Genomic DNA, 72,089 nt, shown 5'->3' with positions numbered 1-72,089 from the left:
TCGTGATGCCCTCCATCGATAACGGTGGAATTCAATACGGTGTTGGCCACACTTAGCCTTAATGACAGCTTCCACTCTCGCAGTCATACGTTCAGTCAATTGCTGGAGGGTTTCTTGGGGAATGGCTGTCCATTTTTCACGGAGTGCTGCACTGAGGAGAGGTATCGGTGTCCGTCGGTGAGGCCTGGCACGAAGTCGGTGTACCAAAACATCGCGAAGGTGATCTGTAGGGTTCAGGTCAGGACTCTGTGCAGGCCAGTGCATTACCGGGATATTATTGTCGTGTAACCACTCTACCACAGGCCGTGCATTATTAACAGTTGCTCGATCGTGTCGGAAGATACAATCGTCATCCCCGAACTGCTCTTCAACAGTGGAAAGCAAGAAGGTGCTTAAAACATCAATGTAGGCCTGTGCTGTAAGGTCATCATTCCCCTAGAAATCAGAACTAGTTAAACCTAACTAACCTAAGGACATCACACGCATCCATGCCCGAGGCAGGATTCTAACCTGCGACCGTAGCGGTCGCGCGGTTCCAGACTGTAATGCCTAGGACCGCTCGGCCACCCTGGCCGGCCATGTAAAACAACAACGGTGCAAGCCACATCCATGAAAAACACGACCACTCCTAACACCACCGCCTCCGAGTTTTACTGTTGGCACTACACACGCTGGCAGATGACGTTCACCGGGCATTCGCTTAACCCATACCATGCTAACGGATCTCCACATTGTGTTCCGTGATTCTTCACTCCACACAACGTTTTTTCCACTGTTCAATAGCTGCATGCACCAAGCGAGGTGTCGTTTGACATTTCCGGCGTGATGTGTGGCTTATGAGCAGCCGCTCGACCATGAAATCCAAGTTTTCTCACCTCCCACCTAACTGTCATAGTACCTGCAGTGGATCCTGATGCAGTTTGGAATTCCTATGTGATGGTCTGGATAGGTGTGTGCCTGTTACACATTACGACCCTCTTCAACTGACAGCGGTCTCCGTCAGTCAACAGGCGAGGTCGGCCTGTAGGCTTTCGTGCTGTACGTGTCCCTTCACGTTTCACTATCATATCGGATACAGTGGGCCTAGGGATGTTAAGGAATGTGGAAATCTCGCGTACACACGTATGACGCAAGTGACGCCCAATCACCCGCTCATATTCGAAGTTCATGATTTCCGCAGAGTTCCCCATTCTTTTCTGTCACGATGTCTAATGACTACTGAGGTCGCTGATATGGAGTTCCTGGCCGGTAGGTGGCAGCACAATGCACCTAATATGAAAAACCTATGTTTCTGGGGTGTCCGGATACTTTTGATCAGATAGTGTATGTTGCGGTCTACTTTACACTGGTGCCCATTCAAGATGCAGACGGTGTAGCAACTGCAACTTCATTATCTGCAGCAAATTTCTTAATTTTCTTTTTGGTTCCTGGCTCGGATCGAAGTTGATGAGATGTGGCTCTTTGGAGTCATGAGCCACATTTTACACTACATCATGTAGTGAGTACACAGAACTGCCGAATTTGCGGTACTGTGAAACCGCCTGTTTTGCACGAAGAGCCACTGCGCTCATCGCACGTGACTTTGTGGTGTGGATCCACAATCACCTTAATTCTCGGACCGTTCTTCCCTGAAGAGAATACAGTTAGAGGTCCTGTCAGGTGTACCACGACGTCTGCACGTTAACGGGCCTCCTTGTGCAGAATCTGATATGGAACGCTCGCCCACTGATAACCTGCTTAGTGGAATCTTCCACGAACGCGTTATCTACAGATGTCTTCCAGATGTATGGTCTGCTAGACCACCTGATCTGAATCCATGTGACTTTTGACTCTGGGAATATCTAAAAAAACTACAAGGGACATCTTTACCTGATCTAGAGGCGAATACACAGTAATACATTGCTCAGATTCCACCTTCACCGCTGCGAGCATCTATTGATCACTTGTCCGATGTCACGGGTGCCAACCGACCACACTCAGCTGTGACTCCTGTAGTGTAGGAACTTGTGGAGGCGCTCATTCGAGGTGATCGACAGATCAGGCACTGACACACTCGTCCACCAGTTGAGGTGCTCAAAGGTGTATGCCCGCTGGGTTACTAGCCGCTAACAGAAAACCATGAAGAGCAACGACCGGTCATTTGTGCGGAATCGTTTGCACCTTACGAGGCTGATCGTGCCAATATTTTGTTGAACATCGTCGCGGAGGATAAAACTTGGGTTCGCCACTTCGAACACCAAACAAGATGGTAATCCATGGAGTGGGGCAACACCATCTTGACTCCAAAGAAAATTTTCAAAGTCACACTCTCACCCAGTAAAGTCATGGCGATGGTCTTTTGGGATTCTGAAGGAGTTATTCTGTTTAATGTCCTCGCTCATGGTGCAACGACCAATTCTGAAAGGTATTGTGCAACCCTCAGGAAATTGAAGAAAAGACTACAGCGTGTTCGTCGCCACAAAAATGCAAACGAACTTCTTCTTCTTGTTCTCCATGACATTGCAAGGCCTCACAGTGATCTGCACACCAACCAGGATCTCACAATACTCCACTGGACCGATCTTCCTGATCCATCCTACAGCACAGATCTCGCACTTTCAGGGTTCCATCTTTCAGCCCAATGGAGGACGCACCCCGCGGGTAGCATAGGTTATTGAAGCAGCAAGACGTTGGCTCTTACGTGGACCAGTAGACCTGTACCATGGTGTCACACAGGTCCTCCCAGGAAGGTAAGGCTGTTGCACTGAGCGGAGATTATGTTGAGAAACAAGGTTTTGTAGCCAGAAGAGTGGGAAATTATAGGATGTATTCGAATCCTGAATAAAAGAAACCTGCTTTCACAAAAAAAGGTGTGTCAAATGGTTCAAATGGCTCTGAGCACTATGGTCCTTAACATCTGAGGTCATCAGTCCCCTATAACTTAGAACTACTTAAGCCTAACTAACCTAAGGACACCACACACATCCATGCCCGAAGCAGGATTGGAACCTGGGACCGTAGCGGTCACGCGGCTCCAGACTGTAGCGCCTAGAACAGCTCGGCCACCACGGCCGGCAAAAGGTGTGTCTTTACTTACTGAACGCCCCTCCTAAATAAACATTGTAGGAACGTACGTGTTCTGAATATTTCATTCAGCGTTTACTGTATCATGTTGTTCCTAAAGTAGTTTAATTACTTGTATGAGGAAATTTAATGGTCGATACTAATGAGGATTTCCGTCCTGTGGTGTGTTCTTTGATGTAACACATTCGGAATGTATCGAGCTTTTCAATGATTCTATCGTTTCCAGGTAAATGCTGGACTCTGCAGCTTCTCTACCGATGCTCTAGTTTTGTCCTTTATTAAAATAATGCGTAAACGAACATATGATTCGCTCTAACCAGATTATTTCTGTGCCGTTTCTTTTTCCTTCCTTTTTGATTTCGTTACGTAATGCACAAAATAAATTAGGTGCAACCACCGTCTACGTTAGAGATTTCTTCACTTCATACAACACAATGGCTGACGTAAGTATGGGTGGCACACTTTCTATTGGACGTTCGTCCCTCTCTGAAACAACAGTGCTCTGTCATTCTGTATAACGTCATTGTTCAAAGAATTTTCCTAAGATTCTCTAATTTGTCGAAACAATAATTTTCAAACGTTCCTTCTCTCGTAAAATTTTCAAATATTTATACATTACTATCTGTAACCAATCTTTCTGTTATTTAATAACATCGCTTAGAAATTATTCTTCAATGTGAATCACTTTTCTCTAGTAATGACACTAAAAATACATTATGTTTAGGTACAGAGGTAGGACGAAAGTGTGGAAACGCCAGAAACACAGGAAGTTACCACGATTAATATGGAGCAGAAGAACCACTGGTATGGATAAATACAAGTCCTGCACGGTTTTAGAGGAGATCTTACAACATTATTTTTGCAAAACAGTGGCAAGTTCAGGTAACAATGGCCGAGATGAACATCATGCACGCTCCTCTCCAAATCAGACGCTAAAGGCGCAAGTCCTGGTGACTAGTGGCCTGGCGAGATGTGACAATTCGTCCTCATTCTCACAAAACCAATCCTGGACGACGTGCGCTGTGTGAAGAGAGGCCCTGTCGTCTTTGAACACAGCATCACACGAACAGAACCTGATCAGCCAAAATGGTCACATAATCCTTGGCAGTAATGCAGCCTTGAAGAGTAACCATCGGGCCCAAGGAATATAACGATATGGCTGCCCAAATCATCACTGAACTCTCGTCGTGTTTCACTGTTTGGACGTAAAATAGGCCAGAATTAGGAAACAGTGTGAAACAAGACTCATCGGACGAATTTAAATTCTTCCATTGCTCCATAGTCCAGGGTTTATTGCTTTGTCGCAACGTTTTCCTGTTACGGTCATTTGTATCACTAATGATTGGCCTTGGAATTGGAGCTATGGTGCGTGTTGTTTTGGTGCTGACAGATTTCGCGAGTGGGACATTCAGATTTGCAGTGGCTTCTGCAGCTGTCGTCCTCTTACTTTTCGTCGCAGCCCTGTTCAATGACCGTCTGTCACGACCACTCAACACACATATTCATCCACATTTTACCTTAGCGGGTGGATTTTTCTCGCTTTCCGTTTATGCGGGTTAAATGTTTGATACGGTTCCTCTTGAAATACCTGACACTTCGGCTACCTCGGTTATGCAAGCACCCACCATACGAGAACCGACAACTTGCCCGTGTTCGCATACACTTTAGTCCGACATAATGCACCCAAGTCTGCAGAGTACACTATTCTAACAGCGACCAACACCTGCTAGGCACTGAGGACAGTGCACAGGTGCCGTTCGTGGTCAAACACAGCAGTGCAACCTGCAGACTTGGCTAACATCTGTGTTTACGTCCAAACATAGATTTCCCCTGGTGTTTCCATATTTTTGTTCAACCCCTGTATTGCACTTTGAAACTTCCTACGAATATGTCGTCCTGCGCCTACATGTAGTTTGACTGTTGTTCCAAAATTGCTATTTACAGTGCTTCCCGAGAATCTTAACAGATAGGCACATGTGTATACTTTTTATGTTACACTGCTGGACCATAAAGTACTTTGTCCATTTATATGATTACTATTTTCCTGCAGATTGTGGACGGCTAGGTGCGACTTTGTGTTCCAACTGTCCTTATCACATACTCGGTAAATTATCAGAACATCATAATTATCCGCTTATATAGTTATTTAGTCCCAAGGACTTCTTCTGCCTCTGGCCTAATTTTCTTTACTTGTTAGATCAACAGGATTTGACCTGCTCAAGCAGCTTAACGAACAGCGCACTTGGTCTACCCGACAGGCGTACTGAGCAACATAGGGATCGAATTTGCGCAGCGGATTAATGAGTGTTGGTCTGGTATACCGGCCAGGGTAAGTGTGTCTATTAGGTGATTTACCACGCTCGGTTAGACTAATTCTATAGTTGTCCCTTTTCCCCGCTTCAGATAACACGATTCATAGAAAGTTAAAATACGATAACACACGCAACAAAGTTTCGCGGTTCACAGTCAGCTGGCGCACGCCACTTTTCTCCCTTATCTTACCTGTGGTAATAGAAAGAGTATTGGGCCGCAAAGTTAAAATGTAAGTGGGCTGTTTAGGTTTTTATGTTGGTAACGCCACGTAGCGCTCTGTATGAAAATCACTGACTGTGCTGTGTGCAGTCTGTAGCTGGTGGACTCATTGTTGGAATATTCGCTATTGTAGTGTTGGGCAGCTGGATGTTAACAGCGCGTAGCGTTGCGCAGTTGGAGGTGAGCCGCCAGCAGTGGTGGATGTGGGGAGAGATGGCGGAGTTTTGAGAGGCTGCTATAAGGGGACAATCTGGACGTGTGTCCGCCAGAAAAAGGAAATTTGTAAAGATGGATGTCATGAATTCATAGATATATATGATGACTTTTAACAGTATTAAGGTAAATACATTGTTTGTTCTCTATCAAAATCTTTCATTTGCTAACTATGCCTATCAGTAGTTAGTGCCTCCAGCAGTTAGAATCTTTTATTTAGCTGGCAGTATTGGCGCTCGCTGTATTGCAGTAGTTCGAGTAACGAAGATTTTTGTAAGGTAAGTGATTCATGAAAGGTATAGGTTAATATTAGTCAGGGCCATTCTTTTGTAGGGATTATTGAAAGTCAGATTGCGTTGCTCTAAAAAAATATTGTGTGTCAGTTTAGTGATGATCAGAATAAGTAAAGAGAGAAATTGAGTAAGTTCAGTTTTGCTCAGCTGTTTGAAAATCAAATAAACTAGAAGTTTACCAGCACAGTCATTCATAATTTTCTAAGGGGACGTTATAGATTGATCAAACAATGAAAACAGCGTGACAGTGTGGTTTCATGTTTGTGGTGCATGACGGTGAGAGAAGGGAGAGGGTGGAACCCTATGCCGGCACATAGCCCACGCCTCTTGAATAGCCCCAAGGGGACCGCCCGGAGTAACGCGCCTATACCATGGACGGATCTCCATCAGCAGTTTCACATGACCTCACTCGATGGGACACTGCACACAGGCTTGGAATTCAATCTAGGGCATCGAAGGGAAGGCTGTTGGTGAAGAGCCTTAAGCCACCGCGTCTCATCCCCTTGCCGTCCAAATATTGACGGTGAAAATTTCTTCTACCACCAGCATTCGAGTCGGCTACGTCCGAATCGAGAATTGTTAGCGACCTCGACTATAGAAGCATGTGGCGACTACCACTACCATTCTAATTAAATCCCAAGCATCATGCAGGTTCCTCTCCAGACATTTATTTTGTAGAGAACGGGTCAGCCACTGTTATGTATTTCCTACGGAATATGTCGTTCAAGACTAAACATATCCTCTGCAAGACACGTGGATACAGTCTGTAGGCTCCCAAAATTTTTCCTTGAGTGTTCGCCTCAATTTTCTCGGACTTACCAGTGACACATTTGCTACTGAAAGACACGGATGGAAGCGTTCCCTCTTGTCTGGTCCATCAGTCTGTTAGCAGGAGTCAGTAAGTGCAATGGATAGGACAATGGACTCAAACGCGGGAGGACGCCGGTTCAGATCCCCTTATAGCCACTCAGTCTCACAGTAGGTTCTCCAGATTTCCTTAAACTGTTGTAACAAATGCTGGGATAGTTCATTTGAAAGGAATCGCACTTTCAAATCCGAGCTTGTACTCCGTGATGTCTAACAAACTTAAAGCTCACGGGACATTAAACAGCAATCATAATTTCGTGTCGCTCAATGGCCATGTGCAAAGTCTTCCAATTAGACGTCACTTGAACGACTTTCGTGTTCCTAATGCATCCCAATTTTCCAACCAGAGAGAAGGGACCTACAGTTTAGTGTGGAACCCGAGGTATGTGTCTTTTCTTGTGGCACCCCACATAGCTGAGAAGTGAAGGCTACGTTAAAGACAGACTGAAAATTTCCGTGCTCCGACAGGGATTCGATCCCGCCATCTCTCAATTTCCACGCACGTGCATTACCACTAGATCATCAAGCCCAACACTTTAAATACTAATGTTTATTAGTGTTCTTTTTAGCAATGGTTGTCAGAAACACTTGTCTAATTGGCTGTCGTCACAGAAATAAACGTCTTTTTCATTGTTCTTTGCATAACAGTTCTTTGTGACAGCAGCGAAAGTTACCTACCGATTGGAAAATAGAGCAGGTCATTACCGTTTTCAAGAGGTGTCGTCGGATAGATATACGTAATTACAGGCCTGAATCGTTGAAATCAATGTGTTACAGCATTATACAACATGTTTTATGCCAAGAAAATTAGAGGTTTGTAGAGAACGAAAATCTCCTCTACAAAAATCAACATGGATTCCGCAAACAGAGATCTAGCGAATCTCACCTCTTTCCGTTCCTCCTGAAATACACTGCGCTGTAGGGAACGGTGCCCGGGTTGATGCTGTGGTGTCACCGCCAGACACCACACTTGCTAGGTGGTAACCTTTAAATCGGCCGCCGGTCCGTTAGTATACGTCGGACCCGCGTGTCGCCGCTATCAGTGATTGCAGACCGAGCGCCGCTACACGGCAGGTCTAGTCTAGAGAGACTCCCTAGCACTCGTCCCAGTTGTACAGCCGATTTTGCTAGCGATGGTTCACTGACTACATACGCTCTCATTTGCCGAGACTACATTTTAGCATAGCCTTCAGCTACATCATTTGCTACGACCTAGCAAGGCGCCATATTCAGTAATTAGAATGAGTTCTGAACAGACAATATTGTGAATCATGAACCGTCAAGAGCGACGTTCATCATTAATGGATTAAAGTTAAGTATCAAACTAATTCCGTCCGCTTTCTGAATTCTAATTACTTGTCATGTTCCAGACCTCACGTCAGTATAGTTCTTCCCTCCTTACGCCAGCCTGCGTGAGCTAAAACGCGTGAATTTCGGCCTCCAGTAGTAACAGGGTGTTGGCTCTTCTGCCAACCCAACAGATGCAGTGTCCCTTGACTTCAGTACGCCATCTGATACAGTTCTGTACTGCTGTTTACTGAAAAAGAATATAAGCTTACAGAATATCGAACCTGATTTGTGACTGGATTCAGGACTTCCTAGCAGGTATATATATATATATATATATATACGAAGCGTGTTTTTTAAGTAAGGTCCGTCTGGTAGTAGACAATAGTAGGTCGCGCGCATACCGCAACGAGCGCGTGCGTCGTGTACCAGCATGCCTCGGGAACAAATGCGCTCAGTTTCAGCTCTGTAGCTAACCTGTGCGGTTCTGTTATGTGCTTTCAAAATGTTTAAGACTATCAACTCGCCCGCCACGTGTGAGCTTCGCTCATTGAGACAGTTCTTTCCAGCAAGGAATCTGTCTGCTGCAGAAATTCATCGACAGGTTTGCGAAGTGTATGGTGATACTGTTATGAGTGTAAGCAAAGTGCGTAACTGGGTACGAGAATTCAAAGATGGCCGTGATAAAATCCACGATGAGGACCGCTCCGGTCACCCTTCTTTGATTACAGAAGATTTGGTGGCTTCAGTTGAAGCGAGGATTTGTGATAACAGGCGCTTCACAAAAACAGGTCTCTCAAACGAATTTCCTGACATGTCGATATCAGTGCTTTACAACGTAGTTTCTGAACACCTAAAGTTTAGGAAACTGTGCTCCCGTTGGGTCCCGAATCTCCTAACAGAGGACCACAAATGCCAAAGATTTGAGTGTGCCATGAAGCTCTTGACTCGTTATTACAAAGACGGTGACTGCTTCTTGAGTCAGATCGTAACTGGAGACCAAACATTGGTTTCGCATATCACGCCCGATTCGAAGCAACAGAGCATGGAATGGAGACACGCACACTCGCCTGTAAAGGTGAAGGCCAAACAGACTCTGTCCCAGCGTAAAATCATGGCGTCGGTGTTTTGGGATAGGCATGGTGTTTTGATGGTCGACTTCATGCAACAAGGAACTACTATCAATGCATAAGCATACTGCCAAACCCTGAGAAAGCTACATAGAGCGATTCAAAACAAACGATGCGGCATGGGGACAAAGGGAATTGTCCTTCTGTATGACAATGCAAGACCTCACACTGCAGGTCAGACCAGCGATTTTTAGACAGTTTTGGCTGGAAAGCTTTAGACCACCCACCCTACAATCTTGATCTTGCACGGAGCGATTACCATCTGTTTCTCCACCTCAAACAACACCTCAGTGGCAACTGTTACAATGCTGACGATATATATATATATATATATATATATATATATATATATATATATATATGAGGGGTACCCAAAAAATGGAGTTATTTTTTAAAAGCTATATATTTTCAAATTGTTTACAAAGCAGCCTTGTACCTTCCAAAACACTCTCCATTACAACTAATACATTTGTCCCACAGGTGCTCCAACTGTTCAAAACATTTTTTGCAGTCGTCTTTAGAAATGACTGACAACTCCTCCCTCGTTTTTTGATTGACTTCTACAGTGTTGTCAAATTGGTATCCTTTCATATCCCTTCTCAAGCGTAACCATAGTAACATGACTCATCAACACTAATTATCTTTGACAGAAAATCTGGAACAGATGCACGTTGTTGTTTCGAAGCACGACATTTTTCAAGTCGTCGTTCCTTTTTACTGTTGTGAACCCGAGGAACAAACGTGGCTGCAACCCTTTGCGTTCCAAAATCTTCCATTAAAATTCGCTGACCCGAGCTCCAAGATAACTCACTAATCTCTGACAGTTGTTCATTTGTCCGTAGACGGTCTGTGAGCACAAGCTCTCGATTTTTTCAATATTTTCGTCTATTCGGGAAGCTGATGGGCCTCCAGAACGAGGTTTGTCGTCAATGGACATGTCACCATTTTTAAATCGAGCAAACCGCTCGTATACTTGAGTTTTTCTCATAGCGCCATCTTGGTAAGCTGTTTTCAACATTAAAACAGTTTCGGGAGCATTTTTACCGAATAGAAAACAAAATTTCACAGCTGCACGTTGTTCGCTTAAACTTGCCATCATAAAAAACGAAAGAAGAACAAAACAGCGCTAGCAGAAATAATCACTGCAGATGAACAGAAGAAGCCAGATGGACAACACAGACGGCACTGAACAGGCAATGACTTGCACTATACACAACAATCGGCAGAAATGCGTATTACACGAGCTCTTCTCAAGGCAATGTTATTCCTTTTGTGTGTGTGTGTGTGTGTGTGTGTGTGTGTGTGCGGGTACCTCCTCGTAAATGATCAGTTAGATAAGGTCGCGCACTCCAAAAGGATGGCCGGCCGCTGTGGCCCAGCGGTTCTAGGCGCTTCAGTCCGGAACCGCCCGACTGATAAGGTCGCAGGTTCGAATCCTGCCTCGGGCGTGGATGTGTGTGATATCCTTAGAGTAGTTAGGTTTAAGTAGTTCTAAGTTCTAGGGCACTGATGACCTCAGATGTAAAGTCCCACAGTGCTCAGAGCTATTTTTCCCACAAGGATGTTCGGCTGTCTATAAGAAGGCAGCAAAGCCAGAAAACTGTAGCGATTTGCAGAAAGACCTGCGGAGGATTGATAAATGTGTCATAGACTGGCTATTGACCCTAAACATAAATAATATTGCGCATACATAGAAAAGAAATCCACTACTGTGAAGTTACACTATTGATGACAAATTGCTGGAAGCAGTAACTACCGTACAAAACGTGGGAGTAACTATCCGGAGCGACCTTAAGAACAATGACCACATAAAACAAATAGCAGAGATAACGGATGCCGGACATTCGCAGGAAGAATCTTAAGGAAATTTATTTCTCCTATAACAGAAGTGCTTTATAAAACACTTGTTCGACCGATTCTTTTGTACTTCTTATCACTCTGGGACACGTACCACAGTCGGTTGAAAGAAGAGAGAGACACGATCCAAAGAAGAGCGACGCGCTTCGTCATGGGATCGTTTAGTCGGCGCGACAGCGTTACGGAAACGCTAACAAACTACATACGCAGATGCTCCAAGAGAGCGTTGTGCTTCACGAACAGGTTTACTATTGAAATTTCGATACAGTACGTTCCAGTAAGAGTCGGAAAACTTGCTACTTTCTCTCGAAAATTCGGGAAATTAGAGCTAATACAGACGTTTACCGACAATTGTGCTTCCTGCTCGGCATTTGCGAAACTGGGGGACTAGTTAGTGGTGTCAGAAGTGCCCTCCGCCACACATCTTTAGATGACTTGAGGAGAACTAGCAGATGCAGATATCTGCTTCGAAAGCTTAGTCACGTATTTGGTTCATTTACGCGTCATTTGTGGCATCAGTTTCCTTTGTCTGAGACTGTTTAAATGTTTTTCGGACTTCTCGGCTAGCAACGTGTCATTTTTCGTCTCACTTTCCTAGTGAAAGCTTCAAAACAGAGATTTTCTTCTTCTTCTTCTCGCACAAAGCGGAGAAGATATCAAAATAATCTGCCCATATGGAAGGTACAATTCTGCATTTATTCGTAGCAGAAGAAAGCAATTCAATTCATTAAAGCCTCTAACTTCGACATTTTGAAAAAGTGGTGTATGCATGTTCACTTTAGCTACCATTTTATGCGCTTCAGTGCGCAACGAGACAGTAGGCCCATTTACCAAATGTACAGTTGGCATAGTTCCACTGTGTCGTATGTCGGTACGGCGTGCACCGGCTTAGTGAGAGGAGGTAGTTGGAGACGGAGCACAAGCTCGCATTACGGAAGGGCGGGGAAGGAAATCGGCAATACCCTTTCAAAGGATCCATCACGGCATTTGCCAGAATCCATTTAGAGAAATCACGGAAGGCCTAAATGTGGATGGCCGGACCGCAGTTTGAACCATCGTCCTCCCGAATGCGAGTCCAGTGTGCTAACCATTGCACCACCTCGCTCGGCTGTCTTAGAGAGAGCTGTGATTGCAGCCTGTTATGCATAAGGGAAACCCCGTGCCTGGACGCGACAGACAAACAATAAAGCCCAGACAACGATATTTACAGGCCTGTCATCGCAAGAAACCAGTTCCACTACGTTTAGAACCTCACCAGGGCTTTATGAGCTTGGAGTACAGATGCTTGCGGCGAAAGGGCACGAGGTCCTAGGCGCTCCGGTGACATTCAGTGCCCTCCCCCCACCACCCTCCTCTCTCTCTCTCTCTCTCTCTCTATCTCTCTCTCACTCTCACACACACACACACACACACACACACACACACACACACATTTCAAAACAAAACACATGTCTTCAAACAAAACAAAGAAATGTGATGTCAAAGTAAATTTAAATCTCGAAGATACATAAGCTATCAAAAGATTCGAAATGTCACTGGACGGAAGAAGATATAAAAGAGCGTGCGTATGTTCATCAATCGACAAATACCAAAGCGCCAGCCTGTTTTTTTCGAAGAAAGATATCATGTCGCCAAGGCTGTGCAGTTACGGATAACAATGTTTATAACACGGTAGGCCAATTCTGGCAACAAATGTTCAAGTGGTTCTTTAAAGAAACGTATCAGTGACGTAACTGGTCTGAAATATATTTTGTAGGGCTAAACTTCGACATTCTTCCAAAGAAAATTCCGAACTGGCTGTATCATGGTTTTTATTAAATCTGCGACCGGTTTCGCACGACTTATCGGTGCATCCTCAGGGAATCTGTACAAAAAATAATGTAATAAGAGCTCATATAAACTATTCGATCCCCCAATTCCGAGGTATAAACTGGACTTTTAAACAACCAGTTTTTTGAATGAGGCAGGAAAGTACTCACATACGCTATTTATAACATGGTAACGTAGAACATTGCCCTGTAGCCACTCCCAACCATTCACGTCCAATATACCGTATCTGGTGAAAGCGGTAGTTAAAATTTAAAAATCTTTTTAAAATTTTTTTTAAATGATGGGAGCGGCAGTGACCTAGAAAATAAAAATAAAATACGATACTGATAAAACTCCCCTGAACACGAACGACGAAGAGCGCAAACACAGCGGAATTAGGGCCACGTAAACATATCAGAAGTTACCTAGAAAGCTCAGAGGAGCCGCGCAGCGGCGGACATGACTTGACTGACTGGCCGAAACCCGAAAATTTTTAAAAATAATTTTTAAATTTTAACTACCGCTTTCCTCAGATGACGGTGTATTGCACATGAATGGTGGGGAGTGGCTACAGGACAATGTTCTACGTTGTTGTGTTGTCTTCAGTCCTGAGACTGGTTCGATGCAGCTCTCCATGCTACTCTATCCTGTGCAAGCTTCTTCATCTCCCAGTACCTACTGCAACCTACATCCTTCTGAATCTGCTTACTGTATTCATCTCTTGGTCTCGCTCTGCGATTTTTACCCTCCACGCTGCCCTCCAATGCTAAATTTGTGATCCCTTGATGCCTCAGAACGTGTCCTACCAAGCGGTCCCTTCTTCTTGTCAAGTTGTGCCACAAAGTCCTCTTCTCCCCAATCCTATTCAATACCTCCTCATTAGTTATGCGATCTACCCATCTAATCTTCATCATTCTTCCGTAGCACCACATTTCGAAAGCTTCTATTCTCTTCTTGTCCAAACTATTTATCGTCCATGTTTCACTTCCATACATGGCTACACTTCATGCAAACACTATCAGAAACGACTTCCTGACATTTAAATACGTTACCATTTTATAAATAGCGTATGTGAGTTCTTTCTTGTCACATTAAAAAAACTGGTAGTTTAAAAGTTCAGTTTATATCTCAGAATTGAGGGATCGAATAGTTTATATGAGCTCTTATTATATTATTTTTTGTACAGATTGCCTGAGGATACACCGATAAGTGGTGCGAAACCGGTCGCAGATTTAATAAAAATCATTGATACAGCCAGTGCGGAATTTTCTTTGGTCTGAAATACACTGATTCTCCAAAGCTTCATATCATACACTAATGGTAACTAACATACATGCGCCCAATGACAATTAAATAATAACCATTGTAGTGGTAAACATAAGAAACCTCAAGAATCAGGACAGAAAACATGTTTCACTGGTGCTGATGTATTCACAGTCGTTCGTAAAACACAGATGCGACGCTCCTCCGTGCAGCTCCCATTAGTTCTGAATGATTTTCGCAAGTCACAAATGGTAATACTTTCTGACTGTGAGGATTTCTTTTCCAGTCAAGATTAACATGTGCTTAGCAAAATTTGGCATGCAAAAATGATTTTGCCGTTGCAGGTAATTTGCCGCTCTTTTAAGTGTAATTTTAATGAATCAGTGCAATTTTACACAATCCGATTATACCGTGAATGAGATTTATTACTGAATTACTTTTAAGTGGTTTTGTAGACGAAAGTGGCCAATACTGTGAAGTGATTAGTCTCCACGATCAGTATTTTCAATAGTTTTGGCGAATTAATATTATCAGTCACATTCTGAGGAGTATCGAAACAAATCTACAAAAATTAGGAAGGTTGTTTTACATCAGATCACTTATTCACTCTAAGGAAAGTAACTGAGAAGGCGTGAAAATTCGATATAAATACCCGCACAATTTATTTATGATAACATACACTGATCGACACTCATTGCGACTTGCATAGTTAAATATCTTACAATAAAAACTGTTTGCCTCTGTCTCAGCACTGTCTTAGGGGATGCTGTCAGTCGGACCTGTACGCATTTCTCAAATAAAATAGTAATTTTTTTCTGATGTATGAATCAGACTAGACTATGTTAGATTGAATACGGGTGCAGTATTCGAAACAATGTTCCGCAAATACAACTTTTAAAGTTCAAGTATTGAAGTTTATACACACTTGATGCAGCACTAGCACTCCTGGAAGAAAGGATATTGTGGAGACATGGCTTAGCAACAGCCTGGAGGATGTTTCTAGAATGAATTTTCACTCTACTTCTTCCAGGAGTGCTAGTTCTGCAAAGTTCGCAGGAGAGCTTCTGTGAAGTTTGGAAGGTAGGAGACGAGGTACTGGCGGAATTAATGCTGTGAGGACGGGCGTGAGTCGTGCTTGGGTAGCTCAGTTGGTAGAGCACTTGCCCGCGAAAGGCAAAGGTCCCGAGTTCGAGTCTCGGTCCGGCACACAGTTTTAATCTGCGAGGAAGTTTCATACTCAGTCAGCTACTCTGAGCGTCTCGCTAGTCTGGGACGCTTACCAAGTTGGTTTACTAAAGGACGGCGCGTGTCGTCACGGGACGATTTACCAAGCGCGAGAGCCTCACGGTGGTGCTTAGTGTACCCCAGTGGCAAACGCTATAAGAGAGCCGAGAGATTCACTTTTGAAATTCCGAAGGCTAAGAAGATTCGTGCAACATATTACTTTTTCCACATACGTCCCGCAGAATGACTACGAAAAGAAAATTCGAGTAATTGGAGTTAATACGGAGGACCACTGTCAGTCCTCATTCCCACACACCATTCGCGAATGGAACTGAAAGGGAGCCAATGACAGTGACACCAAAATAACCCTCCCTTACACATCATAACGTGGGGAGTGTAGGTGCAAATGTAAATCCGTTGCGAAGACTCAGCATCATCTTCTTGCGACAGTCTCAGATTTTAGGAGGGCAGCATAGCCCTCATGAACGCAGAGCCATGACATGTTTTGTGGATTAGTCTTATTTTCTGCGTCAGTTATCCTTATAATCTCTGCGTCGGAACTTGCACTTCTTCAATGTACTGTAGAGTGTGGGGAAATGACAACATTTCCTGTTGTTTGCAGAATGTTGTAAATTTGTGGCAAGATCTTACGCAGCCAAACTGCTGAGGTCATCGGTCCGTAACCTTACAGACTGCTTAATCTAGCTTAAACTAACTTACACTAAGGACAACACACACACCCATGCCCGAGGGAGGACTCGAACCTCCGATGGCCGCGCGGTTCTAGGCGCTACAATCTGGAGCCGAGCGACCGCTACGGTCGCAGGTTCGAACCCTGCCTCGGGCATGGATGTGTGTGATGTCCTTAGGTTAGTTAGGTTTAATTAGTTCTAAGTCTAAGGGACTGATGACCTCAGAAGTTAAGTCGCATAGTGCTCAGAGCCGAACCTCCGACGGAGGCAGCCGCGCGAACCGTGACGAGATGCCCTAGACCCCGCGCGGCGTTGCAGAATGTCCCAGTTGATGTAAACAGTTGAAAACGTCGAAGAAAGGTATTTTTGACAAGTGTATGTAGTAGACAAGAGTTTTAACGAATAGTTAACATTACTGAAGATGCAACCATCATTCTTAATAGGGCATTGTACGTTCTTTTAATGGAATTCGACAGTATTTTAAACGAAGAAAATAGTGAATTGACGTTTGTTAGCGTGCATATTGCAATAAAAAATAAAAAGGCAGTGTAGAGAAAAGAGAAAGACTTCTGACACCACGAAAATCTACCACTATTGTCACATTGCAAAACACCACGTGTCTGACAATTTAAAATGTAGCTGAATCTGAAATTAATCAAAATTCAGACTCACCCTTGGTACCCAGTGCTGAATATAATGTACGTAACTATACAAAAGCGTTAATTCATTACCTCTAGCAGTGAATCTGAAGGTGGAGAATAGACATAACATTTACATCTACATCTACATCTATACTCCGCGAGCCACCTTGCGGTGTGTGGCGGAGGGTACTTATTGTACCACTATCTGATGCCCCCTTCCCTGTTCCATTCACGAATTGTGCGTGGGAAGAACGACTGCTTGTAAGTCTCCGTATTTGCTCTAATTTCTCGGATCTTTTCGTTGTGATCATTACGCGAGATATATGTGGGCGGTAGTAATATGTTGCCCATCTCTTCCCGGAATGTGCTCTCTCGTAATTTCGATAATAAACCTCTCCGTATTGCGTAACGCCTTTCTTGAAGTGTCCGCCACTGGAGCTTGTTCAGCATCTCCGTAACGCTCTCGCGCTGACTAAATGTCCCCATGACGAATCGCGCTGCTTTTCGCTGGATCATGTCTATCTCTTCTATTAATCCAACCTGGTAAGGGTCCCATACTGATGAGCAATACTCAAGAATCGGACGAACAAGCGTTTTGTAAGCTACTTCTTTCGTCGATGAGTCACATTTTCTTAGAATTCTTCCTATGAATCTCAACCTGGCGCCTGCTTTTCCCACTATCTGTTTTATGTGATCATTCCACTTCAGATCGCTCCGGATAGTAACTCCTAAGTATTTTACGGTCGTTACCGCTTCCAATGATTTACCACCTATGGCATAATCGTACTGGAATGGATTTCTGCCCCTTTGTATGCGCATTATATTACATTTATCTACGTTTAGGGAAAGCTGCCAGCTGTCGCACCATGCATTAATCCTCTACAGGTCCTCCTGGAGTACGTACGAGTCTTCTGATGTTGCTACTTTCTTCTAGACAACCGTGTCATCTGCAAATAGCCTCACGGAGCTACCGATGTTGTCAACTAAGTCATTTATGTATATTGTAAACAATAAAGGTCCTATCACGCTTCCCTGCGGTACTCCCGAAATTACCTCTACATCTGCAGATTTTGAACCGTTAAGAATGACATGTTGTGTTCTTTCTTCTAGGAAATCCTGAATCCAATCACAAACCTGGTCCGATATTCCGTAAGCTCGTATTTTTTTCACTAAACGTAAGTGCGGAACCGTATCAAATACCTTCCTGAAGTCCAGGAATACGGCATCAATCTGCTCGCCAGTGTCTACGGCACTGTGAATTTCTTGGGCAAATAGGGCGAGCTGAGTTTCACATGATCTCTGTTTGCGGAATCCATGTTGGTTATGATGAAGGAGATTTGTATTATCTAAGAACGTCATAATACGAGAACACAAAACATGTTCCATTATTCTACAACAGATTGACGTAAGCGAAACAGGCCTATAATTATTCGCATCTGATTTATGACCCTTCTTGAAAATGGGAACGACCTGCGCTTTCTTCCAGTCGCTAGGTACTTTACGTTCTTCCAGCGATCTACGATAAATTGCTGATAGAAAGGGGGCAAGTTCTTTAGCATAATCACTGTAGAATCTTAAGGGTATCTCGTCTGGTCCGGATGCTTTTCCGCTACTAAGTGATAGCAGTTGTTTTTCAATTCCGATATCGTTTATTTCAATATTTTCCATTTTGGCGTCCGTGCGACGGCTGAAGTCAGGGACCGTGTTACGATTTTCCGCAGTGAAACAGTTTCGGAACACTGAATTCAGTATTTCTGCCTTTCTTCGGTCGTCCTCTGTTTCGGTGCCATCGTGGTCAACGAGTGACTGAATAGGGGATTTAGATCCGCTTACCGATTTTACATATGACCAAAACTTTTTAGGGTTCTTGTTTAGATTGTTTGCCAATGTTTTATGTTCGAATTCGTTGAATGCTTCTCTCATTGCTCTCTTTACGCTCTTTTTCGCTTCGTTCAGCTTTTCCTTATCAGCTATGATTCGACTACTCTTAAACCTATGATGAAGCTTTCTTTGTTTCCGTAGTACCTTTCGTACATGATTGTTATACCACGGTGGATCTTTCCCCTCGCTTTGGACCTTAATCGGTACGAACTTATCTAAGGCGTACTGGACGATGTTTCTGAATTTTTTCCATTTTTGTTCCACATCCTCTTCCTCAGAAATGAACGTTTGATGGTGGTCACTCAGATATTCTGCGATTTGTGCCCTATCACTCTTGTTAAGCAAATATATTTTCCTTCCTTTCTTGGCATTTCTTATTACACTTGTAGTCATTGATGCAACCACTGACTTATGATCACTGATACACTCTTCTACATTCACAGAGTCGAAAAGTTCCGGTCTATTTGTTGCTATGAGGTCTAAAACGTTAGCCTCACGAGTTGGTTCTCTAACTATCTGCTCGAAGTAATTCTCGGACAAGGCAGTCAGGATAATGTCACAAGAGTCTCTGTCCCTGGCTCCAGTTCTGATTGTGTGACTATCCCATTCTATACCTGGTAGATTGAAGTCTCCCCCTATTACAATAGTATGATCACGAAACTTCTTCACGACGTTCTGCAGGTTCTCTCTGAGGCGCTCAACTACTACGGTTGCTGATGCAGGTGGTCTATAGAAGCATCCGACTATCATATCTGACCCACCTTTGATACTTAACTTAACCCAGATTATTTCACATTCACATTCGCTAATAACTTCACTGGATATTATTGAATTCTTTACTGCTATAAATACTCCTCCACCATTGGCGTTTATCCTATCCTTGCGGTATATATTCCATTCTGTGTCTAGGATTTCGTTACTGTTCACTTCCGGTTTTAACCAACTTTCCGTTCCTAATACTATATGCGCACTATTTCCTTCAATAAGAGATACTAATTCAGGAACCTTGCCCTGGATACTCCTGCAGTTCACCAATATTACGTTAACTTTTCCTGTTTTTGGTCTCTGAGGACGGACGTTCTTTATCAACGATGATAATGTCCTCTCTGGTAAGCCGTCAGGTATTTTATCGTTTCGCCCAAGGGGGGTCCCTCTAACCTAAAAAACCCCCGTGTGCACGCCACACGTACTCTGCTACCGTAGTAGCTGCTTCCGGTGTGTAGTGCACGCCTGACCTGTCTAGGGGGGCCCTACAGTTCTCCACCCAATAACGGAGGTCGATGAATTTGCAACCATTATAGTCGCAGAGTCGTCTGAGCCTCTGGTTTAGACCCTCCACACGGCTCCAAACCAGAGGACCGCGATCGACTCTGGGCACTATGCTGCAGATATTAAGCTCAGCTTGCACTCCGCGTGCGATGCTGGTTGTCTTCACCAAATCAGCCAGCTGCCGGAAGGAACCAAGGATGGCCTCAGAACCCAAGCGGCAGGCGTCATTCGTTCCGACATGTGCTACTATCTGCAGCCGGTCACACCCAGGAAATGGTTGTGGTAATTAACTCAAGATTTAAGTAATGTTACGGTATATTAAAAAGACACATGAATTATAATGCAAAAAACACAATTATGTTTTTAAGAACTTTTAAAAGATGTACTTTACTATGAGAACTGCAAACTAAATTTCTGAGTTGGCAAAATTACTGAAAGAGATCGAGTTGCAGAAAATTTCGAATCTAATTCTGTTAACTAGGTACAGTAACATGACTATGGGATCACAAAGACTATTTGTGTGGAATCAAACCCAAGAACCCTAAAGATCTGAGGAAGCAGTAACAAATATGAGGCAGTGGTATCTATCTCGCAGTTGAACGACAAACTCTCGCTTGCCCTTATGTGCTGGAGCTGTAAGCAATGCTTACCATAATCTTCAGTGTACTGGGAGCAGAGTGCAAACACAATGAGTCCATGACTTGAGAGTATAGCCGCAACTTAGCCTCTGGCACCTGTCTGTGACTTCTGCCCTGGAACACCTCGAACTCCTGTGTCTCTTCACCCTTCGTTTCCCACCAATAAAACACGACCATTCAACATCTTAAAAAACGTTGCAGCCTGCCAATGGTATAATTGCTTCTACGAAAATAATTCACTCCCACAAAAGGCGAAACGTCAACAAGGCAATGAATCGAATTTCTTCCCCTCTTTCTAGAAAGCTTCCCGCTGAGTGTCAGCTTTTCATGACGTCACTACAAATACTCCAACCGGTGCTCATTAAGCCATCAGCTAGCCTCACAATACAAAAAATGTTCAAATGTGTGTGAAATCTTATGGGACTTAACTGCTAAGATCATCAGTCCCTAAGCTTACACACAACTTAAACTAAATTATTCTAAGGACAAACACACACACCCATACCCGAGGAAGGACTCGAACCTCCGACGGGACCAGCCGCACAGTCCATGACTGCAGCGCCTGAGACCGCACGGCTAATGCCGCGCGGCTCAAAATACAGGTTCCATGAAATGTTAAACGCTTGCTATGAAGCTAGTAGCCAACTCTGCTCCACCATCCATCGGTTAAATAGGCCAGTGCCGTTTTATCAAGTTTTTCGGAAAGTCAGGAGATGTTTGTAAGCCTAAGTGTAACATTCAGCAAGCTCCTAGCACCTAACCCTCCGGCTAACAGTTCCGTCTATCTGGAACGAAGGATTTTTGTCTAGAACACCCATAGACCATTCTACAAATGGACAATGGCCTGTCTGCCTACACTCCGTGTGGAAAAACGACTGCCATCCCCTAGCAAGATGGTGTGCAACCTACCTGCCATTTCTTTTCCCTCTCTTTCTCTGAACTACGGTGTGTCTACGGCCTGTTATGGCTCATTCCAGTCGGGCCTCTCAATGCGTCACCTGTCCCGTATTCAACCACTCCTCACTTTCAAAGTTAGCCCATGAACCGAATGAATTTGCCTAGAACCATGATACACTACCAGGGGTTAAGAAGCCTAACTGAAATCAGCCCATGCAAGCACTGTGATGTCACGACTCCCATTAAACTAACCCAACTCCCCTCCATTTGTACAGTAAATGGTGAACAAAAATGAAATGGCTTGCCGCGTTTCAAAATTTTCATATTGCGTAACGACGCAGGAAAAGCTATGTGCCAGCTAACTTGAACTTTCAATTTAGAATCTGTATGCAGCATTTCTACTTCGATATATGGAAAATAAAACTTAGCATTATAAATCACACTGTAAAATACGTATCACGCTGCTTATTATCATTTGTCAAAGACTTGTTTTGAATATCTTAAATTATTCAAAGAACATTAATGCTTCCCATGTTACAGTCGACTGTATATACGAAGTGACAGCTACACATTATCACAGCACACGAGATAGCCCAGTGTAATGAGAACGCATTAAGGAGAATAACAAAGGACAACACAGTTGTTCCTTACGTAACAGAAAGATTTAAGACGGAGGAGAACGATTACACAGTCCCCAGGCCAACAAGTCTCAATTGCAAGCAGACTCTGATACATGCTGATAGGAGCGTAAATTCCCCGTGGAAGCCTGCGCTCAGGATGATGTTCGTTTTGCTGCTAAGGACTAGAACCTGCTCTGTGCAGTTCTATCTAATTAATGCTAACGGTCCATATCGTAGCCAGATGTTCCCCTTAATTAAACTCAAGGGCAACTACTTTTATCTCCCTGCTAAGCACTACGGAGTGCTTGTCGTTTACAGTGATAACAGTAATGCGTTTTACAACAGAAAGTGAAAGAAATATGATGCTAAACAAAGTGAGTGAAATGATCCCTTCTACAGCTTGCTCGAAGAACTCTTATTTCCACCGTGTAGCAGTCTTAGTGACATGTGAAACGTGCTATTCCGCTATACCGAGGCAATCATACAAGGAGTGAGCAGGAAAGCATTCTACAGGCCTGCGTGAGCCATTCTCCTCCGTAACTATATTAACTTGTTCTATGAAGGGCATTGGCATCATTGTTATGCTAGAAACTGGGTTAAGCTGCCTCACTTAGGTGTGCTTCCGCCTCACCTTACAAACATGTAAAACGCTAAAAATAACTCACTTTGTAATCATGTCATAGCAGTCTTCCTCAAGGTGTAGACCACAGTACTCTAAGCCAAACCGTCTGTTGTTTCAGTATTTTAACATTTGAAGTACTTTATAAGATGATGTAGCAGTACACTGAGAAGAATATCAATTATATTTACACAGGCTGTGGACGCCTACCTATGTATACCGGGCTTAATTACGCAGTACTGATTTTGAGCCTTATTGCCATCTGATTGCTTTCGCAACCTCACTTAACCTCGTACTAGTTTAAATCAGCGCCCGTAAGTTTCTGGAAAATAACAATAACCAAACGGAGAAGTATATACGTTAATTTATACAGAAGCAATGCTGTAACTTCAGTTGAATATATTGAGTATAACAGACCCACATCTCCTCCAGCAAACAATTAGCTCTACATAACGTAGAAGTTTTTCGCAGCGGGATATTGTACAAAATCTTCTCGGTGTTCACACCGGGTCAAACAGGAGTTAAAAATCGAGCTTTTGAAGATTCTCGTACTTCATCAGGAAATGACTGTCTGCAGGAGAAAAGTCCGTTTCCTCTGCAGTGTCAGTCAAGTTTGTCAAGAAGGCGATGTCGCTTGGAATTCTAACTTTTATTGGCGATGTGACGTCAGCGTGAGATTCTCATTCGCGCATGCAGGAAATTTGCAGTGTGGCGGAGCTTTTCCCATCGGGCGGCTACTGAGATACAGAAGGGGAACGTGGACCACGACGGCATCACCTGTCCTCTTAAGAGTAACGGTTTTTGGTTGTATTTGTTTGAAGACGCTCCGTCGCAAGTGCTCGTCTCCAGGCACCACGCAGACTATAATCTCCGTCTCTTTTAAAATTCTTTCTACACATGCGAATTCTGACACTCTTTTGTTACGAAATCCCAGTAGGTCGATGCGCGCAATAGAACCTTCGGGTTTTTATAGTTGATTTTGCGCCCTTCCTAAGGCTGCTTTCCTCTATCGATGATTTGTCAAGATTTCTATGATGTCTATGTTCAGTGCAGCTCTCGGCTAGGCTGTTGTTCGTGTGCCCTACGTAATTTTCGCCACATTCACGTAGCATACTGTACACACCATGTACTAGGCTCTCTTTTATTGGACACAGCTATCCCTTAATTTTCCACGGAGGTCGGCATACTGTTTCTATACTATATTTTATAAATATGCCCTCAATTTTGCTTGAGGTCGTTCCGCAGAATGGAAGGAATGCTGGGGGTTTTTCTTCTTCCGTTTGCAGGCTGGGTTTGCACTTACGTTTACCAGCGAATGCAGCTCTGGTGTGATATGGTTCTTGCTCGTTGTTCGTAAAACATTCTTAAGGTCTTTCAGTTCAGTCATAGTTGAGCATGCTCTGAAATTGCCTTCGGCTCGTGTAATAAAGTGCTCAGGACAGAATGCTTTTGAAGTGGATGGTAGAAAATGAGCTCACTTAATATAAGACCTATGTAATTCGGTTTTCTATGTACAGAACGATAATGAGATTTAATTCCGACTTGAAGTGTTCTGAACACAGAAGATTTTATGTAATATGCAGTCAGCATCTAACTAAAGTACAGCCAAGGAAGTTACAGACATCACCCCACATCTAGAAGGCTGAGCACGACACGTCAACTTCTCTCCATGGAAATCCATGTTCGACTGTTACATATTACGAGATCAGTGAAGTTTATGAAAATTTCACTGGGCACACGATCAGTTCTGCGTGTACAGTGTGACTCGCTTTTGACGTACACGAGGAAAATCTACATTTACACATACATCCATACTCCACAAGCAACGGTATGTGACGGAAGGTTCTATCTTTTCGCGCCTTCCCTATTCCATTCCCGAATAGGGTTAGAGGAGAATGGTTGTCGGTAAGCCTTTCTATGTGCTCACTCTTATGATATACACTACTGGCCATTAAAATTGCTACAACAAGAAAAAATGGAGATGATAAACAGGTATTGATTGGACAAATATATTATACTAGAACTGATATGTGATTACATTTTCACGCAATTTGGGTGCATAGGTCCTGAGAAATCGGTACACAGAACAAGCACCTCTGGCCGTAATAACGGCATTGATACGCCTGGAAATTGAGTCAAACAGAGCTTGGATGGCTTGTACAGGTACAGCTGCCCATGCAGCTTGAACACGATACCACAATTCATCAAGAGTAGTGACTGGCGTATTGTGACGAGCCAGTTGCTCGGCCACCCTTGACCAGACGTTTCCAATTGGTGAGAGATCTGGAGAATGTGCTGGCCAGGGCAACAGTCGAGCGTTTCTGTATCTAGAAAGGCCCGTACAGGAGCTGCGACATGCGGTCGTGCATTATCCTGCTGAAATGTAGGGTTTCGCAGGGATCAAATGAAGGATAGAGCCACGGGCCGTAACACATCTGAAATGTAACTTCCACTGTTCAAAGACCCGTCAATGCGAACAAGAGGTGACCGAGACGTGTAACCAATAACACCCTATACCATCACGCCCGGTGATACGCCAGTATGGCGATGACGAATACATGCTTCCAATGTGCGTTCACCGCGATGTCGCGAAACACGGATGCGATCATCATGATGCTGTAAATAGAACCTGGATTCATTCAAAAAAAAATGACGCTTTATCATTCGTGCACCCAGGTTCGTCGTTGAGTACACCATCGCAGGCAATCCTGTGTGTGATGCAGCGTCAGGGGTAACCGCAGCCATGGTCTCCGAGCTGATAGTCCATGGTGCTGCAAACGTCGTCGAACTGTTCGTCCAGATGGCTGTTGTCATGCAAACGTCCCCAGCTGTTGATGGGATCCGTTACAGCCATGCGGATAAGATGCCTGTCATCTCGACTGCTAGTGATACGAGGCCGTTGGGATCCGGCACGGTGTTCCGTATTACGCTCCTGAACCTACCGATTCCATATTCTGCTAACAGTCATTGGATCTCGACCAACGCGAGCAGCAATGTCGCGATACGATAAACCGCAATCGCGATAGACTACAATCCGACCTTTATCAAAGTCGGAAACGCGATGGTACGCATTTCTCCTCCTTACACGAGGCATCACAACAACGTTTCACCAGGCAACGCCGGTCAGCTGCTCTATGTGTATGAGAAATCGGTTGGAAACTTTCCTCATGTCAGCACGCTGTAGGTGTCGCCACCGGCGCCAACCTTGTGTGAATGCTGTGAAAGCTGATCATTTGCATATCACAGCATCTTCTTCCTGTCGGTTAAATTTCCCGTCTGTAGCACGTCATCTTTGTGGTGTAGGAATTTTAATGGTCAGTAGTGTATGATAAGAGTGAGGACATAGGGAGGCTTCCCGACAACCATTCTTCTCTCACCCTATTCGGGAATGGAATAGGGAAGCCGCAAAAGGATAGAACTTTCCGTCGAACACCGTGAAGTGGCTTGTGGAGTATGGATGTACGTGTTAATGTCACAATACGCCATTCACTACTCATCGTGTTGAAGCTGCATGGGCAGCTGTACCCGTAGACGCCATCCAAGCTCTGTTTGACTCAACGCCCAGGCGTATCAAGGCCGTTATTATAGCCAGAGGTGGTGGTTCTGGGTACTGATTTCTTAGGATCTATGCACCCAAATTGCATGAAAATGTAAATACATGTCAGTTCTAGTATAATATATTTGTCCAATGAATACTCGTTTATCTTCTCCATTTCTTCTTGGTGTAGCAATGTTAATGGGCAATAGTGTATATCTTTAAGAAGAAAGTTGAAGAGACAGACTTGGGTCCTTCCGAAATAGCACTGTCTCCGCCATAAAAATTGTTGCGCTTTTCGGTAGCTCGAAGGTTTACAGCGCCGTCATATGTCAAAAACGTCACGACGAAGACAAAACGAACGTTCGGAATCAATGTTGGTATCGAGTGCCTGGCTTGGCTAAAAATGAGTATATTCCCCGAGAGAAGATGAGGCTACTTAACCCGCATACCATGCCCAATATGTGCGTCCTTCAGTGGAGAGGCGGCGCTCACGTGCGCCACAGAGACGCCCACAGGAGCCAGCAGACGGAGGGCGCGTCGCCGGCGATTGCGGCTGTCAGATAGGCCACATTGCCAGGGACGACGGAATTAGCTGGATAGCGCGAGGCGTGGCTGGCCATGGGGGCGAGGCACCCGCGGCCCACATGTACCCCGCAGGGCACGGCGGCGCGCGCTTTGTGGCTGGCCATCAGCAGCTAATGAGCCGCGGAAGACCGCCGACCACCTACCGGCTGGTGGCACCTGGCACCCGCCGCCCGTCGCCGCTAGCGCGATACTCCACTGACGCTACACCCCACTGCTACTCAGCAGCGCGGCGCTAGCGAGCTGACGTGGCTGGAGCGAACGCATCAAAGTACCGGGCGGACATTTGATCCACCCTTCCTGATTGCGATACGCGATTTTCGTTTAGCATTTCAGTCGAATGATTTCGATGAATCTTTTCAACTAAAAGCTCTTCGACTGGCGCTAATATTGAGGGTAATGCGTAGCGCAATTATCCGCTTTAGGGGAGACGTTCACGAAATTGACCGAAAATGAAACTTTTCATTTAATTTTTATTTGTTAGTACAACTCATGGATAATAAGTTCCCAAACTTTCAATGGTAAAATCGCATCCGAAGCACGTGAAAAATAATTAAATGTGTGCCGCGACCTTCTTGCCACGCCCTCATTTTGAAAAAATACCGTACTTCAATATAAGCTCGGTGAACAACGATTCTGAGGTCTACTTTCATGAGAACTTGCACGGAATATATTTAGAAAACTGTGGACACATTGTAAAGACACTGGTTCTCTAGTTCTAAAGAAAACCTTTTAAATAATAAAACGTGACCTATACAAGGAATCTGATTACCCCTGTTAGACATGGACGAAAAAAAAATTGTCATAGTCTTTGTCAGAACGCGCAGAATCTTATGTGAGGCCCATAAGACGTTAATTTTAATCTAAATATGGTATGCCAATGTTTACGTAATAAAAAAATAAATTAGGTAATTCAGTACAATTATTATATAGATGCTATAAATCTCTTTAACGGCGGCCAAATGAACAATTAAAGTCAATATAATTCCAGTAAACCTGCAAAAGTAAAAACAAATTATTGTAGGGGCCTACATAGAAATCGCGCATCTGCTAGATGCCCACGAAATACGTAATTTTGTTATGAAGCTGACAGCCACTGAGAAAATAGGTGCAGTTTTCAAGCAGTAATTGCGGACAGCATCAGCTGGTAATATACGTAATTTTATGATAGCTAATTTTACTACACAAAAATAAAAAATGTACTCCCTCCAAAAGAAGTTACAAACAAACATTAAAATAAAATTATAATGAGCTCAAAATGTCTGAGAAGAATTCTGAAAGAAAATTATTAATTGAACTTTAATTTGGCGGGTTTTCAAAAAAATGGTTCAAATGGCTCTGAGCACTATGGGACTCAACACTGTGGTCATAAGCCCCCTACAACTTAGAACTACTTAAACCTAACTAACCTAAGGACACCACTCACATCCATGCCCGAGGCAGGATTCGAACCTGCGACCGTAGCAGTCGCACGGTTCCGGACTGAGCGCCTAGAACCGCTAGACCACCGCGGCCGGCGCGGGTTTTCAACACTGTCAACAAGACGAAATAATGGAAAGAATATTTATTGGGACTAAACAAAATTGAGATATTGTGGCACTATTTTTAAAATAGTTAATTTAACTGCAATTGTCTTTAATTTTGAAATGAGAGAGAGCGTAATAATTTTCTTTTAATGTCTTAACTGTTGCTGCAGGCAGTGCGATGACATCAGCGGTGGTCCGCGCGGACGATGTGTGAAGTGAATCCCGGTTCGTGGCGTGAAGATAATGATGGAGCATCCTGTTTCATTAATATTCCAGTTACGGCGGTGGTCCACGTCTCCGTTGTAGTCGAATCAGCTGGCAGCACTGGCGCGATAATAACAGTTCCAGTATGCGCGTTGTCGTTACGCGCGCGACGTTTTATTATTAAAAGTTTATTAATCACGCGGTGCGGGTAGGTCGGAATTATGCAACGTCTTTAGCATTAAAGATATATATCCGGTTAATGCTAATACTTCGTACAGTTCTTTCACCGTGTTGCCACAGGAGACCAGTCACATGTCTTTTTCACTATAACAGTCCGTTAAACATCAGTTCAATGACGTCGTCGTCTTTAAGACAGTTTGGACGATATAATAAATGTTTCTTGATCAAATCACAGCACTATTTTTTTACTTAACATTTTGGTTTGGTCCACTTTCAAGAAATTCTAACAGTTAGTGTCTCCACACGTCAATGGTGTCTCTTTCATGGCTAATTGTCACAAGTTCACACTGTTTGTAAAATCGTCACCGCAAACACTCGATATACTGTTCAGGTTTTACTGTTCACTTAATAATGCACGATCTCCTATTAACACAGCGGACGCACTGTAATTAATTCTTCCTCCGCGTATCACCGTCTTTCACGCCGAAATTTGCAACGTTTTACACCCGCGAACCGGCCACGATACCATAACAACTCGCACGCTCTCTGTCGATAGTCGTTCGGTCTCTCTCTGACACAACCTACTTACGTCTTTCTGGCCGATCCTGTACTTCTCAAAAATTATGCTCATGGCAAAATCCAAAATCTAATTGGGACTCTGAATTCACTTATATGGAAACGATGCCCTAAAACCACGATTCCATCTGCTACAGTTGTCAGAATTGCAACTTATGATGCAGTTCTTGTATTTAATGATGGGTTCGTAGGGAGGGTGAAGGAAGTAGAGAGAGCGGCCTTGAAGTTAGAGAATTTCAGTCATGACGTCTTCAGAAAATGTAGATTCATGGTGCCTCTCCTCTTTGGAAATGAAAAGTCGCTAAAGACCTGATAAAGGAAGGAAGGCAGAAAACAAGAAACCAGACAATCTTTGAAGAAAAAGGCAACCGTGAGTATAAATTTGGGACCTCCTGAAGAGGTGACATAAGTAAAAACGTTAAATTAAAATTTACGGTACATTTCCTAAAAACTATGTTCCTTAAAGTTTGTGTACCTTTTTCTCATAATATATGTCGGCAGAATTATAAAACGTTGTACACTTATTTCTATAAACCCAATAAATATTGTGTCAAGAGCAAGTTTCGAAATTCTGAATGTAATCTGGGATAAGGGGCAAAGTGCTTGAAATTTTTATGATTTATATATTATACTTAAAGAATTATAAACTAAAAATTATAAGGATTCTCCCATGCTATACATTTAAAAAATTTATGGAACAAATTTGCTATGTGCAAAAAGATTAAATAGAGAAAATTTTGCAGAAATGTCTTGAATATTTTCTGATAAAAAGGCACATATATCATGTAGTGAAACTAAAAACTTTAAATTCCATAAAAAAGTTACACATTTATAATCCAAGGAACTTTACAATAAATATGATAATATCATGTAAATGATGATAGAAAATTTTATCACCGTATATTCAGAATTGTGGTTTTGGTGCATCTTTTAAATAGTGTGTGTTTTTCGTGGAAGTCTCCCCTTAACGGATTTCTATAGTCACCCTGCCATACAGCATAGGGAAAAAAACTGAACATAAGTGAAACCAGACAAAAGTCAGTCGGAGGCAAGAGTTCATTCTTACGAGTAAGAGCTATCCCGCTGAGTCAGGCTGCATAACATCTTCACTTCATGAAGTGGGCAGCAACTTTTGACTGCCCTGAGAAATTTCACCTCATCTGACGTAATTTTCCTTCCGTCTTTCTAGAAGAGTACCGACTTCTCACTTCCATATGATACTACCAGAACCGCTATTGCTGTAGATGTAGATGTATAACCAGTTTTTTCAAGACTTACAAACATATTATACATCATCCAATGTTTCTTCTTCGACAACAAGTCCCATACACTGATCAGCGAGAACATTATGACCTCTTCCCTAATAGACGGTAAATACATATTTGGCACAGATGACAGTGGCAACGTCGCAGTATGGAAGCAATGAGCCCTTGGTAGGTCGCTGGAAGGAGTTGGGACCACATCTCCACACACAAGTCCCCCAATTCCAGTAAATTCCTGGGGCTGGGGAGATGAGGTCTGATGCCACGTTCAGCCGCATCCCAGATGTCCAGATGTGATCGATCCCGTTCATACCTGGAGAGTTGGGGGCGGGGGGTGGGGTGGGAGCAGAAGATCAATTGGAACACGTCACATTGTTCCTCGAACCACTCCACCACAGTCCTGGCCTTGTCACAAGTGTATCTTGTTGAAAAATCCCACTTCCAGGGGGAAACACGATCGTCATGAAGGGGAGTACGTGGTCTGCAACTAGTGTACGATACTCCTTGGCCGTCATGGTGCCTTGCACGAGCTCCACTGGACCCATGGATGCCCACGTGAATGTTCTCCAGAGCATAATCCAGCCGCCACCGGCTTGTCTCCGTCCCGAGCGCACGTGTCAACGAGATGTTCCCATAGAAGTCAACGGATTCGTACCCTCCCGTTGGCATGATGAAGAAGGTATCGGGATTCATTAGACCATGCAACGTCCTGCTACTGCACCAACTTCCGGTGTCGATGGTCACGTGCCCATTTCAAATTATTCAAATGGCTCTAAGCACTATGGGACTTAACATCTGAGGTCATCAGTCCCCTAGACTTAGAACTACTTAAACCTAACTAACCTAAGGACATCACACACGTCCATGCCCGAAGCAGGATTCGAACCTGCGACCGCATCAGCAGCGCGGTTCCGGACTGAAGCGCCTAGAACCGCTCGGCCACAGCGGCCGGCGTGCCAGTTTCAGTCGTAGTTGTCGTTGTGGTGGCGTTCACATTGGCAGATGGGATGGTTCGTCGACTGTGGAAGCTCATGTTTAGAAGTGTTTGGTGAACTGTGTGTTCAGACACAATTGTATTCTGCTCAGCATTAAAGTCTCACGTTAGTTCACCCACAGATCGCCGCGTGTCCTGTTTTACCAGTCTGACCAGCCTACGACGTTCATCATCTGTAATGAGGGGTGGTCACCCAACCCAACATCATCAGGAGGTGCTGTCACATTGATTTGCCCACGTGTTGAAGACACTCACCACAGCGCTCCTCGAACATCCGACATGTGGTGCAGTCCCGTAACGCTCGTACTCACCATCCGGGTCGTCACACTCTGCCCTCGGTAAACTCCGATAGTTGCCGCCAACCCCTTCCTACATACGCACAAAACTACATGCACCATACGTGTGTCTGCCTAGCAGGCATTTCTCGTCAGGAATTTCCGATTTATTGCTTCACATTCAGTGGGGTTGCAGCCCCGTAATGTGCATCGAGAAGGGTTGAATCGCCCATCAGGTGTCAACAATGTCAAGGTAACAAGAACGTCATCCTCTTGCTTATCGCACTGAACTGTCGTTTTTGTTCGTGAAATGTGTGAGAATCAGTCAGGTGGTTTCATTGACGCTCTTAAGCCACTCCCTGAGGCCTTCTCGTGTCGATTCTGAGCGACAGTGTGTCTCAAACGTTTTCCTCGGCCATTCGGAAGGAAACTGCGTGATATCAAAGCGGGGCACGCTGTTCTGACCTCCATCGCAGAGACGTCAAAATAAGGAGTGAAACGTGGATAAGAAGAGCTGTTTCTACCTTCCAATCATGTGACACGTCCACGGTGTTGAAATTTGTTTCCAGTGTGACATCATTAACCAACTTTACACGTCGCGTGAACTTCTGAGGTCTGGCCTTTTTTTTTAGCACGTGTCGACACCTCTCTGTTTGAAGTCTCGTCCAGCAAGAGGTGGACGTCGCAGGGAGCCATACTTCTGCACCATCACAAAGGAAGTTTGTAGATGCGTTTCAGTCAAATTTGAAACGTATGCGTCGCAATGGGAGACAATACGGGGTTTCGAAAATATGATTATTTAATCCTGTTACGCACTGTAGACCGAGAATTTTCGCGTCAGACTCGTGAGATACTTCGCCAAGTGATACCCACTTGACGTACACCTGTCAGCTGTAACAACGCGATCTGTCTACAACTGTATGTCTGCTTGTTAAGAAAGCAAGCGCTGTCCGATAGTTGTTCATCGATGCTGCAAGTTTAGACCTCGTCGATGAGAACTACACCAAAAATGCAAAGAATTTTGAGTACTGGCACAGAACATCATCAGGACAAGATGTAATCAGAACATCGCTAAAAGAATCGGTCTAAAATGCTGCCATAAACTACTCAATACGGCTTATAGCCTTGCGTTAAAGTTTTAACACATTAAGTCCGATATTAAAGTCAGAAACTGTGGACAGGTGGCCTGTGGCGGCATAACTCAAGATGCGCCAATCAACATAATTTCAAGCGTTATTGAATTTTTTCTTGCTGATAGCTGTGCAAAATAATGAAAGGAAAACAGTTCTTCGCTTTCAAAATGTTCGTTTCATAAGTCTATGCGTGAATAATCCGAAACTAATAAAAGGAACATAGTTTGGTTTAGAATATTCAACCACAAAGATTTTACATACGTATCGCCAAGTATGTAAACATTACCTCATTCGTAAAGAACCCAGACCTTTGAAACTGTTTAGACCATAAATTTGATTCTTCAAAGAATACGAGTTGGAGGTTACTATTGAGATGATGTTATAGTGAAACGTCCCCTTTGAACAATTATACATGACTGTGCTTAAACTGACACACAATATTTTTTTAGCGCAACGCAATCTGACTTTCAAAATTCCCTACAAAAGAATGGCCCTGACTAACAGTAAACTATACCTTTCACAAATCACTTACCTCACAAAAATCTTCGCTGCTCAAGCTACTGCAATACAGCGAGCGCCACTACTTCCAGCTAAATAAAAGATTCAAACTATGGAAGGCACTAACTACTGATAGGGATAGTTAGCAAATGAAAGATATTAATAGAGAACAAACAATGTATTTACCTTGATATCATCATATATAAATATAGCAGTTCATGACAAATTTCAAAACTCCGCCATCTCTCTCCCCACATCCACCACTGCTGGCTGCTCACCTCCAACTGCACAACGCTACGCGCTGTTCACATCCAGCTGCCGCTGCCCAACACTACAATGGCGAGTATTACAACAATGCAAAGCAGCCACAGACTGCACACAGCACAGCCAGTGATTTTCATACAGAGGTGGCGTTACCAATAAAAAAACCTAAACAGCCTACTTACATAGCCCCCATGCTCCCCACAAAAAATTTTACAAATTGGATTGGGCAGTGGCCAATACAGATTTGAAAAAAGAATTTCATAATTACAATAACAAAGAAATCAAATGCACACACTTATTGATACAATGTTGGTCAAAAGCTAAAAATTTCTCACAGTCCATAAAGACAGTCCAGATTGTTCATCACAGTAAAAATGCAGAGTTTTTCTCAAAGTCTGAGCAGTAAAAGAAAATGCACACAGATGTAGTGGATTTCTATGCAGTCTTGAAGAAGTAGTGTTGTCCTTCCAACGGAAAGACAGTGCTGACTCTTGACATGCATACAGGTAATGGGCCACAACAGACCAAACCCACAGCAGAGTCAGTCGTAATTTTGAAGAGTATTGGTAGGTAGGTCATCACAGAGCAGACCCACTGTAGTCCTGGTAGAGATTACGGTATTGGTGGGCCACCAGAGGTGCAGACCCACTGCAGTCCTTGTAGAAATAATGGTATTGATGGATCATCAAAGATGTAGACCCACTGTAGTCCTTGTAGAGATAGCCAGCAGCCATCTGTTGTGACTGTGCAGGTGCACAATCACCATTGAAGAGTCTTACGGATAATATAGCAAGTCCATAAACCACCACTTGTGCACTCACAATGTTTTCGGAACTGTCGTTAGAACCAACAATGCTGCTATCCAGTCCCTTGCTGAATTATTAACACACGTGCAATCACTAACAGTCCCTACTTCTCACATATTGTCCATATACTATGACCAACGGAAATGTGTGCAGTGAAATGAATGCTTACAAGTTACTTAGTTTGATAAACTGGTGTCAATTACAATTTCATAACATGAGAATGCAATAACAAAGGTACAGAATACATCATTAAAGAACATAACAATACAGATAACATTTGTAGTAAAACAGGCGTTACAAAAGAATAGAAATAGACATATACGTCAGTGTTACAGGAATTATGACATGAGTACATACATAAAAGATCAGAATAACTTTTGAAACATCAACTTCACACATGAGCATTAAACAGAACAGAATTAATAATGTCTAACATCTTTACAAAGTAAATAACACATTATTAATGCCAATTGTATTTGAGGATAACAGTATTCCTCATCATAGTGAATGTAACTTAGTATTAGAAGAGAAAAAAGTTCTATGAAACAGTACACAGAGACAGGAAGAAAACAAATACACAAGGGTACACAAACATATAGTGGGACAACACAAAAGGGAAAGGACAGGGTTTGTTTTACTGCAGTATTTTGCATGGAGATCTCCCTTTGTTCATCATTATTCCCAAAAAGTCCTATCTAAGCCTGCTTTCTGTATTCTGTTCATATTTCTTTCAAAATAATTATTTCTGATTGTACAATACTCATTTGGGCCCAAATCTTTTTCATAACTTCGCAATGCATTCTTTACCTATTCTCCATAGTTTCTTATATAGTCTACCCCCTCTTAAGCTAACTTAAATCTACTGAGCTCAGATGCTAAACTAAGGGATGAGGCAATGCAGCAGCACAAAAAACAATTAATATAAACACCAATAAAAAAAATGGAAAATCGCAAAGCAAGCTAGAGTAAATCTAAATTACCAAGCAATTCAACATTACAACTAATATGAGGCAATGCGCAGCAAACAAAAAAATAAATCTGGCTTAGCAGAGTAACACAAATTAAAGTTCAGTAGCACTATGCCTGGCAAACAGCAGCTTATATCTAAACATGACATAGCTCAAGCAGAAAAAATATTACAGTAAAAACAACAATGCAGATAAGGGAAATGTATATTCACATCTTAATGTCTATATAATTAAAGCGGTGCGCCACAACTTATTCTACAAAATAAATTACCCAGTACTTGAAAAGAAAATTATAGATGCAGTTACTGTTATTAGTCCCTTCGTATTGTTCTCTCCATTCCAAGAGCTCCTTTTTCGAAGAATGTGGATCAGAAAATACTTATTTAATAAATCTGTTGACAGAAAGTGTTCACATTAGCAGATGCATTTAAGTTTATTTTATAAAACCAATGCTGCAACACAGCTGGAAACCAGATATTAAACAAAATGAGCAATCTCTTAACTACAAAGACAATAGATGTAAAATGTTTCTAATCATTTCATTAGGCATTTTAGTAAATATCATAAATTACGAGCTCCACAGTATGCTTTCAACAAGGAAATGTCAATAGCGAGGACAATGGCCTCCCCTTTCTTTTTTTCTACCTGTGCCGCTGAAAGGCTAATGGCTTTTTTTTCGGGCGGCTGTCGCCCAGGTGGGTGCCCGCGACGCATTACGTGCAGGTGGTCACTTAACTTTCTTACGGAAATATTTACGACAGCAGTTTCCGCTACAGTGACAGTCTCACATAAAAATATTTCACAGGTCAAGAATTAGCGTTGCAAATCTGTAGAAAGAAAATCCTATAAATATAAGTGTCCAAATAAAATATTCATCAGCATTGTGATACAGTCACGCATTTACGCACATTTCATAACTCTTAAAGTACAATTCTTGGTTTCCAACATACTTCTTATTCCTCATATACGGTAGCATCATCTTATTGATCATAAACATATCTCAACAGCATAGTACACATCGTCGTCGTAATAATAACATCATAACACCTCAGTCAAATCTCAAAAACGTCGTAGCTTTCTGCAATAATTTCAAAACCTAAAAATAATTCTCTGCTCATTTAGGTAGTGTCATCTACCTCAAACGTACTTTAAAAATCATGCTCCCTTACCAAATACATCATTCAAAGCTCTCATAGTATCACAATGATTCCGAAAAAATATGAACAGTTTACAAAGTACAGACAAAATACAGTTTCATAAGTGTGAAGTTACCCAACTGTGTATTGCGTAAACATGTGTCACTGATGTAGTAAAAAAATGTTTATCTCTCAGTTAAACGATCAGATAGCTGTGTAATTTGTGTGTTAGAGAAATATGGTACCGATGTGTAAAGTTGTATTAGCAAATACCATATTAGCTAGGGTTCCTAGTGGTTGCCACACACATGGTACACAAAGTAAGCGTGTACCCCCCTGAGGATTAATGTAATTATACCCTCAGGTGTTACAGATTACAGCAATGGAATGAAATGTATCACGGAAAACTTTCTTTGTAATTCAAAAATCTTTAAAAATAAATGTTTTAAGTACAAAATTAATCACTCAGATACGTGTACTGTAGCGCTAAATGTGCGTCTTGTTGCAACATAATCTGTGTGGAAGTGTCATAGTTATCGTCCTCCGAAAGCTAAGTTCTGCAGAAGTCAATGTACTTACCTCATAATACACAAAAGTGAAATGCTTTGCGTATAAATGTCTTAGTTATTACGCTTATTGCCGTGATGAGGAAAGTACTGTGCTGTAACGTATTGTTGTGCTACGGAAAAGGCAGTCTCATTGTAGCTATACCACAAAAGTTACTACTAAAACCTGTTTTACTTTCCAGAATAAAACAGAAAACTGTGCAGATATAAAACAGAAACACTGCAAAAGCAACATTGTAAATTGTCACTCATTAGTAGCATCGTGATAAAATCGTGTAGCTGTCACATAAACTAACCACTGTGCCATCTGGTATCTCACTGAAAGTTCTTTAAATCCAGAATATATTTTCAATTAAACCAAAATGTTGCATTAAAATCTCATTAGCAGTACTGGTAAACGTTCTAAGTATGTAAGCCTTATAGTCGTTCCATAATCGTGCAACTAACAAGCAAGAATGTACACACACAATAAGACTGTGACGTCTGTTCACTATAACAATGCATTTGTCATTTCTGTTTCAATAAGTTCTCTTGGTTCTTGACTGGATATTTAACTTCAAACATTGTTGCATGTTAACAGATTTTAAGTCTGACAAGCATACTAGTAATGTAAAGTGAAAAGTTTTATGGCAATGACAAAGTTAAAAAGCAGATTATCTTTCAATAAACGGTTTTACTTGTGAAATGTGGTGTAAACCTTTACTCTTCCTAGTACGCAGAGTCAACTTCAACGCAATTATCATGTGGTATACGTCAGATTCTGTAAGGTCCATTGTAAACCAGAAAGAATTTGTGACTCAAGTGTTTCTTCTTATGTGACAATGAATGAGCTTTAATGAGAACTTTCTGACCAATATATAATTTCTTTGCATTTGCTTTACCGTGTAGTTCTCTCCTTTTGTCTGCAGCAGATTTTATATTTTTAAGAGCCAAATCAATTATGTCTTTGTGTCAAAGTTTACGTGTATTCGGGAAAGGTACAAGCTCTCTGATTCTGTTCGGTGGTTCTTCACTCTTCAGTACAAGAGTAGGTGGTAAAGCAGTGGAATCATGAGGCATTTCATTCAGCACATTTTGAAATAATTGTAGATATCTGTCCCAATGCTGATGCTTTCTGTGACAATAAAGTCTGCAAAGCTTATTGATTTCTTTCATAATCCGTTCAGACGGGTTGCAATGTGGTGAGTACAATGAAATAAAAACAGGTTTGATTTTATGATTCCGAAGCGTGCGTGACGAAACAGCAGATCTAAATTGCGGTCCGTTATCTGAAATGACTTTAGTAACGTGGCCAACTTCACGTAAGAAATTTTTAACAAAGGCGTTGGATACAGATCGTCCAGTGGCTTTACGTAACGGAGTGAAAGAAACAAATTTTGAAGTAAGTTCAACAGTGACTAGAACGTACGAAAATCCATTGGATGTTCTGACAAGCGGTCCCAAGGGATCAACAGCAGCAAATTCCTTTAATTTAGAAGGAATAATAGGAAACAACAGAGCATGATGTGAGACAGTAGATGGTTTCGCCTTTTGACAAAGTTTACAAATAGACAAGACTCTTCGAATTCTTTTTTCCATATTGTTAAAATAACAAGTCGTTCGAAGAATATGATAACATTTTCGTGGACCAAAATGTGCGTAGCTGAAATGAATGTACCAAATGAGCTTATTAACAAAATCGTCAGGAATGCAAAGTACCCATAGCTTGTCATCAACAGTGCAGCGTTTGAACAGTATGTTGTTTCTAACCAGATAATAATGCCGAATCTGAGTGTGTGTCTTTTCATGCCATTTGCTCTTGATGTCTTTCCAAATCGGATCTTTATCTTGTTCATGAGCAATGTCCTTTAAAGATGTGGTGATGAAGTTTTCAAAGGCGACTTTCTGAATGTAAAGAATACTGAAATTTTTCTCGAGGTTGCCTTCTGTGGTACTTTTCTCAAGCCCAGCCGGTGCGCGTGACAGCGCGTCCGCAACAATGTTCTCCTTGCCGGGAATGTAGACTATTGTGAAGCGGAATTCTTGCAGAAACAATTCCCAACGTTTTAACCTGTCATGATTTAATTTTGAAGACATAAGAAATTGTAATGCACGATGATCACTGTATACTTTTACGTGCTTACCAGAAAGAAAGAAACGGAATTTGTTAAATGCCCAAACAATAGCTAAAGCTTCTAATTCAGTAACGGAATAATTTTTTTCAGATTGTGTTAGCACTCGGCTAGCAAAAGCAATGGTTTTCTGAATGGTAGTGTCATTTTCTATGGCTTCTTGAAATAAATGGGCACCAAGACCGACTTTAGAAGAATCCGTGCTAAGGCAGAAATCTTGTGACAGATCTGGATGAGCTAAGATTGGCGCGTGAAGTAACGCTTCTTTCAAAGAATTGAATTCCAACTGTGCTTGTTCGTCCCAGTTCCAAATAGTATTTTTTCCAGTGAGAGAACAAAGTTTTGGTGTAACAAGAATTTGCATATTCAGAAAACGACGGTAAAAATTTACGAGACCTAGAAAACTGCGGACTTGTCTTTTTGTGGATGGAACTGGAATGGCTCTGATTGCTTCTAACTTTTCAGGATCCGGCTGAATGCCTTCAGAAGAAATAATATGTCCCAAAAACTTCACCTTTGTCCTACCGAATTCAGACTTTTCCAAGTTAACTGTAATTCCAGATTCTGCAAAAATACGTAACAAACTGTTGAGGATGCGATTATGTAATTCCCATGAAGCTTCTGCTATTAGAATATCGTCCACGTATAAGGTGATGTGACGTTTTAAGAACTCAGGTAATATGGAATTTAGCCTGCGAATGAATGCTGCTGAAGAAATGTTCAAACCAAAGGGAAGTTTCCGAAACTGATAACAAACGCCGAAACAAAGGAAAGCTGTGTATTTTCTACATTCTGGATGAAGTTCGATCTGATAAAAGCTGGATCTGAGATCAATGGAAGACAACACTTTTACACCATTAAAATTTTGAAGAAGTTCTTCCAACGTTTGCGGCCTGTCTGTTTCAGGAATAATGATCGTATTGATTTGTCTCGAATCCAAGACAAGCCTGATCGATCCATTTTTCTTCTCAACAACATGTAATGGATTGTTGTATGAGCTTACTGCAGGCTCAATAATGCCCTCTTCGAGCATAGATTGTATTTCTGTTCTAACACGGTCCCTTTAATGCGCCGGAATTACATGTGGTCTAACACAAAATTTAGTATGCTCACGAACACGAAATTGGTATTGAAATCCCTTGATTGTTCCTGTTTTATGAGTAAAAACTGTGGAATGTTCTTGTAAAATCTCAAAAAGGTCCTGCCTATCAGTGTCATTACAATTCTCAATTGTTTGAATTTTATTCTGAATTAACTCACTAATTTCAAATATGCCGTCGATATCATCCCTGTCAGTTCTTGCAGAGTGATTGTTAGTGTCTAGTTCCGTAGAAAATTCCGAACTGTTGTCCAACAGAAGGTAAAGCCGATTGATTTCTTCGTCATGGTTTGAGAGCCAATCTTCAAATTTCAAAGCTATTGACTTACCTTCCTTCTCTAAACTTATTTCAGCATCGTGAAAGTTTAAGATTGCTTTGAATTCATTCAAAAAGTCTACTCCCAATATAATTTCCGTCGACAATAATGGAACAATAAGAAAGTTCGTAGAGAAGCTGTGACTTTGACAAAAGAATTCTAAGTTGGTTTGTTGGCGTACATCTACACTTTTTCCAAAGATTGCACCTTGTAATTTAATCTTACGAAACGGAAGTGTGGGGCAATCGTTCGATTTGTTGCATTTGCTTAAGGCTGTTTCACTAATTACTGAGATAGGACTGCCAGAGTCAAGTACTGCCGTAAATTTTACGTCATTTACAGTAATGTGAATCACAGGATATGCAATGTTGTTAAGTTTTACGTCTTGTTCCTGGAGTAAGATGTCCCTAATGTCTTCCATTTTTACGTAATTACTAGCTACGGCAGCTGCGTCATCAGTTTCATAAGTACGTTTTGTTGCTGCCAGCAGTGTGAGTCATTGCCTATTGTCTCTTTGTTGGCGCGCGTCGTTATTGGGATTTGGAGACCTAACTTCTACAAATTCACCGTGACGAGAGGGCCCTGCTCTGTTTGAATCCCGCCAGTTCTGATGCAATTCAGGTCTGTCGTTACGATCATATCGTCTGTCGTCATGTCGGTAGATTCCATAGTTTCTTTCTTGTCGGTCACATGGTGGAGAATTTCTCCCTGAATCGTAACTGCGCGCTGGTCCGTTGCGTCTAAAGTTATTCTGTCTCCCTTGATAGTATTTATTTTGGTTCCCATATTGTCTGTTTCTCTTATTGTCTCTGTGATAGTCATTACCACGGAGAGGTGATCTTTCCCTGTAGTTATTACTACTCTGCCAACGGTTGTCATACGGGTGGTGTCTGTTTTGGTCACGATTTGTGTTGTGAGAATAGCCTTGTCGTGTCAAGTTATTACTTCTTTCATCACGGAATTGCGACGGATGTGACCTGTAATTGTTGTGTTCCTGGTTTCGCGTTCCGCGATTGTCAGTGTCAATTTCTAATTCTTGTAAGAGTCCCTGAAAAGCTTCAATGTCGTCTTTGCAACGTCCTGCCAAAATAATATGTCGTAAATGTTCAGGCAGTTTGATTAAGCAAATGCGGATGAGTTCTGAGGGGTTGTATGGGTTTGAAAGATACTGATTCTTATGCAACATGTCTTCAAAATATTTCATAAGACTGGAAAATTCAGATTGTTCAAAACGTTTCATCATTATGATGCTATGTTTTACTCGGTCTTGTGTGGCTTGAGACCAATATGCTGAGAGGAAGGAATGGTAAAACTCTCCTTCACTGTGGCAATCGTGAATTACCGATCGCATTCTTACAGCTGGTTCATTCTCCAAGTAGCCACACATAAATTCTAATCTGTGTTATAACGACCAGTTGGGAGGAAAACAATGCGAGAATTGATGGAGCCATGCTTGTGGATGAATGTCGTTGCCAGAATTCTTAAATGTTTTGAATTTACGTGTAGTAATGAACAGCTTATAGTCAAAATCATCATGTCGGCGAGTTGCATATCGGTCATTGTTAGGTCGTGTCGGCCGTTCCATCTCAAAATTCGGTGCACATTGCCAATTTCTTTCATAACTTCCGAAATGCCCTGTGTTATTATTTTGCGGCTTTTCCGTATTTCTAAGTCCCTCTTCTCGTGTTGGAGCGCGAGTGTCCTCTGAAATACGTAATTCTTGTATTACCTGTGTCAGCTGATCTTGTACTTCCTGGATTTCTCTTTGGTGTTGCGTATTAATTTGATTCAGATTTTGTTTCAGTTTCCTAATTTGTTCGCTCTCTTCTGTGTCATTAAAGATTACCGGTTTTGTGTCATTCAGATTATCATCTACCTTCGTAGATAAATTATTTAGCTGATCCGAAAGTTCAACTACTTTCTCTGATAATGAACTAATTTCCTCCATGTGTCTTTCTACTGTGTCCTTTAAGTTTTCCTGAGTTTTTGCAACTTGTGTAACCGAATCGGTAGATGCAACTGAGTCAATTTTAGCTTGCAGGGTCTCATGATTTTGATGGACAATAGATTGCAGTTCCTTTATGGCTGCTTCGTGATTCTGTAATGCATTTTCATGACGCGAAAAAATAGGTTGAAAATGCTCACAAATTTGTGTTTTTACGTCATTACAGACTTTTTGACATTTCGATTCAATGTTATGTAACTCAGTAGTTAAATCTTCACGTGTTTGTTCAAGTGTGGTGTCTAACTTTTGAAGATTTTGTTCCATTGTGTCTAACTGTTGCTGTGTTTGTCTCTGGTGTTGTTCCATTGTGTCTAACTTTTTAAGATTTTGTTCCACTGTGTCTAACTTTTTAATATTTTGTTCCACTGTGTCTAACTTTTTAAGATTTTCTCCCATTTGTCTCTGATTTTGTTCCATTTGTTGCATTAATTGCAATAATAATGTATTAGTGTCTGGAATCTGTTTCTCTGCGCTTTTCGGCAGTGCATTTGCACCGGCAACATTCACATTTTGACAAGCAGAAGATGTGTCTTGACTTATTTGAGAAAACGGTGATGACCCAAAACCTGAATCTACAGTATTTGCGAAATTGTGTCCTGTCATTTCGGATTCCTGAGGCGAGCTGTTGCCGACCGATCGATCGATAATGCTTCCCTGTTCACAACCTGTTTCACTGTCTACACCATTGTTTGCAGCCCGCTCCATTTCCCTATGCACAATTACCAAATTACTACTTTGAACATCAGTTAATTCATTACTCGGTGGCGCTAACACACTGCTTTCGTTTTCACTGTCATTTCTCAGTTTACTTTGGAGCCTAGTATTACGTTTTTCACACGCCATTATTGTCACAGTATTTCACACGACAACACAGAAAAACACAATTTGAAGATCAAAAATAAGAGAACACATTAACATAGCACTGAAAATAATATCTAGTTAATTGCAGCTGCGAAATACTTGGTGCAAATCTACATGCATGCCACAACTGTTTTACTGTACAACAATGAAAGACTGCAACTATAAAGGACATTTTCTCTACAATTACGCGCTAGCAATAAACAATAGCTACACTAATTACACAAACTACCAGAAAAAATCAGAAGATTCCAGTGAGGTATCCTCGGCTAAGGGTCGACATATGAAACGTCCCCTTTGAACAATTGTACATGACTGTGCTTAAACTGACACACAATATTTTGTTAGCGCAACGCAATCTGACTTTCAAAATTCCCTACAAAAGAATGGCCCTGACTAATATTAAACTATACCTTTGACAAATCACTTACCTCACAAAAATCTTCGCTGCTCAAGCTACTGCAATACAGCGAGCGCCACTACTGCCAGCTAAATAAAAGATTCAAACTATGGAAGGCACTAACTACTGATAGGGATAGTTAGCAAATGAAAGATATTAATAGAGAACAAACAATGTATTTACCTTGATATCATCATATATAAATATAGCAGTTCATGACAAATTTCAAAACTCCGCCATCTCTCTCCCCACATCCACCACTGCTGGCGGCTCACCTCCAACTGCGCAACGCTACGCGCTGTTCACATCCAGCTGCCGCTGCCCAACACTACAATGGCGAGTATTACAACAATGCAAAGCAGCCACAGACTGCACACAGCACAGCCAGTGATTTTCATACAGAGGTGGCGTTACCAATAAAAAACCTAAACAGCCTACTTACAATAGTAAAGCTATACTGAGTTATTTGTTACCGTGTTTCTTTGGAAAATTATTCACGAACTGGAAGCCATCCTAATCCATCCTGACTTGGGTTCCAATGTTTTTTGCATGGCTGAGTGGTAGCGACATGTTTCCCAAAATCTTCTGTCTGCCGTTAAGTCTTCTGCAATGTAGACCGTGAAGAAGCACTTAGGTACTCGGGAGAAGGAATGTTTCACTGTGCAGAGAAGAGTGCGTCATTTTCGAAACTTCCTCGTATCGGGACGCGAGACCGGGACATCGGCCTTCCGCAGGCAGTGTTCAAGCCGCTGAGCTATCCAGCCGCGTCTCACGACCCGGGCTCACAGCTTCCGCTAGTACCTCCCTCCTCCCCTACAAACTCCTTAGAAGCTCTCCTGCACAATTTGCGGGACTAGCACTCCTGAAAGGAAGGATGTTGCGGAGAAATTGGATTAGTCATACTCTAGGAGATTGTTTCTAGAATTAATCTTTTACTCTTCAGCAGAGTGTAACATGTTAGGACAGTAATACTCCAGTTACAAACCGCGCTGTCTCCATAATTCTCCTCCAAAAACTAACGGCCAGGCGTATCCACAAATTTTCCTCATGAACGTCTTTTTACTGGAGGCAAGTATCCACACTCACTGGTCAAGGCCACTGCTCAACAGTCCACCAGCTCTCCTCGAACACCGCGAGGACGCACCTGGGGCCTTATGCATAAGACTGTGTTTACATAAACGTCATATTCATGAGCGCTTGATAGTGCCATAATATTTCTCTCCTACGCTTACATTAGGGAAAGTTTTATGCCGGACCAGGTCGTACATTACCCTCGGAATAAGAGCCTGCTGGAGCAGGTTAATTTGTCCAAGTCCGGCGTGTAAGCAGGTCGCAGACTCAGCGGGAGGGCCCGGCCCTCTTTCATCCTAGGCATGGCAGCGGCGCTGAGCGAGTATCTTCCCGTATGATTTACTGTCTTCGCGTTCTTACAAACCGTAGGGGCTTCTCTCACTAAGGAAATATTTTGAATGACTGGTCATGGAGCATACGTCTGAAACAGAAAATCGGGCGTCGATGTCTCACACGTGTTACTGATACGACCAGAGGAAGCTACAGACGTCTAAGCCGTAACTGTGGGTTCTTTGATTGCTCTGCGAGATGTCTCATCGGGACTACAACACATGGAATATTAGTTCACTTTAATAATAATATGGAGTGTTTGATGATTTACAATGCCTTTGACTATTAAAGCGGCACTTAATGTACTTGTTAACAAACTGTTCACATGAAGTACAATGTTCAATATTTACAAAAGTGCATTTTCATCTGGGACTTGAATAACTCTTTAGTCCTACTCAGTGATGTTGATTGCTTCAGCTGAGGTCATGACCTGGAGCGGAGTGCTTCTATACTTGGCTCTTCTTTGACCTCCGTGCCAGAACGCTGCTGCTCTGAGAGAGAGAGCCTTCAGTTTTTCCCTTTCGTCGTTGCGGACTGCAGCGCGGTATCGCTATTGTCTGTGGTATCGATGTGCGTTGCTGATTTTGTTGTGGCGGCGCCTTTGGACGATACCAAACTTACAATAGAGCCACAAACGTGAAATATGCTCATTAAATGTCAAAATATTTCTTGAACAAGATTCAAAAAAGATGACAGAGAAATATGACGCTTTAATCGCAAGACATTCGGCTTAGAACAGTGTCCAACCTGTAATCAGAAAAGTAACGGAACCGATAATTTCTTTCATAACGATAAAACACAATGAGGGGCCAAGGTCTCTCGGAGGCAGTGTGACACATCTACATCTACGTTTATAGCCCGTAAGTCACTGCGCGCTGCATGTCCAAGGGCACAGTTCACCAATTTATCGATTTCCTTTCCTCCTCCATTCACCTTTTGAGCTACTGAAAAGTGACTGTCTATAAGGATCTGCACATATCGTACACTCTTATCTTATTCCCATGATCCTTACGCGAGGTATACGTTGGTGGCACAAACTTCTTCGAATACACGTCCTCTAAAATTACTCAACAGGGTTTTGCGAGAACTACATGCTGTTTCTTCCAAGGATTGCCATTCTGGAATTTCTGTTACACTTCCCGGTGGAATATATCTTTCGTAAACTGTTCTGCAGCTAGAAATTGTCTATAAATGTGGTGTCACCGCCAGACACCACACTTGCTAGGTGGTAGCTTTAAATCGGCCGCGGTCCGGTAGTATACGTCGGACCCGCGTGTCGCCACTGTCAGTGATTGCAGACCGAGCGCCACCACACGGCAGGTCTAGAGAGACTTCCTAGCACTCGCCCCAGTTGTATAGCAGACTTTTACTGAGATGGATCACTGACAAACTACGCTCTCATTTGCCGAGACGATAGTTAGCATATCCTTCAGCTACGTCATTTGCTACGACCTAGCAAGGCGCCATTACCAGTTAATATTGAGATTGTAAAACATGTACCGTCAAGAGCGATGTACACCAATTATGGATTAAAGTTAAGTATTCCAGCAGCAACGTACCTTATTGGCTATATTAATTACATTGTCCTGTTCCAGACCTCACGCCAGTTTGCGTGAGCTTAAACGCGTGCATTTCGGCCTCCTCTAGCAACACGGTGTTGGCTCTTCTGCCAACACATCAATAATGAGTCATAATGATGGTCCATCGGAGCTGCCTTTTGGTATATTTTTTAATTTTTAGGTTTACATACATCAGTCGGTAAATACGGAAACCTTCAAGCATCACTTGGTTGTCCGTCTGTCTACCTGTCTGTCCGTCCGACTGTTAAAAAACCTTTTTTTTCAGGAAAAGGTTGACGCACCAAGTTAAAATTTATGTTACATTGGCGCTGTAAAAAACTTTAGCTCCTAAGTCAACAAAATCAAAAGATAAAGCTATTTGTGTCACTTATTTTGATACTGGAAAATTCACTCATCGAACTTTCTGGGTACCTCTCGTTGGCATACAATCAAGAAATTTGGGGAGCAGCAAGGTTGTACAGTACCGGTAAAGGAAAAAATCCTAAAAATATTAATTTTTAATTAAACAGGAATTTTTTGTCATTTGTTATCTGATTGTTCGTCCGTTCGTCTGGTAAGACCCGTTTTTCTCAGGAGCGGGTTGAGGTATCAAGTTGAAATTTATGTCACGTAGTAAGGCCTGTAGTCCCTTAGCGTTGTAATAAACGCAAGTTACTAAGTCAATGCAGTTGAAAGATGCGGCCGTATCGATACTCGCAAATGCGCTCGTCAAAAACTACAGGGTATAGCCTGTTGGCCTAGAATCATGAAATTTGGCAAGAAGCAAGATTCCGCAGTACAAATACAGGAAAACATCCAAAATTTGTGAGTTTCTAGTTATATCGCAAGAAAAAAAAGAAATTTTATGTCAAAATCTGAAACATGGCTGCAAAACAGCGACTGTGTAAAGCTGAAGAGGTTGAAAAATCTGCAACTAGGGGAAAACCCTTGACCTAAGTTTCGATATTTGTAAAAATATTTTCTGCAGATGGAGTGGGCCCTAAAAATGCATACAACGAGTCACAAAATTATTTTTACAAGAAAATATCAGAAAACGTTAATAGTTTTATATTCATGAGGCAAGGGTACTCACTTGTTATATAACATGATGGTACATTAAATTAGATGAAGCCGAGCGGCTCTCGTCATATATTATCCCAAGACATGGCTTTAGATAGCACCCAGATTACATATAAATTTTTTGTCATTTGTTATCTGTTTTCTCTGTCCGTCTGTTAAGACCCATTTTCCTCAGGAAGGGGTTGGCGTATCAAGTTGAAATTTATATCACATGCTAAGGTCTACAGTCCCTTGTCGTTGGAATAAATGTTAGCTTCTAAGTGAATGTAATCAGAAGATACGGTCACTTATGCTACATATTTTGACACTCGCAAACTCACTCGACAAAACCTACAAGGTGCTTCCCGTTGGCTTAGAGTCAGGAAATTTGCCAAGAAGCAAGCAAATAAAGGTGAAAATTCTAAAATAGTACATTTGTAATTATATCACAAGAAGAAAGAATTATTTGTCATTTGATATCCGTCTATCTGTTTGTCCATTCGTCTGTTAAGACCCCTTTTTCTCAGGGGCTCAGGTCTTTGGCAGTGTAAAAAATTTAACCAATCAAAAGATAGGGCCATTTATGTCATACATTTTGATATTTTGCAAATATTGGTATTCATAACAGGCTAATATCGTCAAAATTCTCGTTTCCGAAGGTGGATGAACTATCTACATACATAATTAACTTTGTATGGAATCCTCGCTGAGCTAGTCCTTCTCTTACTCATCACGATTAATTCCATCTGTATAAAAAAGGAATTTTCGTGACTGATCCACTGACTCGTCATCACCCAGCCCAAAGCGCTAAGGATAGAAAGCTGAAATTTGGAGAGGGTATTGATCGCTTAAAAAGGGATTTTTCGAAATTCCGCACCTAAGGGGGTAAAATGGGGGACGAAAGGTGTTTTAAAAATATATCACTGTGAAAACAATTATAAAGACAGAATTACGAAAATTGGTATTTGGTTTGTCGGTCAGAAATAACACCGAACATGTTTCAACATTTTTGGAAATTAGTCCCCTACGGCGGTGAAATAGCGGGCGAAATATTTTTTTAAAATAAATCATTATTAAGGAACGACTGAAGTGTTTTCAAAGCTACATCTATGAAAACTGGTATTTGACTTTTAAGTTAGAAATAAAAAAAATACGTGTTTCGGTGTTGTTGGAAATGCGAATAGAGGTGAAAACTTTTATGAAAACAAGGATTAAAAGGAGTCTCCGACTCCAGCTTCCAGAATCGCATTTTGATCAGAAGTATATTCGGAAAAGACCATGCTTCCAAAGTCTTGATGGGCGTGAAAAGTTTAGAAGGTTTGTGAAATAAATGAATAGACGCTTGTTACCGGTCACCATGACAAATCGGCTTTGTCAGAATTGGATTGGAAAAGAAATGGCTCCTTAATACATTAATATTTCACCAGGTCAAACATACATTTATAAAATTATTTTTGATGTAATTACTGCGCAAACGTGAGAGAAGCAGCGAGGTGCAAGTTACGTGTTTCGGTGTTGTTAGAAATGCGAATAGAGGTGAAAACTTTTACGAAAACAAGGATTAAAAGGAATCTCCCACTCCAGCTTCCAGAATCGCATTTTGATCAGAAGTATATTCGGAAAAGACCATGCTTCCAAAGTCTTGATGGGCGTGAAAAGTTTAGAAGGTTTGTGAAATAAATGAATAGACGCTTGTTACCGGTCACCATGACAAATCGGCTTTGTCAGAATTGGATTGGAAAAGAAATGGCTCCTTAATACATTAATATTTCACTAGGTCAAACATACATTTATAAAATTATTTTTGTTGTAATTACTGCGCAAACGTGAGAGAAGCAGCGAGGTGTAAGTTATATATCGGTTTCATACGGGTTTAGACTCGAAACCAGTATGAAACCGATATATATGTTACAAGCATGGCTCATTTTCGAGGGATAGCCAGTAAGTTCGTAAGTGCTAGTTTTCAAATAGGATGTACTTTTGTTTTGCTAGATACGAAAAATAGCGTTTACCATGTTATTGATTACTGCTTGAAAATGTTCCATACTCGAAACTGGTAACAATAAATAAAGATGTAAATGAGCAGCTCTGGTGGACCCGAACATTAAATGCTTTTTACATTCATCGGATGAGCTATACCGAACTGAGACGTTCGTAGTTGCACGTCTTCGAATTCATTCGAAGACTGTCGTCATGTTTACTTGCTACAGGCCCCAAACACTGGCACAGTACTCCAGGATTAATAACATTAGCGTTTTTTATGTGATTCCTTTTAGACATGCGTTTCACTTTCCCAGAACCGTTCCAGCAAATCTATTCCTTCCATAATACTAACGACTCGAATCGCTAATTTGTTGAAGCCTATACCTTGCATTTGTCTCCATAGTGGCTCGTGACTGATGTCCGGGTCTAGCAGCCGTCCGATGTAGACCATACATCAACGACATATCCACAGTATACTCACGGTATTGGTATTGGGATTCGTGCTGTTAACTTTTCCCCGTTACGTAATACTCGCCAAGATGTTTAGATACTCACGCGATGGCGTATCTTTCACACAATAACGAACAGCACCAAAATATTTGAAAGGAACTGAAGATAGTGACTTTAAAAACATCCAGCAGATGTTACGCAACTTATTTGTCAATGTCGTGCAGTATACGACCATGGTCCACACTTTTCAGTAGCGTCAAGGCCAGTACGTGTTTCTGGAACGACGTCACGACCAAGAACCACCGACTGCCCAGCAACATTACTTCGTCCGAAACCCAAATAGCTACTTTGTTGAAGATCCGAACTGCATCCAGTTTCAGAAGCAGTGAGATCATCCTCCGCTGCTACGAGGAAGCCAGCAACCATCGCCCACCAACAAAATTCAGATGCAGTGTCAGCCGCCAGTTTCTCACAACATCCAACTGATCCAGTAACTATACCAACAACAACGACTGGCACCAGTAATTCATAAGGCAGATGTATAACAAAACTGGCATCAAGCTCCTGTATATTGTATAAACTACCAGTTAAAAATCGATTCGAAGTTATGGCAGGTTCTTGTGGCAGTGGACGTGAATCCCCGTAAATACGAGGGCCATTCGGAAAGTAAGGTCCGATCGAGCCCGAGATGGAGACCAAAGTGAAAATCGGATGAAATTTTGTACAGACCTATTGGGCAGTGTCTATAGTATGCTGGTGGATCGCGTCACTTCGCTCTTTTCAATTCTGAACGCACAGTGAGCACCTGACGATACGTAGAAAACAGCGAATTCCGTCAAGTACGAGGGTCTGTTGAGAGATTACGCTTGATGTCATGCTACCCATGTAACATAAATGTTTACGTTTCCTTCTGCATGACCAATTCTCGGCGTCACTGTACAGGTGCAATGAAGATGCTCCTGCAGCATTTTCGATGGGAAGTGTTTGATCACCCATAATATGGTTCAAATGGCTCTGAGCACTATGGGACTCAACTGCTGAGGTCATTAGTCCCCTAGAACTTAGAACTAGTTAAACCTAACTAACCTAAGGACATCACACACATCCATGCCCGAGGCAGGATTCGAACCTGCGACCGTAGCGGTCTCGCGGTTCCAGACTGCAGCGCCAGAACCGCGCGGCCACTTCGGCCGGCCCACCCATAATATAGCCTGTATTTGGGTTCCCCTGAGTTCCGTCTCTGCTCACATGAACCGCTGGCTATCAAGACAACATTTTGTCACAGCCAAGCCGACCGTTGTGACCAACCGGTTCTAGGCGCTTCGGTCCAGAACTGCGCTACTGCTACGGTCGCAGGTTCGAATCCTGCCTCGGGCAGGGATGTATTTGCTGTCCTTAGGTTAGATAGGTTTAAGTGGTTCTAAGTCCCATAGTGCTTAGAGCCATTTGAACCATAAAGCCATCCAGGGTCACACAGAGGGTGAGTTGTTTACTAGCAAATATGTTTTCGCCAGCACTGTCAAGTAAATTTTAGTGAACAGCAATATTATTGCATGTGTGAGTGATGTGCTTCAGTCGGCTTACCATGACTTTTTGTCGTAATATTTCATGAGGACACACTAAAACCCTTGACACTATATGCACGACTATCTTGTAATCATTAACAATGCAAAACGTTCTCCTCAGTCATCACTGTACTTGTTAGGTGTAACGTCACCGCATGTTTCCGATAGCAGCCACGGGAGGCCAAGGGCAATAATCTTGTGGTCGGATTGCACATTTGCGCAGCCAGGAGCAACCCGACCAACAAAAACACCCAACAGTACCAAACAAGATACGCCCACTCAGGCGGCCCATTCACATTACACCTTTTCGTCCAGGAAATGTGCAACATATTCTGACATAACAAAACACACTCTCCCGCGAAGATCGGCTAATCCACAAGTTAAACGATGTATAAGCGTTCTCCGGAAATGCTGCAATCTCCAACGCCTCCTCTAAAAGATTATTAACATATCATATACAATTTAATAGTGCATCCCAGAATTAAAGATATGTTAAACTGGTTCTGTAGAAGTGTAACAGCCATAAACAATTCACCACAAAATACTGCCAAATCAGAAATTTTGTCACATCTATTAATTAATGATCGTTTAGTGGCGAACACCACAGCAATAGAAAACCTCAGTCATTTCCTGGAAAACAAGCGACATAGACAACAGCGTTCCAGAACTAAAACTTCTCATCACTTAATGAAACACATTTGCAAGCTTCGGAAAGTTTCAGGATACGATTTACCTCCTATCGCACTTACGTCAGCCCATGCGAGGTGGCGGAACAGCCGGATTCGTCCGGAAAGACTTCCAGCAGTGGGAATTTACTTTGTCGCATATGGCTAATCTCGATCCAATAACATTAGTCTCTGTGTAGCAGCCACCCCGAACAAAGCACTAACGGCTGATCTCACAAGTGCCCAGCCAACCCTAACCGAAATATATTATTCATCTACTATAATAACTCCAAGTTAGCTGTCCTTTCACCAAACGAACCAAACTATTAACCCTACAAATACGGCGTCCTTACCGGACTGCTGGATATAGTGCTGTATAAAAACGTACTAACCCTTATAAATGTAAATACTCACTGTACACACAACAGTGATCAATCCGATATCAGTACCAGTAGGAGATAAAACGGCAGCCATGAAAAATATTCAGACAGATGAAAAGATTAACTGCGAACTGTATCAGCAACATATTTAAACTATGACTGAAGACACGAAAACTGTTGGAGACCTGGAACAACATGTGGTATTCTTTACAAATCTTTTGTCCACAACCTCAGCATTACGCCCTCCTTCAGTCGTAGAAACTATGCTCCTGAATTTCCTTCGTATTTCAATTGTTAGAAAAAAACTAGGTACCATATACGAAAACTTTAACTAAGTATCCGTCATCCAGGAGTTAAAATCGAATTAAATAGACTAATTATTTAACTCGCCTAAAACGATAAAGCAACGCGTAAACGACGCATGGCACTATAGGCTCAAACTGATAAAAACATATTCTGTCTCAGTAAAGGTGACAATAACACGAAGCTTGACATGGATGAATAGTGTTGCTTGGAGTTCAGCAAAGACTATGACACTATCACTTCGACATTTTACTTGCCAAAGCTAGCAGCCTAAATTTCTTGTCAAGTGCAGTGCTATGGTTTCGCTCACATTTGCTGTCTCGCCAGCAATGTGTCTTGTCCAGCACCATAAAGTCACAGTGGAAGCAGGTAGTACCAGGAGTCCCATAGGGTTCGGTATTAGGTCCCATACTCCTTTCATTGTATGTCAATATCCATTCAGTTTATGCAGCCACAAAACTGTGGTCTTCTTTTCCTCATTACCTCAGTTAGCTTTACCGTTTTCAAACAGAGCTCTATGTTTGATTTAATTTGTATTCAACATTATTATTACTGTTTAGTCTCAATATTTTCCTTAAAATTCTTCTTTCAACTGTTTCCAGTTTTTCAGGATCCCCATGTCTTGTTACTTTAAACATTTCCTTTGCATACAATATTTAAGGCCGTACCATTGTTTGATAATGTTTTATTTTTGTGTTCCAGGACCAATTTATTTATTATTCATGTCTTTTGTCATTTGGAATGCCCTTTGTATTTTATGTAGTCTATTTTCTATGGCTATCTTTTCTTTTATGTTGCTTGTTATCCATTCTCCCAGCTATTTAGAACAGTCTGTATTGTGTTGTTTTGAATTTTAAGATTTGAAAGGGCATAATTCATACTTGCCATAAAATGTTTGTTTTACAAATAATATTTTTTGCCTCATTTTCTCTGCTTGTTTCTGTAGTTCTGTGATTTCTTTTTTGGCAGTGTCCAGAGAGTCAGCAATTAATGCTATGTCATCTGCAAAATCTAGACGATCTATGGCGATTTTATTTTGGTTTCTTCCTTGTTGAATACCCTTAGAATTCATGGATTTTCTCCATTGTGTTACTCCCTTCTCTAATGCATGGTTAAAAAGTAGGGATGATAAACTATCTTCCTGTCTTACTCCTGATTTTATTTCAAAATGTTTTGGCAGTTCCCCCATAAATTTTACTTTCTATGTAGCGTTTGTTACAGTACCTTTAATTATTTGTTTCATTGTCCAGTCAGAATTCTTTTCTAATGTTGATTATTGCATTTCTATCAACTGAGTCATATTCCTTTTTAAAATCTAGAAAAATTATCATGTATTTTAAGTTCCAAATTTTCCTCATTTTTATTATGTTCTTTAAAGTCAGTATGTGCTCTGCACAAGACCTTCCTAAATCCTGTTTGGTCCTCTCCTAATTGTGAGTCGAGTATTTCTTCAGCTCTCTTTAAAAGTGGCACAGACAAAGTCTTCTGTGTCACTTGCAAGAGGGAGATCCCTGTATAATTGTTAGGGTCAGTTTTCCTTCCTTTTTATGTAGTGGATGCAATAATGTCGATAGCCATTCTGATCTTCTTTGTTGTCCAAATTTCATTAATGATTTCTGTTAGATGTAGAATAATGTTGTCACTAGAGTGTATCCACATTTAAAAACTATTTTGTCTTCTCTCGAGGCTTTGTTATTTTCAAGCAGTTTTATGATTTCTCTAATCTGTTCTATTGTTGGTGTCTTTAGGTCTAGTTGTATTTGGATTATATTTTCAAAACGACATTCTTCTTTCAGTGTATCGCAGTTGTGTAGTTCTTCGAAGTAGCCCGCAAGTATTTTTCAGTTCTCCGTGTTACTATATGCAGTATTTTGTGCTTCTGGATCTGTAAACTGCAAACGTGGTGGCATGTAGTTCCTTAAACTATTTTTGAATGTTTTATAGAAGTTACTTGTGTTGGTCTGCTTAAAATGTGACTCACTTGATGTTAGTTGATCTCTTATATGTTGTACTCTGATCTTTATTAGATCCCTTGATGCATGTTTCCTTTCTTCTATACATTTTTCCTGTTCTTATCATTTTTATTTGCGTCTCAGATATTCCAAGCTCGTGTATCTTTACGACTAATTCATCACAATCATCATTCCAGGAAGCATTTTTTCATTTCTTTTTATGAAGGATAGTTTCTTCTGTAGTCTCAGTTATGTCTTTTTGAAGTTGTTCCAAACATTGAGGTATAATATTTATCTATTGCATTCTGTAATCATTTCCCCAAGATCACTTCTGTATGTCAGACTTTCCAGGATGGTATTCGTTGTTTTTCTTTTTATTGGTCTAGCCTTGTATTTAACGAACGATAGGTAGTTACCTGAATCTAAACACGCAACCATGGCAATTTTTTCGTTGGGTACATCCAGTGCAGAACGTCTTCTTATAGGCATGTGATCGAATTGTTTTTCGCCATAAATCAGATTTAATGATAACCATATAGTTTGTTTCCCAGAAATTTTTTTGAAGAATGTAGATCTTATTACTATGTTTTGCTGCCTGCGTACAGTCAAGAGTCTTTCTCCGTTTGCGTTGGTTCTTTCATGTGCAGGGAATTTTCCTGCTATTGATCTGTGTTGACGTTGTTTGCTTATTTGTGCATCACACAGGAATTCCAAACTGCATCAGGATCCACTGCAAGGAATGCCCGGTGAACGTCATCTGTCAGCGTACGTAGCGCCAACAGAATAATTCGGAGGCAGTGGTGTTTTTCATGGAGGGGGCTTGCACTCCTTGTTATTTTGCGTGGTACTATCACAGCACGGGCCTGCATTGATGTTTTATGCACCTTCATGCTTCCCACTGTTGAAGAACAATTCAGAGATGGCGATTGCATATTTCAACACGATCGAGCATAACGCACGGCCTGTGGTGGAGTGGTTACACGACAGTAACATCCTGGTAATGGACTGGCCTGCACAGAGTCCTGACCTGAGTCCTATAGGATCCTATAGATGTTTTGGAACGCTGGCTTCGTGCGAGGCCCCACCGACAGTTATCGATACCTCTCCTCAGTGCAGCACTCCGTGAAGAATGGGCTGCCATTCCCCAAGAAACCTTCCAGCACCTGCGAGGGTGGAAGATGTCATCTAGGATAAGGGTGTGCCAACTTTATATTGAATGCCAGCATTACAGATGGAGACGCCACGAACTTGTACGTCATTTTCAGCCAGGTGTCCGGGTAATTTTGATCACATAGTGTAGCTTTATTAGTTAATAGTCAGTACTAATTACTCACATTAACACAACAGACATTCAACACATTCTAATACTAGTTGTCACATTAAAATTTTTATTTGTTAAGTAAGTTTGATATAAAAAGTTCTATGGCCCTAATCATATCAGGTTAAATAAATAACTGCATCTGGAAAATTAGCCTGAAAATCTTACTTAAGCCAAGCATTATTTCGCAATTAACTGACGGACCTAACATTGCTACTTCACCAAAAGTGAAAGCACAGGCATTGGCACAAGAAATTGCATCATCCTTTATTCCAGGCACAGCTCCCACTGATCCCTGCATCAACTTCACTCTTCACAACACTTTGAACAACCAAATGGCTGGCAACAACCAACACATTATTACGAGCGATAGTCAAATGACAATCAGAGAATTCGCTGAACATGTTTGCCTACCAACTGGCTCATTCCATGGCTGTTTTCGGAAGTTTCGAGGATGAGAAGTGCGAAAATAAAAAACGTACCAAAACTGCTGAACTTCGAACAGCAACAGAGGAAATGTTAGTTGTTCAGGAGCAGATAAATAAAATTAGCAGCGATGCAGACCTACTGAAGCATGTCACAACAGATGGCAAGACGTTGGTTGACGAATATAACATCGCAACTAAGGCACAACCGTCCATATGGAACAATTCTGTATCGCCAAGTAGATAAAAGCTCGACAATTGCAGTTAAACAAGAAGGTTATACCTGCAGTATTCTTCGATTTTAAAAGTATAAGTCGCGTTTCTCAATCTTTCCTCTTTGGAGCACGCTAAAGAACGGGTCAAAGTTTTGCGAGACCACTACATGTGATTTTTACCTACGTGCATAAATGCAAACACATAAAGAACATACATTTTTTATTATGGAACGACTATGAGATACGAATTTCTCAAATATGTTACGTAATACTCCTGTATGCGAACGTATGAACGTAGACATAAGGTACGCAATAAAAGAAACTTACTACTATTAAGCAACAATATATATATATATATATATATATATATATATATATATATATATATATATATATATATGACTCGTTTTCTCGACACACCAATTTGTTGCGACATAGCGGCGGAGAAATGCTGTAGTCCACAAGGTCCAATGAACAGCAGGAGTTGTGTTTAGGAGCTCATTGCCGTTTGAGTGAAGCAGTTCGAAATAAAAGCAACGCTCAGATCTGCGGCGAAACAATTCCTGGCCTTTAGACACGATAATTCACCTGCTCACATTTCATTGCTTGTTAGTGAATTTTTTACCAAAAATAATACTGTATTGAAGCCCCAGCCTCTGTATTCGCCAAACACTACTAATTTGATCCTTTTTGATTCCTAAAATAAGAAATCCTTATAGGACGGTAATTCAGAAGCACATATGACACAATAAATGCATCACTGAGAGAGCTAAAAGAATACTGAAGTCGAGTTTCAGAAGTGTTTCGGGAATTGGGAAGACGATAACATAAATGTGTAATATCTAATGGAACAATTATAGTATCATCGTCGCTATTGTAGCACCTTGTACCGCAAGAAGTATGGGTGATGATGTTGTTATGGGTGCCCCATATCCTACTTCTACAGCACAAATGCACACGTGAATAAATACGGTTCTCTGTTTACATGAACATTTGCTTATCTTGAATATCATCCATATGTTGTCGTACAAGCTCATCACTAGCATTTCTTTTGCAGACGATATCGGTTATGTTGCTATACAGACTTAAGCCTTACTGCTATAGGCACTAATCCGATCGCTATGTACTGCTGAAGCCTGTGACACGAACTCAGCCCACCCTGCAACTAACTGACAGACGCCAAATTGGAGTGTGAATGAGTCACTGACTGAGCCCTCCGATCAGCCGCGGCGGCCTAGGTACATGCTGTCGAAGGGGGCGTTGGCAGCCTGTTGCTGGTCGCTATGTCTGTGGCCTCTCTCGTGACAGGCCCGCCTGATCGAGCACCTACTATCGACCTTCTCGCTCTATTTTTGACGATCGGTGTGCTCGCGACAGATTGCACCAGCACAGCAATTTTGAAGAGAATGACAGTGGTGTAGACGATTAAACAACATTATTTTCAGAAGCCAAGAATTCTCCTTATTTTTTAACACACTTCGCGTCGTAGGTGTAAGGCAATGCGTCACCGCAAAGCTCTGTTATATATATACAGGGTGGTCCATTGATTGTGACCGGGCCAAATATCTCACGAAATAAGCGTCAAACGAAAAAACTACGAAGAACAAAACTCGTCTAGCTTGAAGGGGGAAACCAGATGGCTGTATGGTTGGCCCTCTACATGGCGCTACCATAGGTCAAACGGATATCAACCGCGTTTTTTTTAAAAATAGGAACCCCCATTTTATTACATATTCGTGTAGTGCGTAAAGAAATATGAATGTTATAGTTGGACCACTTTTTTCGCTTTGTGATAGATGGCTCTGTAATAGTCACAAACATATGGCTCACAATTTTAGATGAACCGTTGGTAACAGGTATGTTTTTTAAATTAAAATACAGAACGTAGGTACGTTTGAACATTTTATTTCGGTTGTTCCAATGTGATACATGTACATTTGTGAACTTATCATTTCTGAGAACGCATGCTGTTACAGCGTGATTACTTGTAAATACCACATTAATGCAATAAATGCTCAAAATGATGTTCGTCAACCTCAATGCATTTCGCAATACGTGTAACGACATTCCTCTGAACAGCGAGTAATTCGCCTTCCGTAATGTTTGCACATGCATTGACAATGCGCTGACGCACGTTGTCAGGCGTTGTCGGTGGACCACGATAGCAAATATCCTTCAACTTTCCCCTCAGAAAGAAACCCGGGGACGTCAGGTCCGGTGAACGTGTGGGCCATAGTATGGTGCTTCGACGATCAATCCACCTGTCATGAAATATGCTATTCAATGCCGCTTCAACCGCACGCGAGCTATGTGCCGGACATCCATCATGTTGGAAGTACATCGCCATTCTTTCATGCAGTGAAACATCTTGTAGTAACATCGGTAGAACATTACTTAGGAAATCAGCATGCATTGCACCATTTAGATTGCCATCGATAAAATGAGGGCCAATTATCCTTCCTCCCATAATGCACGCCAAGGTCGCTGATGTTCCACTTGTCGCAGCCATAGTGGATTTTCCGTTGCCCAATATTGCACATTACGCCGGATTACGTTACCGCTGTTGGTGAATGCGGCTTCGTCGCTAAATAGAACGCGTGCAAAAAATCTGTCATCGTCCCGTAATTTCTCTTGTGCCTAGTGGCACAACTGTACACGACGTTCAAAGTCATCGCCATGCAATTTCTGGTGCAGAGAAATATGGTACGGGTGCAATCGATGTTGATGTAGCATTCTCAACACCGATGTTTTTGAGATTCCTGATTCTTGCGCAATTTGTCTGCTACTGATGTACGGATTAGCAGCGACAACAGCTAAAACATCTACTAGGGCATCATGATTTGTTTCAGGTGGTGGATGACGTTTCACATGCGGCTGAACACTTCCTGTTCCCTTAAATAACGTAACTATCCTGCGAACGGCCCGGACACTTGGATGATGCCGTCCAGGATACCGAGCAGCATACATAGCACACGCCCGTTGCGCATTCTGATCACAATAGCCATACATCAACATGAAATCGAGCTTCTCCGAAATTGGCAAACGATCCATTTTAACACGGGTAATGTATCACGAAGCAAATACCGTCCACACAGGCGGAATATTACGTGATAACACGTACTTATATGTTTGTGACTATTACAGTGCCATCTATCACAAAGCGGAAAAAGTAGTCCAACGAAAACATTCATATTACTTTACGTACTACACGAAAGTGTAATAAAAATGGGGGTTCCTATTTTAAAAAACGCACTTGATATCCGTTTGACCTATGGCGGGCCAACCATAGCGCCATCTGGTTTCCCCCTTCAAGCCAGACGGGTTTCGTTGTTTGTAGGTTTTTCGTTTGATGCTTATTTCGTGAGATATTTGGCCCGGTCACTATCAGTGGACCACCCTGTATTGAGGATTACATATGTCCAAACATTAAAAAGAGATAACTACTTGATTGAGTTCTAAATACGCTATCTGATCAAAACTACGAAGACAGCTATTAGTGGACGTTCATACGGAGTGCCTCCACCATCTGTCTTTATGACAGCTTGATATCTGCTGTGAATACTTTCATGAGGTGTCTGCATGTCTGTGAAGGAATGGCACGCCATTCTTCTTCAAGAGTAGAAACCGTGGAAGGTAGCAATGCTGAACGCTAGAGTCTGGAGCGAAGTCGACGGTCTGACCCATCCAAAAAGTGATCCATTGTGTGCAGATAGAGACTCTGGGCAGGTCAGTCTTGTTCAGGAAAGTCACTGCACTGTCATGCTGATACAGTGATCGTCTTCGTACCCTTCACCTACTGTACGCAGTACACACTGCTGTAAAATATGTTCGTTCTTATGCATTTTGCGTTTCCTTGAAGGAAATAACAGGACTGCACCATAACTACGGAAAACATCACTCCCTGCTTCACTGTTGGCAGTACATATGATGGCAGGTCACATACTCTTGGCGTTCCATGGGATTTTCACAGCGTATAATGTGAGTCGTCACTCCAGATCACTCGCCTCCAGTCATCCCACGTCCAGTGGCCTCGCTTTTCACGTCACCATGCGCGTCTTTTAGCACTGACAGCAGATACGTGTGGCTTAGGGGGAGCTCTTCGACCATTGTACTCCATTCTATTTGTGCTGGAGTAAGCTGTCGCCAGCGGACTGGTCGGCAAAGACGGGGCGCGAAAATCGATAAGTAAGCGCAGGATCGAGCGCGTCTATCACGAGAGAGGCCAGAGACACACCGACTAGCAACACGCCGCCAGCGCCCTCTCGACAGCAAGTACTTAGGCCGCTGCCGCAGACTGGAGGGCATCACTCAATCACTGACTCACTCTCTCAGTTTGGCGTCTGTCAGTACATTCGCAGAGGGGGCTCAGTTCACGTCACAGGCGACGACAGTACATTGCGACCAAATCAGGAACTTCAGTGGGACCTAGCAGTGACACAAAGGTTGAAATATTGTCTGCAAGAGAAGTATTACTGACGAGCTTGTACCACAACACACGGTCTCTAGTCAAGTTAATTGAATGTTCGTGTAAATACAGAACAATGTTAATCCACATGTGCATTTCTGTTGCAGAAAGAGGATACTGGCCACCCTTAAAAACATCTTCTCTCTTGCTTCCTTGCGATACAAGACACTACAGTGGCGACGACGTTACTACATTTTTAACTCCATACGCACAGTCACTCTGCTACATGGCCTGCTGGTAGCACTTGAGAACTCACAAGTAATTCATTCTGCTGATTTCGTGCGTTTTTTGTAACCACCCCCTGAAATGCTCGACAGTCCCTGTCCATCAGTACATCACGTCTGCCTGGTCTTGGTTTAACTGCTTTTGTTCCTCAGCGTTTCCACTTCTCGGTCATGTTACCAACAGTCACCGAGGAAAGCTTTAGAAAGATTGAAACGTCCCTGATGGATTTGTTACGAAGGTGACATCCAGTGACCAGTACACGTACAGCTGCCCATGCAGCTTCAACACGACGCCACAGTTCATAAAAAGTAGTGACTGGCGTACTGTGACGAGCCATTTGCTCGGCCACAATTGACCAGACGTTTTCAATTGGTGAGAGATCTGGATAATGTGCTGGCCAGGGCAGCAGTCGAACATTTTCTGTATCCAGAAAGGCCCGTACAGGACCTGCAACACGCGGTCGAGCATTATCCTGCTGAAATGTTGGGTTTCGGAGGGTCGTAACACATCTGAAATGTAACGTCCACTGTTCAAAGTGCCGTCGAAGCGAATAAGAGGTGACCGAGACGTGTAACCAATGGCACACCATTCCATCACGCCGGGTGATACGCCAGTGTGGCGATGACGAATCCACGTTCCAATGTGCGTTCACCGCGATGTCGCCAAACACGGATGCGACCATCATGATGCTGTAAAGAAAACCTTGATTCATCCGAAAAAATGACGTTTTGCTATTTGTGCACCCAGGTTGGTCGTTGAGTACACCATCGAAGGCGCTCCTGTCTGTGATGGTACGTATTTCCCCTCCTTACACGAGGCATGACAACAACGTTTCACCAGGCAACGCCGGTGAACTGCTGTTTTTGTATGAGAAATCGGTTGGAAATTTTCCTCATGTCAGCACGTTGAAGGTGTCGCCACCGGCGCCAACCTTGTGTCAATGCTCTGAAAAGCTAATCATTTGCATATCACAGCATCTTCTTCCTGTCGGTTAAATTTCGCGTCTGTAGCATGTCATCTTCGTGGTGTAGCAATTTTAATGGCCAGTAGTGTATTCTGCTGTTCCTGCTTCTCTTCCGACAGCAAAAAAATGTTCGCCAGCTTTTATACTGGCAGGTCTGGCTCTCGTGACATCTAGTGGCCAGTCCTTCATTACGTAGGGTGTCCGAATATTTCTGAGGGAGTACACATATCAGACAAGGTACTCTCCAGAGAAACGAAGAGGATATTTAGATGCGAAGGAAAAAAAATTATGGAGACACCACACATTAAAATTCCTAATATTAAATTACGTACGTCGGCCTGAAACCGCCGGTAGAGGTATGAGGCCATTATTATTAATATAATTACCTGCATTTTAGAAAAGCTGAGGTAGTCGCGTACAAACACTGAAGTAGCAGTTTTCCGTAGCCCTTCTCACGACTAACATTCCCATTTTCCAAGTTTAAATTTTGTGTCACCCCTTTTGGTTCGTTAATGTATGAGTAAGGAACAAACTGTGAAATTTACTTTTGCTATAAAATGGTATGTACTGGTTCTGACATGTAGTTCGATTTTGGTTTTGCTTTTTAGCGTTTGGTGTTTTAAGAAATGTATAACTTATTATTTGCTACATTGTTTACATGGGGAAATCTGATGATGGGCGGAGGCGGAAACATGTCAAAAAATGTTTCAAATGGATCTAAGCACTATGGGACTTAACGTATGAGGTCATCAGTCCCCTAGAACTTAGAACTACTTAAACCTAACTAACCTAAGGACATCACACAAATCCATGCCCGAGGCAGGATTCGAACCTGCATATGGTAGCAGTCGCGAGGTTCCGGACTGAAGCGCCTAGAACCGCTCGGCCACAAAGGTGGCTGGAAACATGATATTTGGAATAATTGCACCAAAAAACAACTAGTACCTGTTCTTTGTGACTACTCAGCTTTTCTAAAATCCAGTCAATTATTTTAATGCCTAATATGCTGTAATGAAACCTTTGTAATTCAGAACAGCTTCTAGCCGTCTCGGAATGCATAGAGACAGGTCCTGTACGGTTTTCAAGGGGATCGAACACCGTTCCTCCTGCAAACTAGTGGCAAGTGCAGGTAACGCTGACGGAGGTGCATAGCGAACATTCACACTTCTCTCCAAAGTAGACCACAAAGGCTCAATAATACTGACACCTGGTGACTATGGAGGCCAGGAGAGACGCGATAGTTCATCTTCAGGCTCCCAGTCCTGGACGATGCGAGCTGTGTGAACACGAGCCTTGTTGCCTTGCAAAACTGCCTCAACACTGGAGAAGAAACGTTGTACCATGGGATGGACCTGATCAGCCAAAATGGACACATAGTCCTTGGGAATAATATGACATTGCGGAGTACCCGCAGGGCCCACAGAAGACCAAGCTGTTACTAACACGAATACTTTACAGAAGAGTGGAAAAGTTGGCAAAGCCGACCTCGGGGAAGATCAGTTTGGATTCCGGAAGAATGTAGGAACACACGAGGCAATACTGCCGCTACGAATTCTCATAGAAGATAGGTTAAGGAAATGCAGACAGGGAGCGGAAAGCTATTTACAATTTGTACAGAAACCAGATGGCAATTATGAGAGTCGAGGGGCACAAAAAGGAGGCAGTGGTGGAGAAGGGAGTCAGACAGGGTTGTAGACTATCTCCGATGTTAAACTTCCTGGCAGGTTAAAACTGGTTGCCCGACCGAGACTCGAACTCGGGACCTGCCAGGAAGTTTCATATCAGCGCACAGTCCGCTGCAGGGTGAAAATCTCATTCTATCTCCGATGTTATTCAATCTGCACACTGACCAAGTGGTAAAGGAAACGAAAGAAAAACTAGGAGTAGGTATCAAAAGTCCAGGGAGAAGAAATAAAAACTTTGATGTTTGCCGGTGACATTGTTATTCTCTCAGAGACAGCGAAGGCCTTGGAAGAGCAGTTCAACGGAATGGGCACTTTCTTGAAAGGAGGAACGTCAACAAAAGCAAAACGAGGACAATGGAATGTAGTCGAATTAAATCAGGTGGTGCTGAGGAAATTAGATTAGGAAATGAGAGACTTAAAGTAGTAGATGAGTTTTGCTATTTGGGCAGCAAAATAACTGATGATGGCCGAAGTAGGGAGGATATAAATGTAGCTGGCGATGGTTAGAAAAGCATTTCTGAAGAAGAGAACTTCTTTAACATCGAATATAGATTTAAGTGTAAGGTAGCCTATTCTCAAAGTATTCGTTTGGATGCAGCGATGCGTGGAAGTGAAACATGGGCGATGAACAGTATAGGCAAAAAGAGAATAATAGCTTTTGAAATGTGGTGCTACAGAAAAATACTGAAGATCAGATGGGTAGGTCACGTAACTAATGAGGAGGTGCTCAACAGAACTGGGGAGAAGAGAACTTCGTGGTACAACGTGACTAGAAGAAGGATTCGGTTGGTAGCACACATTCTAAGATACAGAGGGATCTCCAGTTTAGTACTGGAGGGATGCGTGCGGGCTAAACATTGTAGAAGAAGAACAAGACATGAGTAGAGTAAGCAGATTCAGAAGGATGTAGGTTTCAGTAGTTACTCGGAGATAAATAGGCTTGCAAAGGATGGAGTAGCATGGAGAGCTGCATCGAACCAGTCTTTGGACTGAAGACCACAACAACAACAGCTGCCCAAATCATCACCGAACCCCAGCCATATTTCACTCTTGGGTCGCAGACTCAAGCGGAAATTGGAAATAATGTGAAACATGACTCATGCAACCAAATGACGTTCTTCCACTGATCCACAGTCCAGGTTTTATGGCTTCGGCACCGCGTTTTCTTTTTACCGGCATTTGCATCAATGATGTGTTGTTTTGGAATTCCAGCTCGCTCCACAGTTCGCAGCTTATGAAGCTTCCTTCGTGTTCTTTTGGTGCTGACAGGGTTCGCAAGTGCCACATTCACTTTCGCAGTGATTTTGGTTGCTGTCGTCCTCTTATTTTTCGACACAGTCCTCTTCAATGACCGTCTGTGGTCATCACCCAACACACAATTCCGTCCGCGTTGTGACTCAGCTTCCCGGTGGTGGCACCGAGGGTTCTGCAGAACTGGGGCGCCTTAAAGGCGATATTTCGCTGCGACTGCCAGCCACAGCGGCGGCCTTAACTGCCTCTCCTCATTGCCTGCGTGCATTTCACTGCGACTGCTCACCGCACCGGCCACGCCAATCAGTGTGATGCCCCTGTGAAACGAACATGCTTATGGATGCTAGTACGTTCTAAGGTTTTGGTGGACGAGGAAGAAGAGGAGGAGGAAATTATGGCAACAATTACAATATCTTGCCCTCACTGCATTTTCCAAACACGGAAAAGTGAAGGAATTTATGCTAACTCAGTAATCGGCCATTTGCGAAACGAAGAACAAAGCTTCAGAAATTTTCCTTGGCTCAATCCATCGCAGTTCGATTATGTTTTAAGCCTGATGAAAGAAGCTATAGCAGGAACACCTACCAATGCAGTGCAAACTCCAATAGAAGCTGATGAAAAAAGGTAGTAACTTTACAGTAAGCTGTATAAAACCATTCGTATTCATCAACATCGGTTTAAAATGGTAAATTTTTGATTTCTGTGAAATACACTCATGCTCATAAATTAAGGATAGTCCTGATACATGGTGAAACAACGCTCAGGTGGACGGTTTGCGGGTTTAAATCATCTCGGGGTATGACCATGCGGTGCATTTGACCTGTAGTCGTCGCACGGTGACGCTGGCAGCAGTCCACATACGCTGCATGTCAGAGTACGGTGCAGCGAGTAAGTGTGCAGATGTTTTCAGGCGTGCTAATGGTAGATGTGTGTTGAAAATGGCTCAAAGAACACATATTGATCAGGTTATGAGGGGTAAAATTCTAGGGCGACTGGAGGCTGGTCAAACACAGCAGGTCGTAGCATGCGCCCTCTGTGTGCCACAAAGTGTGATCTCAGGACTTTGGCAACAATTCCAGCAGACAGGAAATGTGTTGAGGCCCTACAGTACTGGACTTCCACAGTGTACAACACCACATGAAGACCGATAACTTACCATCAGTGCCCGCAGACGGTCACGGAGTACTGCAGGTAGCCTTGCTCAGGGCATTACCGCAGCCACTGGAGCAGTTGTCTCCAGACACACAGTCTTCAGACAACTGAACAGACGTGGTTTATTCGCCCGGAGACCGGCAAGGTGCATTCCACTGACCCCTGGTCACAGGAGAGCCCGTAAAGCCTGGTGTCAAGAACGCAGTACATGGTCATTGGAACAGTGGTCCCAGGTTAAGTTCACGGACGAGTCCAGGTATAGTCTGAACAGTGATTCTCGCCACGTTTTCATCTGGCGTGAAATAGATACCAACCCCTTAGTGTCCTTGAAAGGGACCTGTATGGAGGTCGCGGTTTTATGGTGTGGGGTGGTATTATGATTGGTGAATGTACACCCCTGCATGTCTTTGACAGAGGAACTGTAACAAGTCAGGTGTATCGGGACGTCATTTTGCATCAGTATGTCCGCTTTCCCAGGGGTGCAGTGGGTCCAACCTTCCTCCTGATGGATGATAACGCATGGCCCCACCGAGATGCCACCGTGGAGGAGTACCTCGAAACAGAAGATATCAGGCGAATGGAGTGGCCTGTCTGTTCTACAGGCGTAAACCCCATCGAGCACGTCTGGGATGCTCTTGGTCGTGGTCGACGTATCGCTGCACGTCTTCAAACCACTAGGACACTTCCTGAGCTCCGACAGGCACTGGTTCAAGAATGGGAGGCTATACCCCAGCAGCTGCTCGATCACCTGATCCAGAGTATGCCGACCCCTTGTGCGGCCTGTGTAAGTGTGCTTGGTGATCATATTCCATATTGATGTCGGGGTACATGTGCAGGAAACAGTGGCGTTTTGTAGCGCATGTGTTTCGGCAGGGTGTTCTCAACTAATCACCACTACCGTGGACTTGCAGATATGTGTCGTGTGTGTTCCCTATGTACCTACGCTATTAGCGCCAGTTTTGTGTAGTGCTACGTTGTGTGGCACTACGTTCTGCAGTTATCCTTAATTTGTGAGCAGGAGTGTAGAATGGAAGTCTACGAGCAGGCCGCGGTGGCCGAGCAGTTCTAGGCGCTTCAGTCCAGAACCGCGCTGGTGCTACTGTCGCAGGTTCGAATCCTGCCTTGCATGGATGGGTGTGATGTCCTTAGGTTCGTTAGGTTTAAGTAGTTCTAAGTTCTAGGGGACTGATGACCTCCAATGTTAAGTCCCAAGTGCCATTTGAACCATTTTGAAAGTCTACGAGGGTAGCAGGATTATGTGGAAATGACTCACTTGCAAAGTTTGTTCTTTATTTTTACATTATCTTTACACTGTGTTTACATTATTATTAGAAATCATTTTCGAAAGTGGTAACAAAATGGTTCAAACGGCTCTGAGCACTATGGGAGTTAACATCTGAGGCCATCAGGACGAATCCTCAAAATTACAGACCAATATCCTTAACATCAGTTTGTTGCAGGATTCTCGAACATACTCTCAGTTCGACTATAATGAATTTCCTTGAGACAGAGAAGTTGCTGTCCATGCATCAGCACGGCTTTAGAAAGCATCGCTCCTGCGAAACGCAACTCGCCCTTTTTTCACATGATAGCTTGCGAACCATGGATGAAGGGTATCAGACGGATGCCATATTCCTTGACTTCCGAAAAGCGTTTGACTCGGTGCCCCACTGCAGACTCCTAACTAAGGTACGAGCATATGGGATTAGTTCCCAAGTATGTGAGTGGCTCGAAGATTTCTTAAGTAATAGAACCCAGTACGTTGTCCTCGATGGTGAGTGTTCATCGGAGGTGAGGATATCATCTGGAGTGCCCCAGAGAAGTGTGGTAGGTCCGCTGTTGTTATCTATCTACACAAATGATCTTTTGGATAGGGTGGATAGCAATGTGAGGCTGTTTGCTGATGATGCTGTGGTGTACGGGAAGGTGTCGTCGTTGACTGACTGTAGGTGGATACAAGATGACTTGGACAGGATTTGTGATTGGTGTAAAGAATGGCAGCTAACTCTAAATCTAGATAAATGTAAATTAATGCAAATGAATAGGAAAAAGAATCCCGTAATGTTTGAATACCCCACTAGTAGTGTAGCGCTTGACACAGTCACGTCGATTAAATATTTGGGCGTAACATTACAGATTGATATGAAGTGGGACAAGCATCTAATGGCAATTGTGGGGAAGGCGGATAGTCGTCTTCGGTTCATTGGTAGAATTTTGGGAAGATGTGGTTCATCTGTGAAGGAGACCGCTTATAAAACACTAATGCAACCTATTCTTGAGTACTGCTCGAGTCGGATTGAGGGAGGAGATAGAAGCAATTCAGAGGCAGGGTGCTAGATTTGTTGTTGCCCGCATCTCGTGGTCGTGCGGTAGTGTTCTCGCTTCCCACGCTCGGGTTCCCGGGTTCGATTCCCGGCGGGGTCAGGGATTTTCTCTGCCTCGTGATGGCTGGGTGTTGTGGGATGTCCTTAGGTTAGTTAGGTTTAACTAGTTCTAAGTTCTAGGGGACTGATGACCTAGGATGTTAAGTCCCATAGTGCTCAGAGCCATTTTTTTGCTCGATTTGTTACTGGTAGGTTTGATCATCACGCGAGTGTTACGGAAATGCTTGAGGAACTCTGGTGGGAGTCTCTAGAGGAAAGGAGGCGTTCTTTTCGTGAATCTCTACTGAGGAAATTTAGAGAACCAGCATTTGAGGCTGACTGCAGTGCAATTTCACTGCCGCCAACTTACATTTCGCGGAAAGACCACAAAGATAAGATAAGAGAGATTAGGGCTCGTACAGAGGCATATAGGCAGTCATTTTCCCCTCGTTCTGTTAGGGAGTGGAACAGGGAGAGAAGATGCTAGTTGTGGTACGAGGTACCCTCCGCCACGCACCGTATGGTGGATTGCGGAGTATGTATGTAGATGTAGATGTAGATCAGTCCACTAGAACTTAGAGCTACTTAAACCTAACTAACGTAAGGACATCACACACATCTATGCCCGAGGCAGGATTCGAACCTGCGACCGTAGCAGTCGCGCGGTTCCGGACTGCAGCGCCTAGAACCGCTCGGACACAGCGGCCGGCAAAGTAGTAACAGTATGACCTGCCTGTGACTCGTCGTTTATTAATGGGGTGAAAGTGTACCCATCGTCTTGAACCGACAAAACATTTAATTGTTATGCAGTTCGTTCATGCGGAGATCGACGGAAAGAAAAGCTGGAAGGGCTGGTGGTGGCACAAGAGACGATTCCGAAGAACCTTCAAGTCCCGCAACATAGATTAAAATGTCAGTTTTTGGTTTATTAATCAGGTCAGGTGGCAGTTTCCTAATGGACGCTTCGGTGCTTCTTCTGAATAGCCTTATATAATCTTGGGGCTCCTGCTTGTGAGCCAAGCGCTGCAGTAATTCTAGCAGTTGTTGTCCTCTTTTGGTGACTGAATCCCAGTTGGTTTTCCTCGATCTGTGGACTGAGAAGCAAGAGTTGCCACGCCTTCTTCCATTACTTACATAAAACAGAAAGATGTTTTTTTAGTTATATAGTAGTAAAACACATTATTTATATTTAATTTATTGATAATAATTACGGTTTGTGTTACTGTTTTCTAGCTACAGAGGAGAGTTTCGTGTATTTATGGGATCGCTTTCAAATACAGAGCTACGTGAAACATTATAATCTAGCTTGGTACCTACCTTCCTGCCTCCACCAACTGGAGAGACTTTCCGGAAAAGTGTGAGCAAATTCTACACTCTTTGATATTTCCCTAACTGTTGTACTGGTATTGATGGGAAACATACAAGGATACAGTGTCCTGGAAAAGAGTGGTTCTCTTTTCTGGAATTGCAAAGGCTTTTTCTCCACAATGCCTTCGGCATCGGCTGATGCCAACTGTAGATTCGATGCAGTGGACGTAGGTTCATGTGGGAAGGAAGAAGACAGAGGCATAGTTAATAAGTCGGCGATGGCGAAAATGGTCATGAACGGAGACGTATTTCAAACAAATGAAGAGCGACGAGCCACTTCTTTGTGAAAGAATATTCTAAAACCTTACACTCCCCCTCCTGCCCGGCAAGATATATCAAAAGATACCCTCAATTACAAACTGTCACGAGTGTGCCGAGCTTCTGGAAATGCTTTTGGATTTTTGTGTCAGGTATTTCAAGTGTTTTACGCAAATGTGAATCTCCAACCTAACACATGTGTGAACTCGTTACAGCTTGTTGCTGTCTTCATAGCGTTCTGAGGGACGCCTATTTAGAAAAAAAAGAAAACGGCGACTGTTCTATGAACTTGGCCGTCACGTGAGTTCAACGCAAAACACAAAACATTAACCCGATGCCACGAACAGGGGGTTCTACCAAAGCTGAAGAATTACTTCTGTGAACCTACATTTCTGGCAACCGGGAAAAGAACTAAGATTCAAATAAACGAAATGTCTTATTGTTACTACTCGTAACTACGATTGCTGTAATTGTTCAAATGGTTCAAATGGCTCTGAGCACTATGGGACTTAACATCTGAGGTCATCAGTCCCCTAGACTTAGAACTACTTAAGCCTAACTAACCTAAGGACGTCACACACATCCACGCCCGAGGCAGGACTCGAACCTGCGATCGTAGCAGCAGCGCGCTTCTGGACTAAAGCGCGTCGAACCGCTCGGCCACAGCGGCCGGCGCCTTCCCACCCTCTGCCACTGAGTTGCTCTGTCTCGCACAGCTTCACACCTTTTCCTTTCCTTTTACGTGTTGCGTTTTAAGTTTCCGAAAATAGAGCCAATTGCGCAAAAGGTAGGAAGACAGACTAGAAACAGAGACGAGATAACAAGAGCACAACGAAGGCAGCAGCTGCTGCAGGCACTACTGTCTTTGAAACGTAAGATTCAGCATGTTGTCAAAGAGTCCTCGAAGTAGGGGGAGTTGCAAGTAGGACCAGTAAGTGGAGAAAAGCCAAATGGTCATCATCACCTTCACCAGCAACGACAAAATGTACA

This window comes from Schistocerca americana, chromosome 5 (genome assembly GCF_021461395.2).
Source record: "Schistocerca americana isolate TAMUIC-IGC-003095 chromosome 5, iqSchAmer2.1, whole genome shotgun sequence".
Taxonomy (NCBI): domain Eukaryota; kingdom Metazoa; phylum Arthropoda; class Insecta; order Orthoptera; family Acrididae; genus Schistocerca; species Schistocerca americana.
The sequence above is the reverse complement of the archived record's forward strand: the minus strand, read 5'-3'. Positions refer to the sequence as shown.